At 44.4% G+C, this 72,089-nt stretch overlaps 1 protein-coding gene across 1 annotated transcript; it reads left to right on the top strand.

Moving 5' to 3' along the window:
* The first annotated feature begins 21,455 nt into the window (after positions 1-21,455).
* Positions 21,456-65,333, top strand: LOC101425306 (solute carrier family 23 member 2-like). Its single transcript, XM_058297414.2, is given in 13 exon segments — positions 21,456-21,553; positions 28,161-28,304; positions 29,585-29,742; positions 38,441-38,600; positions 49,977-50,158; positions 51,064-51,184; positions 52,294-52,450; positions 53,236-53,489; positions 63,111-63,275; positions 63,647-63,755; positions 63,874-63,969; positions 64,877-65,027; positions 65,029-65,333. Coding segments are annotated over 13 exon segments (1,842 nt in total). The 5' UTR covers positions 21,456-21,511; the 3' UTR covers positions 65,132-65,333.
* Positions 65,334-72,089: the final 6,756 nt, after the last annotated feature.

Raw genomic sequence — 72,089 nt, 5'->3', positions numbered from 1 at the left:
GCTGCAGATGAACACATGTTGGAGCTGCAGTTAGGTGCACCTGGGGCAAGCTTCCTTGGGGAGAGACTCTGGCTCCAATGGCTTGAAGTGACTTCTCTGGACTGCTGCCAAGAAAGAGGGAGGAAGGAAGGAAATGTGAGGGATCCTGGATGAGAATGGGTTAGGGCCATGGCTAAGTGAAGAAAGCTAGACCTTGGCTTTGCATCTATCTGCCCACTTACATGCCCTTCAGACATAAATGCTACTTCTTTTCCCTAGGAGAGTTCAGGCCCCTTCCCTTAGTCATCACTGGCCTGGGGGATGAATGCTCTGTCTTATTTCGTTTTTCTTTTTCAATATGTCTTTGGCTATTTGGGGCCTCTTTCCTTTCCAAATAAATTTCATAGTTAGTTTTTCTAGTTCCTTAAAGAAGGCTGTGTTGATTTTTATTGGGATTGCATTGAATGTGTAGATTAGTTTTGGTAGAATAGACATCTTAATAATATTCAGTCTTCCTATCCATGAACAAGGAATATTCTTCCATTTATTTAGGTCTTCTTTGATTTCCTTGAACAGTCTTGTATAGTTCTCGGTGTATAAGTTTTTTTACCTCTTTAGTTAAATTTATTCCTAAGTATTTGATTTTTTTATTTACTATTGTGAATGGTATTTGTTTCTTGATTTCCTCCTGATCTTGCTCATTATTGGTGTACAGAAATGCTACTGATTTTTGCGCATTGATCTTATAACCTGCAACTTTGCTGAACTCATTTATGAGTTCTAGCAGCTTTGTTGTAGATCTCTCAGGGTTTTCTATGTATAGAATCATGTCATCTGCAAATAATGAAATTTTGACTTCTTCCCTTCCAATTTGAATGCCTTTTATATCTGGTTCTTGCCTCAGTGCTTGAGCAAGTACTTCCAAGACAATGTTAAATAGGAGCGGAGACAATGGGCATCCTTGTCTTGTTCCTGAGTTTAGAGGGAAGGATTTCAGGATTTTGCCATTGTAAACAATGTTGGCTGTAGGTTTTTCATATATACTCTTTATCATGTTCAAAAAGTTTCCTTGTATTCCGTTCTTTTGGAGTGTTTTTATCAAGAAGGGTGCTGTATTTTGTCAAATGCCTTTTCTGCATCTATAGATATAATCATGTGATTTTTTTCCTTCAATCTGTTTATATGGTGTATCACATTGATTGATTTTCTTATGTTGAACCATCCTTGCATACCTGGAATAAATCCCACTTGGTCATGGTGTATAATTTGTTTAATGTGTTGTTGAATACGATTAGCAAGTATTTTGTTAAGTATTTTTGCGTCTAGGTTCATTAGAGAAATTGGTCTGTAATTTTCCTTTCTTGTGGTGTCTTTGTTTGGCTTTGGTACTAGGATAATGTTGGCATCATAAAAGGAGTTCGGCAATGTTCCTTCTGTTTCGATTTTTTGGAATAGTTTCAATAGGATTGGTGTTAGTTCTTTATGGAATGTTTTGTAGAATTCACCTGTGAAGCCGTCTGGCCCTGGCCTCTTCTTAGTTGGGAGATTTTTAATGACTGATTCTATCTCTTTGCTTGTGATTGGTTTGTTAAGATCATCAATTTCTTCTTTCATCAGTATGGGCTGCTTATGTGTTTCTAGGAATTTGTCCATTTCCTCTAAATTGTCATTTTTGTTGGAATATAGTTTTTCAAAGTATCCTCTTATGATAGTCTTTATTTCTGTGGGGTCAGTGGTGATATCACCTTTCTCATTTCTTATTTTGTGTATTTGCATCTTTCCTCTTTTTTTCTTTGTTAGTGTCGCTAAAGGTTTGTCAATTTTGTTGATCTTCTCAAAAAACCAGCTCTTGGTCTTGTTTATTTTTTCAAGTGCTTTCTTATTTTCTATTTCATTTAGTTCTGCTTTTATCTTTGTTATTTCCTTCCTTCTTCCTGTTGGGTTACTTTGTTGTTGTTTTTCTAATTCAGTCAGAAGTGCAATTAGTTCTCCAATTTTTGCTCTTTCTTCTTTTTTGATATGTGAATTTATGGCTATAAATTTCCCTCTCAGTACCGCTTTTGCTGCATCCCATAAATTTTGGTATGTTGTGTTATCATTATCATTTGTTTCAAGGTAGTCATTGATTTCTTTTGAGATTTCCTCTTTGACCCACTGTTTTTCTAAGAGTGTGCTGTTTAATTTCCAAATTGTCATGTGAAGTCTGGGTCTCTGTCCCTTGCAAATTTCCAGCTTCACTCCACTGTGGTCAGAGATATTGTTTTGTATGATTTCGATCTTTCTGAATTCATTAAGCCTTTCTTTGTGGCCTAGCATATGGTCTATCTTGGAGAATGTTCCATGTGCGCTTGAGAAAAATGTATATCCTTCTGTGTTTGGGTGTAATGATCTATATATGTCTATTAGATCCAGCTCTTCTAATATACTGTTCAAATGTTTTGTTTCTTTAGTGATTCTCTTTTGAGATGTTCTGTCCAGAGTTGATAGTGGTGTATTAAAATCACCCACTATAATTGTAGATGCATCTATTTTTTCACTTAGTTTATCCAGCATTTGTCTCACATATTTAGAGGCGCCCTTGTTAGGAGCATAAATATTTATGATTGTTCGATCTTCTTGACAGATTGTCCCTTTCACTAAAATATAGTATCCTTCTTTGTCTCTCACAATTGTTTCGCATTTAAAGTCTATTTTGTCTGATATTAATATAGCTACTCCTACCTTTTTTTGGTTGTTGTTTGCTTGTATGATTGTTTTCCAGCCATTCACTTTCAACCTCGATGAGTCTCTGGGTCTAAGATGTGTCTCTTGTAGGCAGCATATAGATGGGTCATATTTCCTTATCCAGTGTCCTAGTCTGAATCTTTTGATAGGTGAGTTTAATCCGTTGACATTCAGTGTTATTATGTTCAGAGAGTTATTTATGGTAGCCATATTTTGGTTGGATTTGTGTTTGTTATATTTTGTTTGTATTATTTTATTTTCCCCTTCTATTTTTGTCTTTCTTGTTGCTTTTACACTCTCCTCCATCTCTGACTGTCCTGTTTTTTCCTTTCTTCCTGCAGAACTCCCTTAAGAATTTCTTGAAGGGGAGGTTTCTTGTTGATATACTCTTTCAGTTTCTGTTTATCTGTGAATATTTTGAACTCTCCATCATTTTTGAATGCTAGTTTAGCTGGATAGAGTATTCTTGGTTGGAAATTTTTTTCCTTTAGTACCTTGATTATATCATACCACTGCCTTCTTGCCTCCATGGTTTCAGATGAGAAATCAGCACTTAATCTTATGGAGTTTCCCTTGTATGTGATGGTTTTCTTTTCTCTTGCTGCTTTTAGAATTTTTTCTTTGTCTTGAGCATTGGATAATTTGACAAGTATATGTCTTGGGGTGGACCTGTTGGGGTTTATGACCAGTGGAGTGCGCTGTGCTTCTTGGATATGTACATCTGTCTCTTTCAGTAGATTTGGGAAGTTTTCATTCATTATTTCCTGCAACACTCCTTCTGACCCCTTTCCCTCCTCTTCTCCTTCTGGAATGCCTATAATACGTATGTTTGAGCATTTTGCGTTATCATTCAGGTCCCTAAGTCCTATCTGGATTTTTTCGTTTTTATTGACCTCTTCTACTATCTGTTTGATTTCCAATGCACTGTCTTCCACATCACTAATTCTCTGCTCTGCCTCTTCTAGTCTGCTGATATTTGCTGCAAGTGTATTTTTGATTTCTTGAATTGTGGTGTTCATTTCCATCATATCTGTTATTTTTTTGCACATGTCTGCAATTTCCCCTCCAAGTGTTGTCTTCATGTTGTTAACCTCTTTCATTACTTCATCAAATTTGTCGGTGATAAATGTTCTGAGATCTTTCATTGCTTGTGCGAAGTCCTGCTCCCCTTCCTGATTTTTAGTTTGTTGATTGGATTCAGCCATGTTTTCCTGATTACTTCTTTGGTTTGTAGATTTTTGTTGCTGTCTTGTCAACATTTTTTCTTGATGGGTTTAATCAGTTCCTTAGCTTCTTTGTCTAGTCTTGGAGATTAATTAGCTGTTGTTTTTGCGTAAGTGTTATATCTTCTCTTTGTCACTTTGTTCTTCTTATTCCAATTTCTTATTGCTGGTTAAGCTCACTTTAAAGGAAAGTATTAGTGCTGGGGAAAGGCAATTGTGTAAGGAAGGAAAAAGTATGAAGTAGTATTGGTGATATATGTTAACAAAGCAACAATATGAGTTCTGGGAGGATGGAGGTTAGATCATGTAAATTGTGTAGAGTTATATTGTAGGAAAGTACCTATAATGAGGTAGACGACTGAATATGGGAGGAATATGGTACGTACTAAGAAGCTATTGTTTTCGTGAGAGAGGGAAAGAGAAAAGAAAGGTAATAGTTTCAGGGACGAATACCAGATGGAAAACTAAACAAAGGTATTAGAAATTAAGAGTTAGACACTTAGTGGATCAAAGAAAGGGAGGTGGAATATAGGAGAGAGAGCAGATGGTAGAGGATATCAAGTTGTAGGGGAAAAGGGATAGTGTAGATAGGCTAAATCTATTCACAGAGAAATGAGGCAGTGGAGGATGAGGAAACCCAGCAAATGTGAGGTGTTTCCTGTAGGACCTATTGTATTGTTAAGATAAAATAGAATAAAAGAATATTGGGGACAAGAAAGAGAGGATTAAAAACAAAACAAAACAAAAAAAACACAAAGAACAGAAACCCCGCCGTGGCTAGGCTGGGCTCCGCTCCCCCGCCCGCCACCCGCCGCGGCTCGGCTGGGCTCGGCTGGGCTCGGCTCCCCCGCCTGCCACCGGCCGCAGCTCAGCTGGGCTCGGCTGGGCTTGGCTGGGCTCGGCTCCCCCGCCCGCTGCCCACCGCCGCGCAGCTAGGCTACCCTGGCCGCCCGCCCGCCGGGGCTCGGCGCGGTGCTAGCTGCCTCGGCTCCGCCTACCCAAGGAGGGAATCCTTCACACGTAGCTGGGATCTCCGTGTATATTTCACAGATGGATCCTCTCTGTTACCTTCCCTCCAAATCGATGCCCAGACACCTCCGGACCAGGAAAAATCCTGAAAAGCCTGGTCCCAAAGAGTCTCCGACACTGCCCAGCCGATTCCCCCCAGGAGCTAGTAACCGGGAAGTTCACTCAGCCGCCATCTTGCCCCTACCGAATGCTCTGTCTTGAGCCATGTCTCTTCACTGCCTTTTTTCCTACTTTCACTAATAGATGACAAGTGCTAATAAGAGCAGCATTTTGCTACCTATTTCAGTCATTTTCTAGCCAAACAGTCCTTCGTCCCCTCAACCCACCATCACTATGAAGCCATTTACCAAGTAGTCAAAGGCCTTGATAAGGTATAGGAACGAGGTCAGTTCTCATTGTCTCACTGTTGTCATGGCAAATCAAATCCAGGTAACCAGTTCCTAGGCACAAAAAGGGAGTAAGAAAAAAGGAGTTTCCTTTCCTTCTGAGAAGTTGAGGATGAGCAATGAGGGGAAGATACTTGCTCAAAGCCCAGATGCCCCTGTGAACCTGGCTGGAGGGAAGGAACCAGGGGGAACTCTGAGGTAGGGAGTCGGGGGGGGTGGGGGGGCAAGGAGGCTGCTTCAGGGAGCAAAGCCCACGTCTGCCACGGTGGTTGAGTGTGTGTTAGGGATACTAAATGAAGGCCAAACCTGGAGGAAGAGCCTCTGAAAGGGAGAAGCTCCATGGAGGGCTGGCAAAAATGTGAATGGAAGAAAATGGTTCTTAATCCAGTGTCTGTACTCGACCCAGCATCCTCATCTCTCTGTTGCCTGGCCTTAAAATTTAAAAAGGCAATTTAGCCCCTGCATGACCCACACTGGCCCCTAGTATAGATCTCATGCCTTTGGATCCCTGGAGACTAGGGAGTGATCCATCTTAAGGCATAACCTCTGAAAGTCCCAGTTATCAGAGCTGGTGAGGGTGATGGGATAAAGGGCACAGAGTGGGCCAGGGAGGTGGCTACCTGACCCCTGGCATCCTTGGCCTTAAGCCCCAAGTGCCTCTTTAGCACCAGGCCAGAGAAGTGGGCTCTTCCTGCTGTGTGGGACAGCCTCCCTGGGTAGTACATGGAGGACAGAAAGATGCAAGACTGGTCTGGGAGAGGCAGTCTGGGATCCAGGCCTGGTTCCAAGGGGCTCCTGAGAAAGGCAACCCGTGGAGGGAATCCTCCAGCTCAGCACGTGCATCAGGGACTACAAGCCTCTGGCCTGCCTTCCAAGAGGGTGAATTTCAGCACATGAATGGACCCCCTCCTTCACCCCCAGCTTGACAAGCTGGGGAGGAGAATGTGGCAGTTGTGCAGCTCTTTCCCCTCCCATTTAGGCTTGATCAGGAGCTCATGAAGCTCCAGAGGTCTTGCCTGGAGAGAACCCCAGCAAGGGGCTGTTCCACCAAAGCAAGGTGGGGATGGAAGGAAGAGCCTGGCCTCAGAGGTCATGTCCTCACAGCAGTAGTGCCTTTCTGTCTGGTCCCTGCTTTCTCTCCTTACTCTCAAGGGTCTGGTTCAACAATTCTAGAATCAGGTGGGACTACAGTGACTGCAAGCCTAGGCAGCAGGAGACATGGTTCTCCCCTCCTCCCACCTGCTGTCCCTGTTGTGAAATATGTACCTTCAGGGAAGGCACCTTGAGGTTCCTCCTAAGATGTAACTGTCCACTCCTCCTTCTGTTACTCTTTCCAAGAGCCTTATCACCAATGCCTATGACCTCACTTAGCATTTATACAGAGTTGAGTCTCAAAATTGACATCCCCAGCCTTTTCGTGGGGAGTCTTCTGTATGTGTGTCTGCCTCTTTAACATCCCTACTTGGATGTCTTAAAGTCTCCTTGAACCCAGTGACTACACTAATGTTCTGCTCCTAACCTGGTCCTCTTCCAGTTTTCCCTAACTCAATAAAAAGCACCACTTTTCATCACATCAAGCACACTGGAAGCCTGTATCATCCCTAATACTTCCTTCTCCCCTACTCATGTCCAGTGGATCATCAAATTCAGCTGATTTTACCCTCTAAATGGCTCTTAATTCCATTCATTTTTATCCATCTTCATTGTCACTTTAGCCTAAGCCACTCTCTTATCACCCGGACTCCTAAAGAACCTCCTACATGGTCTCTCCACATCCATCCTTCCCCTTTCCAGTCCATTCTCCATGTAGCAGCAGGCAGAATAATCTTTCTGTAACATAAACCTGCTCACATCACCTCCTTATTTAAAATAGATCAGTGACTTTCCATTGCTGTTCAGATGAAAAACAAAACCCTTAATGTGGCTGAGAATGCCCTGCACAATATGGCCCCTGCCCACTTCTTCTGACTCAACTTGTACTACCTTCCTTCTTACTCCACTCTTCTTTCAGTTCTTTAAATATCCCAGACTTTCTGCTGCCCCTGGACCTTTGCATAAGTTGGTTCTTCTCCCTGAAAAATTCTCAATTCGCCAACATATATCACTGTCATTACTTTCTCAGGGAAAGTAATCTTCCTGACTTCCTTGATTAGATAAAATCCTCTTATAATAAAGTGTCATAGCACTACTCATCTCTCCTCCAAAGCTTTTATCAGAATTGAAATTATTTGATTGATGTCTGTCTTTCCCACTACAATATGAGTTTCATGAGCACAGGGATCACGTATACCTCTTCTTCTATATCACCATGTGTATCCGTGATATACCTATCAACGGGCACAATGCTGAAAACAGAGTAAGGAACATAATTGCTATATAATGTGCTTTAGGTAAATGGCTCCCTGGCTAGAAGGAAGGGCAGAAGAGTGCAAAGAATGAAGGAATACTGATTTAATAGGCATGATTAAACTTAGCCCCAAAGCAGAAGTTCTCTTTTAGGTTCCTGATGTAAATTGGCTTTGTAGATTGAGAACAATATCCTTTCTCTCCTTGCTCATTCCTTGGAAGAGGAAGCATGATAGATCCTTTGATAAGGCCAATATTTGGGTCTTGGTTAAGGGGAAAAAACCTTAGAGACTTGGGAAGTTATGTGTGATTAGCGGTAATGTGAGCTGTAGTTTTGAGACCCGTAGAACAGCAGATGTCAGTCCCTTCTTCCATTGCCTTCCAATCCAGCCTGCCCTTTCTCCCACCCTAGAATGCTCAGCACCATGGACAGAACTCAAGCCCAAGGACAGGAAGATGTGATCTGTTCAGAATTATGGCTGAAAGGAGGGCCAGGCCAATTCCTGTCTCTAAGTAGAAGGGAGCTAGTGTCTATTTCTCCACTAGGTGTATGGTGATAATTCAAAGAACACTCCTCCCCCTTCCTAACTTGGGAACAGGGAAGGAATTACCTGGATCAATTGAGAGAATGCTGGCTAGGAGCCCACTCATGGGTTTCAGTCTTCATGTGCTAGTTACCACACAGCAACCCCATTTGACCTCAGTGGTAAGATTAGAATAGGGGGAGGCTCTCTGATTGAACTCGCCTCTTGCAGCTGTTTCCTACAACCAGAAGTTCCCCAGCTCTAGCCTTTTCCTGTCATCCCACTCTATCCCCTATAAATAGGATGAGCTTGGAGGTCGTCATGAGTACTCCGAAGAAGGAGTGCTGTTAGCTTGGTTCCTCTGCCTTATCTGGGTCCCATCCAACCAAATGGTCAGCCCAAGCTGGTACATACTCAATGGTCTGGGACACTTACACAGAGTAAGCAACTTTAGAGTTTAGGCACCTTCTCCTAAAGGAAGCACACAGCAAAGAAGATGGAGGTGGCCAAGATGATGGCACTGCTGATGAGAGGCAGTTACTACTCCATGGAAGTCATCCTTAGAGAGTTCACGAGTTACTGGGACAAAGAATGCATAGGAAAGTTGAGGGACACAGTCTCTGGCATGGCTGTCCTGCTCAGAGAGAGGCTCACATGTATTTGCATGGGTGTTTGTTCACCTCAGCAGTGACTCCAAACTCAGAACTGTCCTTCTTCCATCCCCCACCACAGGGATATGTCAGCACCGCACTGCCTGTTAGCTGGCATCCACTCAGCATCAAAAGGCAACCTCAGAGCCCAGAGTGGCCTGAATCTGCCTTGATTTAGAAGCTGAAAGGAGAGTACAAACCAGGGCACTGGGATTCTTTAGAGAGACTCAGAGAACTCGGCCAGATTAATAGAACTAATGATGAAAGAGAAACCCTTCCAGTATTGCAAGGAAACATATTTCTTGGAAGAAAACCTGAGGAATGATTCTATTATGAAACACCCCAAGGGACCTCAATGATGTCATGGATGTCACCAAGTTAGAATATAGATATGTTTCACCTTCAGTTGGCCAGGCCTGAAATTGAGTGAAGCCACTGCCCTATCTCTTTTCCAGGTAGCAGTCATGGAAGAAAATGTGAAATCAACTCTAAAATCGACAAAAGAGCCATCCACTGGGACCATGAAATGGTTTTACCCCACAGAAGTATGCTTTAAATTTTACTATGAGTCACTTCAATGGGGACACTTGAGGGCAATCCAAAAGGGAGAGCAGGTGCTTAACTTATCTCTGAACCTTCATTACCACCACTCCTCCCATTCTCCTCTCAGCCACTTTCCTATTCCTCCCAGCCTACCTCCTTTTAAAGCATCCCTGACTACACCTGATCCAAACATAAATGCAACCCTCCCCACAGAGAATTTTTCTTTGTTCCTTCCAAAACCATTTAGGAGTTGAGTTGTCTGTATTATTCCTTATGTGTTAAGTGACCTATCTGTGTTCCCCTGAATGGTCATTGGTTTGGGAGCAAATTTTGAACTAATTACTGCAGGCTTAGTGTGTGACTTAGTGACAGTTCTGAGAGCTGGGCTATTCATCATTCAATGTTCAGGAACAGGATGTTCTCTGGCATTCAAACAACTGACTTTGGGCTTCACTAGGGTGGGGATACCTTGCAAGAAAAGAATAAATAAGGGACCTGAGCTAAGTCTCAATGAGGAGGCTCTTATTACAAGGTGTTGCCCTGGTCCGGGTCCTGGCTTATTCACATGCTTATGCTTTAAAAAAAAATTATTAGAGAAGTTGTGGGTTTACAGAAATATCATGCATAACATACAGGGTTCCCATATACAACCCTCCATTGGTGTGGTACATTTGTTACAAATGATAAAAGCACATTTAAATAATTGTATTATTAATTATGGTCTGTGGTTTAACATAAGGTTCACTGTTCATGGATTTTTAAAAGTTTATTCTAGTAACATAGGCAACCTAACGTTTCCCCTTTTTAACCACATTCAAATAATTCAGTGCTGTTAATTATATTCATAATGTTGAGCTACCATCACCATCCATTACAAAAACTTCCCCCATCTTTGTATGTTTTAAGCCATAACTCCTTATCCTCTACTCCCACCCTGCCCCCTGGTAACCTATATTCTAGATTCTGCCTCTATGGTTTAAAAAAATTTTTTAATTTCTCTCCCCACCCCCTCACCGTTTGCCCCATTTTCTGCTGTCTATGTCCATTTGCTGTGTGTTCTTCTGTGTCTGCTTCTATTCTCATTAGGCAGCTCTGGGAACCGATCCTGGGACCTTCTGGAGTGGGAGAGAGGTGATTACTCTCTTATGCCACCTCAGCTCCCCTACTCTGCTATGTCTTTCTTATTTTCTCTCCTCTGTGTCTTTTGTTGCGTGCATCATCTTGCTGCGCCAGCTCTCGGTGTTGGCCGGCACTCCTGCGCGGGGGGCGGGGGTGGGGGTTCCTGTGCGGGGGGATATTCCCACCCAGGGTGGCACTTCCGGGTGGGACCACATTCCCGAGTGGGCCAGCACTCCACATGGGCCAGCTCACCCTCACCAGGAGGCCCTGGGGATCAGTCCCTAGACCTCCTATATGGTAGATAGGAGCCCAATTTGTTGAGCCACATCCATTTCCCTCTATGGTTTTAATTATTCTAATTATTTCATATATAAGATCATACAATATTTGTCTTTTTGTGTCTGGCATATTTCATTCAACATGATGTCTTTCAGGTTCATCCATGTCATAACTTCTTGCAATAATGTCTACTTTCATATTTATTTGATTTTTTTTATTGTACCATATTGAGTCTCTTCTCACTTCTATCTAGATATATTTTTCATATATTTTCCTTGTTACTATGGGGTTAAAATTTAACATCCTAAATATAAAACAATTGTAATGTGATTTGATACTTAATTTCAGTATCATACATGTACACTATGTCTATACGTCTTCTAGCTCCTTATCTGTTTGTTACTTGTTACAAGTTATATCTTTGTAAACATCGTATGTCCAAACCCATATATTTATCATTACTTTTTATGATTTTGTCATTTACTGCTGTAGGGACTAAGAAATAGCATTATATACCAAAAAACACTTTATAATAATACTGACATTTATATTTAGCCAAATGGTTACCTTTACTGGAGGTCTTTATTTCTTTCAACAACTGTCTAGTGTCCTTTCCTTTCAGTCTAAAGAACTCCCTTTGGCACTGCTAGTAAGGCAGATCTAGTGGCGATGAAGTTCCTCAGATTTTGTTTACCTGGTGTGGTAGTATGAGACTATATGTACCCCAGGTGTGAACCTATTGTGGGTCGGACCTTTTCATTAGTTTGCTTCAGTAAGGTGTGGCCCAGAGTGGGTTTTAATCCTCTTACTAGAGCCCTTTATAGGAGAATGAAATTTAGACAAAGACAGAAGAGCCAGAAGCTCAAAGCAATGAAACCCGGAAGAGAAGGGACATCCCAGCAGGTGCTGCCATGTGCTTTGTCATGTGACAGACTAGTCAGGGATCACTAACAGCTGGACTTTGGGGAGAAAACATTACTTGGAAAAGCCTTGCTTTCGACAGTTTTCTCAGTCCCCAAAATGTAAGCTTATAAGCCAATAAATCCCCATTGTAAAAGCCAACCCATCCCTGATATATTGCTTTCAGCAACCTAGTAGACTAAAACAACTGAGAATGACTTAATCTCTCCCTCATTTTTAAAGAAAGTCCTGCTGAATATAAAATTCTTGGTTGGTAATTGTTTTCTTTCAGTACTTTTTAAGTATTTCAGTCCATAACTTTCTTGCCACCATAGTTTCTGATGAGAAATCAGTACTTAATCTAATTGGGACTCCCTTTAGACTGACTCTCTTAAATTGACTTCTATTTACTTCTCTTGCAGCTTTCAGAACTCTTTCCTTGTCCTTTGCATTAAACAGTTTGGTCAGTATGTGACAGGGAATATGTTTCTTCAAGTTTATCCTGTTTGGTGTTCTCTGGGCCTCTTGGTTATGCATATTGGCATCTTTTGCTAAGTTTAGGAAATTTTCTGTCATTATTTCCTTGAATATTCCTTTTGCTTCTTTCTCTTTTCCTTTTCCTTCTGGGACTCCCACAATGTGTATATTGATATGCTTGATGTGTCCCAGAGGTGTCTTAGGCTATTTTTGCTTTTTATAATTCTTCTTTCTTTCTGTTCCTCAGCCTGACTCATTTCAATTGTCTTTTCTTTGAGTTCACTGATTCTTTCTTCTGCCAGCTCCAATCTGCTGTTGAAACTCTCCTGGGTTTTTTCATTTCAGAACTACTGCAGTAGTTCTGTTTGGCTCCTTTTTAATATTTATATCTCTTTATTTTTATTCTCATGTGTTCATTCATTGTTTTCCTGATATCCTTAGTTCTTTCTCTGTATTTTTCTTCATCTCCTAAAGCATATTGTAGATCATTTTTTAAACTCATTGTCCAGTATGTCCATACTTTGGTCTTCTTTGTTGACATTTTCTGGATTTTTATCCTATTCCTTTGGATGGGAACCATCATTTCCTGTTTCTTCATTTGTCTTGTAATCTTTTGCTATGCACTGTACATTTTAATGTTTAAAATGTTAACTCTGGGATATATTCCGACAGATATCTGTTTCTTGAGTTTGTAACCAGCTGGTGATGTGTCAGAGATTTTCCTGACGGTCAGGAGCTAAAAATAAAATAAAATAATAAAATAAAATAAAAGTAAAGCTCAGCAAAAAACACCTTTCATCATCTTTGCAAACTGGCCTTGCATTTGTTGGTGCTCTCCAACAATAGAGTTTGGAGAATACTCCTATCAGAAAGGTCAGCCCAAGGTGAATGCCAAGTATAGAGTCCTCCTGTCTCTTCTGGGTCTGTATATCTTCCTGGGCTTGTGCTTACTAGTGGTCTTAGGAGTTCCCCTATTTGCAGGAGTTTTAATACTCCCTCCACTTTCCAGGAAACAGGCCTTCTCCCTCTCCCAGATGTTGCACTGTAGGACTTAAAGCAGGTAAGTCTTTGCCCTAGGCTATCTGCATCAATTGTTTCTTACACTGCCTTTGTTGTCTCAAGTTCATTTTGCCTGGAGGGCAAATTCAGGGGAGTGGGGCACATGGGAGAAGAGTTTCCTAGGTCAGCCTTTCCAAGCTAGAGCAAGGCTAGGGACCCACAAAAGAAGTGCCAGCCAGATCCAAACTACCCTCAGAGGGAATGAGAGAGGGGTCAGGAGAGTCTGCCATGGCTCCCCAAAGCAGCCCTTTCTTGACTCATCCCCTGCCTGTAAATGCAGCCCTTCAACTAACTGTCCTCCGCAGTTCTGAGGAGGCATAGTGTCTTTAAGTCTCCTCCACTACCACTGTCCAGGAGAGGTTAGAACAATGGCCTCCCTTAGAGGTGGGCCCCCAGTGTTACGAAGTAGCTAATCAAAAGCTGTGAAAAATGATTGACCTGTACACCTCTGGATCCTGGGGAACTGGATTTTTATGTCCTTATCTGGTATCAGCAAGCTACACAAAGGGCTCGGCCCCACTGCTGCCTGCTGCAGGAGTGGGAACTCTAACAGTAACTACCAAGTTACTGTTACCATAATTTACCAGCCTCTTTCTCCTGTTCTTTCCTGAATGCTGTTCAGTGTTCTTCTGGATTCCAGAGTTTTGAAATAGTTGATTCAGGCAGTTTCTGCCTGTTTAATGATTGTTCTGCTGGAAGGTCTTGATGTGGGCTATGGGTGGAAGGCTCTTTGTCTCTTCAGAGATAACTAAGTTGTTTGACTTGTGGGTGTGAAACGGTAAGAGGCTGCAGTCCTGCTCTTCGGGACCAGCAGGCTCCAGTCCCAGGAAATGTTTAACAAAGCAAGGGCTATAAACTTTAAGTATTTAGGGGAAATGCAAAAACCAAGGCTTATCTAAAATGTCTGGAGTCCTTGCTAAAAGCTTACCTAAGATGTGAAAGAGATATATGCTAATTGAAGCCTATTGAGAACTGAAACAAAGGGACCATTTGGCCTTTCCTCTCTGTATAAAAGACGTTTGAAAATCTTGTTCCAGGCTCGGGATTCAAACAGAAAGCTCCCGAGTCCGGCCGGCCGTCAATAAACCATTTTTCCTTCTCAAAATCATTCCTGAGTCCTGGCCTCTCTATACTCGAATAATTGAACTTCTCTTAAATTCCACAACAGTCTGGTTCCTGGAGTTTCCTCCTCCACCATTTTCTACATGCTTATACTTTTGACTTGATCATTCATTCAAAGCCAAGACAATGAACTCTAACTCCCAAGGCTTCCAAACCTCCACTTCTGTTTGTGGAGTGTATGATTTAATCCTACAAAGTGAAATATACAGCTAAATCTAATATTATAATGCATTTTGATTTCTGCCTGCCCTACCCCATCTTTTCAAGTTTCTCATTTCCCCCCACCTTTTCCCTTGAAACACACACATATAACTCCCCTGCTTTCACCATTTCCCCTCTGTCAATATTGTCCCCCCACCCCTATCCCAACTACTTGCCAGGTGAAATCTCTCCTTCTCTAAATGGAGATATTTTTACCTGTGGTACCTATCCCCTGAATGGGTTAAGACCTTCAGATACAAAGAAGCCCCCTCCCTCCCCAAATTTAGCAAATCACAGGTATTTTTGCTTTTTGCATGTCACATCTCTCCTTGGGGCAATGGACCTAATTTGCTTTCTTTTGAGGGAGGGAAGGGAGAGAAGAGGAAAATACTTGGAAAAAGTTGTTTTTTCCATTGCATTATTCTTCCACTTTTATCATTCCAAATCTTTGTGTCCCCACAAAGAAGGTGGAATTGGGTTTGCCCCATATGGAGTCTCTCTGGCTGGTGACTGCCCTGCACATACTGTGCCTTGCTTGCCCTGTGAGTGGTGTTTTCCCTGGGACCTCTGAGGGACAGGTAGATGAGACTGACTACTGGGCAAAGTTCTCTCCTCCCTCCTCCTGACACTGCCCATCTGTCCCTGTTTCCCCTCTTATCCTCTCCCCTTCCCACCCTCAGCCAGGGGCCCAGCAGAAACTGAAGCTCGATAAGCCTCTGAGTGTCTTGCCTAAGTCCTTTCCTTGTGTTTTTTGCTTTAAAGGTAGTAGAAAATGTGGGCTGCCTCCTGTCCCAAGCCTCTAGCCACACCTGCCTCCAGAGTTGTCAGAGTCCTAGGCTGCAGTTCTCTAGCACAAGAGGAATATAGGGTCAACTGGATCGAGAATCTTGTGGGACCCTTGTGGCTCCTGCCTCTGGTACCCCTGGTCTGAGACCTGTCCAAGCACACCTAGCTTTCACAATTTTAGCTGGGAGTTCATGTTTGTGGATTGAATCTCTCATGAAGAGTCAATAACTCCTGGAAGCACAGCAAAAAGGGACACTTGCAGGCTCTAAATTCTTCTGAGTTGACTTGGAACTACACTTTGCTCTCTCATCCTTTGTTATGGGTCCAGATTCCTCCCCCTGAACTCTCCTCTCTGCATCGAGGCCAGGCCCCCTGTCCATTTGGTGGGCCTTGGGGGCCTCTCAGCCTTAGCTGGTTCAGCTAAAGCTGCCCCTACCTGAGGGCCCATGACACCTGCCAGATAGTCAGGACTGTCAGTTCTAAGGAAAACCCTTCTGCCCTGGAGGGCAGATCCCTAGCAGGTACCTTTGGAACAGGCCTTCTTCTCTCTAGGAAGAGTGTTGGTTCTTAAGAAATTCCGAATCTGGCATAGGGAGCATAAAAAACATCTTCCTGCACAATCTTTGTAGGTATTTTCCTGGGAATCAGAGTTTAATCCTATCTGCAGCCCCCAACAGTCTGCATTGCTCCCCTTCATCTTCAGGCCAACAGCCCTGGATATGCTCCAGGCATTTAAAGCAGCCTGTCCCACCCTGACCCGTGCAGCCTGGGAGTGCACCCTGAACCCCCGCTTCTGAGAGCCTACATGTCTCTGCACATGATTCTCCTGGGTGTATCACTATCTCAAATGCTTGGCTCTCATTCTCAGGTTTGTAATCAGGCTGTGGTGTAGACATAACTCTGCCTGAGGAGTCTCAGCCAACTGAATGAGTTCCCACATTGAGGCTAGGAAAAATCAGGGGTCCAAAAACTCACGGGGGTGAGAAATTAACCCTTCTTGTTCTAAAACTCAGTCAGTTCAGGGTTCCTGGCTGCTTTCCTTGGAGGTGTTGGCTATGTTCTGGGGCCATCTAGAATGGGTGGGGAGGAAAGAGGAAAATAACTGCACAAAAATCATGCATAAATAGTTCAAAATAGGGCCCACCAGCTTTACAAAGCTCCCATTTCTTAGTGCAGTTAATGACCTTCCTGGGTTTGCGCTTAGGTGGAGGAGAGAAAGGTGGAAAGTGCTTTGTCAGCAGCCCAATGAAGCAATGAACCAGGTACACTTCCTTGTACTTTTTACTGACAACATGGCCAGGTTCACCTACCTCAATACCACCGAATTTAAATGGAAAGACTTCCTGGACTTCTTCACCAGAATACTCCCAATCATAGTGTATTAGCCAACCAAAAAGGGTGCTGACGCAAAGTACCAGAGCTCTGTTGGCTTTAATAAAGAGTGTTTATTTGGGGTAGAAGCTTACAGTTACCAGGCTCTAAAGAGTCCCACTCAAGGTATCATAAAAGTTACTTTCTCACCCAAAGTTTGTTGCCACATGTTGATGCAAGATGTCAGGCATGTCTGCAAGGGTTCAGCCTTCCTCCTTCCTCTTAAGGCTCTGTGGTCCCAGCATTTTCTGATCTCAGCTGTAGCCTAGCATAAGACTCATCTCTCTCCCTGGGGCTCATTTCTTTCTGGGCTCAGCTGCTCTGTTATCTTCACAAGGTCAGCTATAGACTATCAGGATCATCTCTTCCCTGGGTCTCTGCCATGTCTAATGAGCTGTCTTTCTTCCTCTGTGTTCTTCTCCTCTGTGTATTTACTTCCTGAGGCTCCAGCATCAAAAACTAAAACTCTCCCTTCTGCCTTGTCATTTTCTCCATGAGTCTTTGCCCACCAATGGGGCGGGGACTTAATGTCCTAATGATATGGTCAGATCAAAGCCCTAATCATAATTTAATCAGGTGACAGACTTGGTCCAGTGGTTAGAGTGTCCGTCTACCACGTGGGAGGTCCGCGGTTCAAACCCCGGGCCTCCTTCACCCATGTGGAGCTGGCCCATGTGCAGTGCTGATGTGCGCAAGGAGAGCCCTGCCACGCAGGGGTGTCTCCTGCGTAGGGGAGCCCCATGCGCAAGGAGTGCGCTCCATAAGGAGAGCCGCCCAGCGCGAAAGAAAGTGCAGCCTGCCCAGGAATGGTGCTGCACACATGGAGAGCTGACACAAGATGATGCAACAAAAAGAGACACAGATTCTCGTGCCGCCGACAACAACAGAAGCGGACAAAGAAGAAGCAGTAAATAGACACAGAGAACAGACAACCGGGGTGGGGGAGGAGAGGAGAGAAATAAATAAAATAAATAAATCTTAAAACAAAAAAATTTAATCAAGCAAAAGTGAAACCTCTGAAGTTAATGCAATCTAATATGCCCAGAGGAACAGACCAGTTTACAAACACAATCCAATATTTAATTTTGGAATTCATAGACATTTCAAACTGCCACACATAGTAACTGAGGAATGGTCACTTCCTTCCTTCATCTTCCTCCTGCCTTCCCTCCCTTTGCTTTGGGCAACTGCTCCTTCTTCATTCTATGTGCATTCTGGGGAGCTGCCAGTCACAGGACCCCACCTCCACCCCAGGTCCCATTGGCTGCATATAGGAATAGCACATATCCCAGGCTAGGTCAATCAGATCCTGTCTCTTCAGAGGAAGGGAAGATAGGTGGAGATGAGTCACCTGAAAGTAATACTTTAAAAGAGAATGTTGGGGAAATGGATGTGGCTCAAGCGATTGGGCTTCCATCTACCATGTAAGAGGACCTGGGTTTGACCCCTAGGGCCTCCTGGTAAAGGCGTGCCATTGTGGTAAGCCAGTGCCTGTGCGGTGAGCCAAGTGTCCATTCAGTGAACCAAGTGCCTGCATGGCGAGCCAGTGCCTGTGCATATGAGTCACGCAGCAAGATGATGATGCAACAAAAGAGAGACAAAGAGGAGCGTCAAGGAGAAGTGCAACAGAAATCAGGAACTGAGGTGGTGCACATGACAGGGAACCTCTCTCCACATCAGAGTTCCCCAGGATCGAATCCCAGTGAATCCTAGAGAAAAACAAGAAGAGAAGAAAAAAGAGAAATAGACACAGAAGATCACATAGCAAAAGGACACAGACAGCAAAAACAGCAGGGCGGGGGGTAGAGGGAGGAGAAAAAACAAAAAAGAGAATATCCCTGGCTTCTTACCACTATGCTTCCTAGAATTTCTCTGGCTCCTGTCCTTCCAAATGCCTGGTTGTTCAACTCTTTTTTATTTGATGAGCTACAGTGTTCTTCAAATAAATACCTATCTCTTGCTTAAGTTGGGCAGAGTCAGTTTCTGTTGCTTACAACTAAGGACCTTAACTCATATGCTGTGATTTACACCCTTAGGCACCCTCTGATTTTCTGGACAGCAGTAGGGTGTATTGTGGATGGCCAAGAGGGACTCTGGAACACTGTCCTGTGTTGTGTGGGGAATGAGCTGACAGGAAAAGGCTGGAGACTGGTGATCAGGCCCGGGTGAACAATTCAGAGGGATATACTATTGAATTCACTATCTTCAAGGTGATGGAGTTTGTCAGCCCAGGACCTCTTGCTCCAGGGGCACCACTGCAGTTGAGTCCATTCTGACTTTCATTTTTCTCTGCTCCATCCAGCCTACTGCAGCACCTCCTCTACTCTGAGTATGGGAAACCTGAGTGTACTATAAAGGAAGAGCTGGCATCATGAAGACACCTTACCTGGCAGCAGGACCTACTCCTACTGAGATGGGGCAACTGGGAGCAGCAATTAAATATTGGCAACATGTTTTCCAACTTTAGCATCTGCAAGGCCACCAGCTGGGGCAGTTGAGGCTGGGGAAGAGTTGTGGGTACAACTGTGGCTTTAGCATGGTGGTGAGAAGCCAGTCCAGGCCAATGATGAGTGAAGGAACCACAGCCTGTGGATGTGACTTCTGAAGGGCAGAAGGTGGAGCAAGGGAAAGGCTCCAGCTTGACGTCATGTGTGAGCTGTTGAGGGAAATGAGGCTTACATGGACAGCAGCGGTGATCACAAGTCAAAGAGTGAAAGCAGTGAAGTCTAGAGCAAAGAAATGTGTGAGATGCAGTTTCAGGCCAAGAAGAGGGGACTTGAAGGTGATTAGTGAAGAACAGCCTGAACACACTATAACAGGTAACAATGAAGTGGATAACAGAAGACCATCTTTGTGACTTGCCTCAAAGGTGTGTAGCTAATCCTGCACCCTTTTACTTTGTACTTAAGAGAATTTAATTGTACCCCTAAGCAATGGCATGGAGAGCAAGGGGCATAGCCAAGGAAGATCCAAGTGTGGGAAGAGCAGAGTGCATGAGAAATCTTCCACTTTACCCCTAAAGGTGGCAGGGAACAGTTATGTACAATGTGAACCCAAGTTTGCTCATTCCTGCAAGTCTGTGAAGGTGTGGGGTTGTGGTGGGCAGCGGAGGCAGCTTCCCGTTCTGACCCACAACCAGACCTTCTGGCAGCAATGAAGCAATGGATTTGGGCACCTGCTCCCTGTCCTCACCTTGTAATTCACACAGGCCAGGAAACTGCGCACTTAGTGTTTTCAGGAGACCTCAGCAGCAGCAGGAACCCATGCCCTCCTGAAGCTAAACCACACCACTTTCATTTCTGAGGAGAATTTGGGGCTCCTGTGCACCATTTGTGGAGGTTCCATATTTCCTTTCGGGGATTAAGGTAGGGAATACTTGTCTGTGGCGGTGCTAATGGAATCTAAACCTCTCTGGACTCTCTCCACTGGAGACTCTTTCTGCAGGTGCAGTGTCCTCCCCATTTTCAGACCCAGAGGGTTTGTGGTTCTCCATTTGGCATCTCATTGACCCCATAGGCTGTGGAATAATACTACCTGGGTTTGAATCTCAGTTACTGCATTTACTATGAATGTTGGGCAAATAGCTTAACACATTGACACCTGAATAATTTCTTAATCTGTAAAATAAAGATAAGAACACTAGGTTGGTTGTGAAGAGTAAATAAGATAATATGCATAAAGGTGGCACATGATGTACAAAGTAAGTACTCAGTAAACACTAGCTACTATTGGCTTTTGACTCTTCTGAACTTGGCTTTTCTGTCACAGCCCAAACCAGGTCCTTCTCCTCCCTTTCCAGCATATCATTGTCCTGTTTTTCAGGCATCCTCTTGGTGCACTTCATAGACCTCTATGTGGCTGCTGCCATGCCTTCCTCAACGTTTGGACCCATAGCCATCCTTCCAGAATGCTCCACCATTGTGAGTAGCTGGCACTTGTCTTTCTTTGGACTTCATGGAGTGGGGTTCATAAGGAGTTTTTGAGAAGATTCTGCCCTCTGTAGAATAGGATCAAGACTATGCTGGCCTGGACTTCTCTCTCTAAAAAGTGGGTTATTAGGTATTTCTTAGAGTTAGTAAGGAAAACACTGAAGTATTGAAAGCATTTTCCCCGAGGCTCTCAACTAGGCCTTGCGAGACCTTTACTCCACCCATGAGCCTTTGTTGCTCCCAGGTCAACATTCCTTCCCTCATTAACGACTTTATTAAGTTACCTCCAGGGGCCAGGCCTGGGGTGCTGTTTTACAGTGCTATGCATTCCTGTTCAGCCAGTGGTTGAATGCCTCACACAACTGAAAAGCCCTCCTATTCAGCCCAGAGCCTCAGCCTCACCGGCCCTCACCCCCTGCCCCCTGCAGCCTGTCTTCCTCAAAGTACTCTCCTGCCACACCCAACAGAAAGTGCCCTGATTTGTTTCCCTGGTGCCAACGGAATCATTAATGTCTCTGCAATGACCAAAACGTCTCAAGTTATGAAACATTCACAGAAGCTGAATGCACCTTGGTTCCTTGCAGCATGCCAAGCAGGGCTGGAAAGGTGGGGGGGTGGGGTTGTTATTGATTGGCAGGTGAGATTTTGTAGTGGAGGAGAGGAGAGACCTGGAGGCCCCTCCCTCTCCAGGACCAGTGCCAAGGTCCCTGTCCCCAGAGTCTGCTGGCATTATTGTATCAGCAATCCCACCGCCACCCTCTGTGCTGAGTTAGGCTTTGAGAAGATAATCTTCCTCTACTGGCAGCTTCACGTCTTTCTCAGGCCTGCTTCCTGGGAGAAGCCAGAAGAAGACCCTGGGTTGCCATGAATTCTGCCAACACCAGCTGTGAGCACCCCAGCCCCTCGGTGAGTGATGCTGGAAGAGAAAGGGAAAGAGGGAGGCCAGCACTGAGGAAGGGGTGCAGGGAGGGTTGCCAGGTGGAGACCTACTGCCTGAGCTCTGTTACTGCTAAGGATGGGCGATTTAGGTTTAGGTTAGGGTTAGATTAGACAGGGGAGACAGCTGCCTTCCCCACCTCAAAACCCAGCACCCCGCCCGCTGTCCTCCCGCACCAGGGGCTGTCATTGTGGCTCACCATTCCCAGAGTTATAGAATCTTTCCTAAGTGCTAAACTCTGTGAATAAATTACAAAAGAATGGGGAGGATTTCCCAGATTGGTTCCCTGATAATACAGGTGCTGATTCTGTTCACTTTAACTTTACTCACTGTTGGCCTTTGTTGAATCCAAATTTTGCTTTCCAGCTTTCTCAGTATTGTGGTTTGTCTTATCTGAAGCCTTTTCTGAAGTGAAGCAAAGGGAAAGAGAGAGGGAAAAAGGAAGAAGCCAATATGTGCCAGGCATTTTATGTACTTTGTTTTCTTCCTTATAATCCAATGAAGAACAAATGAGGAACCTGAGGCTCCGAGTGATAAAGAAACATCAATTAGAGGCCTCTCTAATTAATCCTGAGGCCTGGTCCTATCACTCTCTCCAGCCTATTTTGGACACCTAAACGTAACAAGGTGGACTGGGTGGAGACCCTATATGTCTTGCCACTTCCCACTGCAGGGGGAAGGGCCTGAAGTGCCATGAGGCCCAGTAAGGTGCCTGTGGGACAGGTTCCAGCCATGAACTTGGCAGCCAAACCCTACCTGCTGCTGGTCAGCCTTCTGTAAATAGGCCCTGCCCGTCTCTTCTGGGAAAGCATGGGAGGCTCCTGAGAGAATTCTCCACTCCTTTCCTCAGAATTCTCTTATCTTTCCACCACCATCTCATGGAAGCCAAAAGAAATATAGGGAAATAACTTAAGGACTCACTTTCCTGAAGGCTGTGGTGTTTTGCACGGTTTTGGCTTACCTGAGGTAAACTGGGAGGTGGAAGGGACTGGGGCACCTATCCATCCCCCCTTCAATGGACTTTCTTCTGTCCTCTGCCCCTCATTTTCCTCAAAGCCTCAGTTTCACCACGTGGATTGAGTCATTTTTCTGCGATGTTTCTGGTTTTCATGTGTGTGGTGCTCTGCTCGAAATGTCTAGTAACATAAACATGGGGAAGATGCTTCCCAACCCTGAAAGCTTATGGCCCAGCTCAATGAAAAGGGGGTATATAAATATTCCTGATACAAGGGAGAAAATGGCAAATTACATAATGGAGATATAAAGTGTAGTGGGACTGTGAGAGAAAAATCACTTTGAGTGAGTTCATGGAGAAGGGGGCATTTGAGCTCTTTGAAGATGGATGGAGGTAGAAGAAGCAGGGTGGTGGGGATAGAGGAGGAAGCACAGCAAGAGCAAAGGCACAGAAACAGGATAAGTAAAGTCATATTTGGAGAAAGCTGGACTGTCCCATTGGACTTTTTGGAAGGACATTTCCAGAAGTCCGCGTAGAGTATAAACGATGTCAGAGGAAGCAGGGATCCACCTTGCCTCCAGGGTTCCAAACTGCCTTTCCACTGCTGCTCTCCCTGCACCAGAGTCTCCTCTAGCTCTGCTGTTTGAGGGGAGATGGAGGACTGTCCCTGTCTGTGCAAGAGATACCTGCAAACAACTCGAGGTGCTGGTTAGAACATTGCCCTCAACTCTACAACAGGAGGGTTCCACTCTTCCGCTTACTGTGTGACATTAGACAAGCTGTGTAACCTCACTGTGCCACAATCTTCTCATCTGTAAAATGGTCCAGTAAGATCAGAATGAGAATCAAATGAGAGCATGTTTTATAAAATGCCAATCCTCATCGTAATGCCTCTTTTTTTCAAATTAGAGAAGCTTGTAGGTTTTCAGAAAAGTCAGGCAGTAAACAAAGAGTTCCCATATTCCTCCTTCTTCCCTTTAAGAACACACATTAGTTGTGACAATTGATGAAAGAATACTATTATAATTGTACTATTAACTATAGTCCATGATTTACATTGGGTTTATTGTTTGTGTTGTACCGGCCTATGTTTGTTTTTTAAAATTTTTTATTCTAGTATCATAAATACAACGTAAAAATTTCCCCTTTAACCACATTCAGATACATAATTCAATGCTGTTGATTATGTTCACCATGTTGTGCCACCATCACCACCATTCCTGCTGTCTCTTTTGATCCAGTCTTAAGTGGTACAATTCCAAGCCAGACATGGAGTTGACAGACCTACCTCCAACCAGAAGTGGTGGCCCATCTTCTAGTGCTCATGGGCAGGGAATGCTTCCTTACGAATTCAGGTTTCCTCCAAGAAGGGGTCCACAGGTCTCTCAGCACACTGAAGACTTGCTTATTTTTCTTAATTCTCACATCTTTGCAAAAACTGACTTAAGGTAGTTTATAACAGAAGACATATTTATCAACAATTGGATGGATAAAATAGGAATAGACAAGGAAATTCATAGAAAGGAGACGAAAATGTGTGTTCTCAACTGAAGGACTGGTAGCTTTGCTGTGAGACTGTTAGAGCAGGCTTTGTGCCTTCTACCAGCCATGGCCATCAGGCTCCAGAGAAGCCACACACTTTTACGAGAAGAAGGGAAAACCAGTTGTTCTCAGGGAAGATAGCTTTTTCCCAGCCCAAAGTTCTAAAATAACTTTATTTTTCACATGGGGCCTCATGCAGGGTCAATTTCCCAGATAACTATTTTATAGTAGATGCAGAAGTCGTTTCCATAACCTTCAGATGGTCCAAATTGTTATAAAGTCTTAAAATACACAGAAGCCATGAGGCTGGGAACAGTCTTTGAGTCAATGGTTCCTGCTCTAAAAGGAGAAAAGAAGAGAAGGACCAGAACAGACTATCCTTCCCAGTCATAGTGATTCCCTCCCCTTCACTTCCTCATCTCCACAGAGAATTCAAAAAGGTTCAGGGAGAGGGCATGAGATGAGTTTGCCGATAGGGCACATGCAGCTGCACAGGCCACAGCCCCATGTTGTTCATGCACGAGCACACAGTGGGGTCCACACGCCTGCACACCGTCACCCACTTATCCTCATGGCCATCCTGGAGATAGGTATGATTGCCCCAGATTTTAGATGAGGAGGCCAAGTCCTGGAGGAGGTGACATGATATGCTCACGGTCACTGAGCCGGGAGTGACAGAATCATGTCTGTCCTACTACAAGCTGCATGCTCTTCTCGGTTCTCTGTTGCCTACCCAGAATCTGTCAACCAATCAACCACTCTTTCACACACACACTCTGCTTCTTCCATCTCCTTTTGCTCAGCCTGTACTTTTTCCCCTGCTGCCTTCTAGGATTCCATACACTCCCTAAAACATCACCATATGTGTCCAGGAGCCCAGAGCTTCTTTGAGTTAGCCTTCAGTCTACTTTTCACCTGCCTTTGACCTTCGTTCACTGGCAACTCAAGTACAAGCAGCTTCGATAACTCCTTTTCAAAAGTCTGAATAGGATAAGCATGATCTTTCAAAAGAGTGCCAACCAGTTAAATTTAGGAACCTATAAAATACTCAATTCAAAAAATTCTCCATAGTCATTAATTTATACATTCATTCAAATTTTTCAACATTTGACAGATATTTATATGAGAACTAGCTATGTGCTAGATATGGGAATAGAGAAATGATGGAACTTTCTGGTGCATATGGCCTTTTGGGGGTTCCAGATGAGGAAAAGTATGCTCACAGCCTGCTGTGCTTTGGGCCATGGTAAATACGCTTAAGGTGTTGCAGGAGCCCCTGAGGAGGCAAGGCCTAGTGTGAGGGTAGGGTAGGGTGGGGTCAGGCAGGGTTTGCTGGAGCAGATGCTTGATGCATGCCTCCAAGTGGCTAAGTAAATGAGCATAGGCAGAAGTCTTGCATTTATGTTTTAGGATCTCAGTGTTAGAACATTAATGAGCAAAAGCTGTTCTGATTCCCAGGGACAAAATGACTACAGATCAGTGATTGGTGAGATCAATAGACCCACTCTGCAGACCTAGGCCATAGGCCCAGGCTCTCCTCCCACTCGTTAGAGGCTCCACATGCTGTACAACACTTTCTCATCATCAGCAATACAGGCTTCACAAGTTTATACTGGGAAGGAGTTACAAAAAGTGTTTTCCAGTTCCATCCCCGTCAAGGAGAAGGACTGGCCTCCCACCAGGGATGGTGCAATCCACCCACCCACCTCCCATGTCAGCCAGCACTGATCCTGACTTAGGGCTCAACAGTGGGAACTGGTCAATACTCTTACAACAGTGGTTCTCAACTGGGAAGGGAGTATGGAGGGGGAGGATTTTGCTCCCCTAGGAGACATTTGGCAATATCCAGAGACATATTTGGTTGACATAAGTGATGATGGGGAGAAGGGAGAGCGGGCATTACTGGTATCTAGTGGGTAGAGGCCAGTGATGCTGCTTAACATCCTTCAGAGCATAGGACAACCTTCCCCCCACCCCCCAACAAAGAATTTTTGGAACCAAATGTCAGCAGTGCTGGAGTTGAGAAACACTGTCTTAGAATGTAATGTCCTCTAGGGACCAGTGCTGCCCTAGAGGCGGGAGGGGACAACCACCTAGCTCTTCACCTGGTGGTTTCTTGCCTCTTGTCACTTCTAAGCAAGTATATCTGGTAGGTGATGCCTCCTGCACCCTGCCGTCACCTGCTCCCACTTGTCTAGAGCAGGGCTGGCTTACCTGTAGGTGCAGGAGGCACTAGGCATAGAGTCCACAATGTTTTTAGGGGCCCACTAAAATGTTTTAATTTGTTTTAAAATCAGAAGGAAAAATGCACTTTTAGGTCAATGAAATAATTTAATATGTAATATTAATATATTTGCCTTTTACCAATGTAGTTGCAAAATATAATTTTAAGTAATTTTAAAAAATGAAGTAGCTAGTGCCCCTGAAGCTTATGTGCATCTTTGCTCCAGAGGTTCTTCTTTGTGACTGGTCTGAAGTAAAGGGTGCTTAGACGTGGAGGTGGGCATTGGAGCAGGTGACTTTGGCATCTCTTCTAGAACTGCCTTTATGAGAGGCCCACATTACCCCTGTTCAGAGTCTCCCCTCTGTGTCCTGGCCAAGGTCCAGGAACTCTGTTTTAGTTACTTAGCTGCTGAAAGAAATACCATACAATGGAATTTATTGACTCATGGTTTCAAAGTCTAGAAGGCTTGCTTCCTCCTGGGGTTGTATCTTCCATCTGGCTGTCAATCTCTGGGGTGGCATCTTCTCCTTTCTCTTCTGGGTTCCATTGACTGCCAGCTTCTGGCTGTTCCCCGTGGCCTGTCTCTCCTTCTGGCTTTCACTATGCTTATACAGACTCCCATGATGCAGATTAAAGCCCAGCTTGATTCAGGTGGGTCATACCTTAACTAAAGTAACATCTTGAAGACATCTTATTTACAAAAGGCCCATGCTCACCAGAATGTGGGCCAATACCAAGAACATTTTCAAACTGGGATGCACAATTCAATTCACACAAGCCCACTAGGACACATCATCTAGAGTCACTTGATCTTCACACTGGTAGCCTTGCCACCTTCTGTCCCCATCAGAGACGTGGCTTTCGTGATCTCACCCCAACCAAACGCTCAAATCTCAACCTAAGCACATGTTCAAAGTCTTGAAAAATGGGCCTGGAAGTTTGTAATAATTACGCAAGCCAATATTTTTTTGGAAAATTACACTATGCCAAGCACTGGACCGTGTACTTCATACTCTAGTTTAATTCTCTCATCCATCTATGAAGTAAGTTCTGTTGATATTTCTGTTGTATACACTGAGAAAATTGAGGCTTAGAAATATAAGTGTGCCCAAGGTCACAGTAAATTGAAGAGTCAATAAAATGGAGGGAAAGTTTTTAGGTAGAAATTAATTTTGGTTAAGCTGGTAGGAATGCAAGTTGGCTATTGAGCCTAAAGTATTCTGTACATACTACACTTATTTACATTTCTATGTTTCATTCATTCATTCAGCCTACACTGCATACCTTTTATATATCAAGAATGCAGTAGAATCTGGGACCACAAAGACTAGTAAGGCACAATCAGTGCACTCTGGAAACTAACAACCTAGCGGAAGAGATGGATAAGGAAACAGTCCATTAAAATAAACATGCCATGATGAGTGTTTTGGCAAATGTATACACAGGGCCTTGTGGGAGTGCACACTAGGAAAGCTACATTATTACTGGGGCCAGAATCTTGGGAGTGCAGTGAGACATTTGTCTGGCTGTACAGAAGGAAAACCTACTCATTTTCTGACCATGCGTTGATCCCCAACCCCTCCCCCACAAAGCTGCTCCTCTGCCAAGGCTTCAAGTAAGGCACTTGCAGGGCCCCACCCACCCTAAACTTTGCAGGGAGGCCCTGCTGTAGATGCACAATCTAGAAAAATCACTGGTCTTTTGGGTCTGACCTAGAAATTCCCAGCTGGTCAACAGTCATCTCTGTTCCCTGCCTTCTGCCTCTGGAAGGCTGGCTATCCTGTTGAAATCAGGAAATCTACTCTATTCCTCTTCAATAAAATGCCCACCTGCACCCTTTTCTTGTTCTGAACAGAGGGATGATGACATACTCAGCTCCCACACTGATGACCAAGGCAGGAAGAAGGATGGGCTGCCCAGAAGTCCCAGCAGCAGCCAACTGGCCTACACCATCCTGGACATCCCACCATGGTATCTTTGCATCTTCCTGGGGATTCAGGTAATGCTACCCAGCAACCCAGGCCCAAAGAGATTCTGCCTGAAAAACTTCATCAGCACACATCCAGGTCAGATTAGACAACATAAAAAACCAGCGGCTTGGTTGTTGCCCTCCATGTCGGCCTCCAGGAGAACTCTTTCTCTCCAGGAGCTTGAGGGTGGAGGTGGAAGATTGGGAGATTCTCCCTGGAGGTGATTGGATTGGTCAGAGCAAGAATACTGAGTGGGCCACTGTTTTCTTGGGTGGGGTCACTGTGCCGATTAAAGGTACATCTCACTTGGGTGAGTCCCCTTTTCTAGTAATCCTGGGGGACCAGAGAGGTACCAGGCCAAATCCATTCCTTACAGTCATGCCTGTCAGCTGTAGCTTCTCCTTCTGATTCCTCTTCCAGCCTTATGTCTAGTCTTTTCTGGGATCAAGAGGGTTACTTGATAATGGGAGGGAGTTAGCTATCTGATAAATTTGGTTTGGCAGTGTAGCTGGGCCTGACTTAAGAGGGGAAATAAAACACTGTTGGATTCTTAGCCCAGAAAATATTGTGTCCTGATTGATCTAGAGGGCAGCAGATCAAAGAGGCACTGAACCTCCTATGCCATTTATTCTAAGATGACACAGGAGTGCAGGCAAGGATTGTCAAAGCACCCCTACAAAGATATGTAGGACCCTGTCGCTTGGCCTTCTGTCTATCTATCATCATTCTAACCTAACCTAACCTAACCTAACCTAACCTAACCTAACCTAATCTACGCTAATATTTCCCCTTTATAGCTGAGGGTGCCTGCTGTGGATTCAGCCCTGACATGAATTCTGGTTCTAATCAGGGTGTTAGGGGGAAACTCAAACAGCCTTTTGTCTATAGCTCAGAGCTGATGCTCAGGTCTTCCTTGTCAATGGTCTTGCCCACCTTATGCCTTGATTTCATAAAGAGCCTCTTGCCTTATTCTGGTTCTTAAGTCCCACACCCACACTTTAGTTCCTCTCATGTCCTCCTGTGCTTCTGTCCCTGCCTTGGTTTCTTGCCAGGACAGCAGTTCCCAGCTCCAGGGTCCTGCCTTGAGCCCCAGGCCCTCTGGCTGTGTCCCTGCTTTTTGCTGCCAGGCCTTTCTTGTTCCTACTGCTGATCCTGATTGCTGCTGGCTGCTCACAGTCAGGCTCCCCTGAACCCACAGGCAGAGCTCTTACTTCTGGTGGTGGGGACAGTTATCCTTGTGGAGGTCGGGCTGCCCGAGGTAGGCAGTCACAGCAGCGACATGGCCTTCTGCTCTCCACTCTGCCCGCAGCACTTCGTCACAGCCCTGGGGGGACTCGTGGCAGTGCCACTCATCCTGGCCAAAGACCTGTGCCTGCAGCATGACCCTCTGACCCAGAGCTACCTCATCAGCACCATTTTCTTTGTCTCTGGCATCTGTACTCTCCTGCAAGTGTTTTTAGGAATCAGGTAGGTAAACCTTTTCCCTTGGATTCAGACTTTGACCTGCCAGGGTAGCTGGAGAGGTGGTTAGGAAGCTGGGGTGGCATAATTGTGGGAGCCTGGGAGCAAGAACCTGGGCTCAAGTCCTAGCCCCAATACTTACTATCTATATTGACTGAGATTCTTGGCTGAAAGTGACAAAAATTCAGATTTAGACAAAAATGTGTACTTTGTTAACTTACAAGATCAAACCAAGAGAAGGGCAGCGGTGCATCCATGCATCAGGAACATGCTGACCTGGAGACTCAAATGTTGCCAGGATCACTGTGTTTCTTGTCTCCACTTAGGCTTCCCCTAACATTGGTTAAAGCTGGGCAAGAGTATAAATGGAGACCCACACATCTTACGTCTAAATATTGGAAAGTTATAAACCAAGCTTACCATCTCATAAATAAAAGATATCTAATTATCCTACCTGAAAGGCCAGGTTTGAATTTTGACTTCTCTGACTCTTTGAAGTTCTGCTTCAGAAGCTGGTGGTGTGTGGCAGGGAACCAGCTCCCGGCCTATTGCCTGCACCTTTCTTTTCTCACCTCCAGTTTTTCTCCAATTTTAAATGCTCTCACATGCATGTATGTGGACACCCCAACCTGGACATCCAAGTTCCATCCACACACTCCTGACAGACTACCCAAACAACTGCCCCAAACAGTGACCTTAGACCCATTTGGCCCCAGGGCATCATGGTCAGCCCTTAGCAGGGAAGACCTGGGAAGAGGCTCAAGCAAGCTCTGGAAGAGGCTCAGGACCATTGGGGGAGGGATTTGGGGAGACTCAAAGAGGAGGGGGCACAGAATTCAAGTGGACAAATCCCCCTGGCTCTGCAGACTTCTCCTCAGAGGAGGCAACAGTGGGACTCTCTGAAGCATGGGGCTAAGTATAGAGGTCCCTCTTTCCCTAGTCTAAGGGCAGGATGGTCTCTTCTTACTCTGTCAATGCTGGTGACACACTTCCAATACAGGTCCATAGACAGGGAGGCTGGCAGTCTTCATACTTAGCACCCAAAATCAATTGAATATTGCTCTCTCTAATCTCACATTTTAAAATTCCAGGGACGACTTCTGAACTGACCAGCTTAAGTTAAATGCCCACTCCGGACCAAAGAGGGCAACAAATGTGCCCCCAATGAGGAAGTTCTCTCATTGAAGGGGAGAAGAGGAGTACTGTTCTGGGTAGACAAGACAAGAGATATTCAGAGAACTAGCTAGGTGGCTTGGGTCCTGTAAAATAAGACTGATGATAAAAATGATATATGCCCCACCACCCTCATAGTATCATTGAGATGATCAAATGGTGTAATCAATCGAATTCCTTTTTATTTTTTTGTCTTTAAATACTGTTTTTTTAATCTCCTTTAATATCATTCCTCATGATTATCCCCACGTACCATTTGGATATTTTCAATGTACACATATACACATATGAGTGCATGTATGTGTGTGCATGTATGTGTACATGTACATACTCACACTTTGTACACAAATGTCATAATTTCTTCTTTTTTTAACATACATCATATATTATTTGATTTATATTTACATTTTATATATTAATAAAGGAAATCATACAATATGTTACACAATATATTTGGTTCCTAGTAACGCAATCATACAATATTTTCCTTTTTGTGTCTGTCTTGCTTCGCTCAACATAATGACCTTCAAATTCATCCATGTTGTCATATGCTTTACACTTTCATTTCTTCTTACAGCTGCATAATATTCCATCATCCATAGTTTGTTCATCCATTTATCAGTTGATGGACACCTGGGTCGTTTGCAACTTTTGGCGATTGTGCTTAATGGCGCAATGAACATTGGTGTGCAGATGTCTGTTTGTGTCACTGCTCTCAGTTCTGCTGGGTATATACCCAGTAGTGGTATCGTAGGGTCACGTGGCAAATCTATATTCAACTTCTTTAGGGACTGCCAAACAGTCCTCCACAGTGGCTGTACCATTCTGCATTCCCACCAACAGTGAATAAGTGTCCTTATCTCTCCACATCCTCTTGAAATTTTCTGTCTTTGTAATAGTGCTCATTCTGGTAGGTGTGAAATGATATCTCATTATAGTTTTGATTTGGATTTCCCTAATCATTAGTGATGTTGAGTATTTTTTCATGTGTTTTCTGCCATTTTTATTTCTTCTTTGGACAAATGTCTATTCAAGTCTTTTGCCCATTTTTAAAGTGGATTGTTTGTCTTTTAGTGTTGAATTGTAGCATCTCTTTATATGTCATGGATATTAAACCCTTTTAGACACGTGATTTCCAACTATTTTCTCCCATTGAGTCAGCTACCTTTTCACCCTTTCAACAATGTCCTGTGAGGTGCAGAGTGTTAAATTTTGAAGAGGTCCCATTTATCTATTTTTTCTTTTGTTGCTCTTACTTTGGGTGTAAGGTCCAGGAGACCACCACCTACTGCAAGTTCTTTTAAGATGTTTCCCTACATTTTCCTCTGGTAGTTTTATGGTTCTAGTTTTTATATTTAGGTCTTTGATCCATTTCAAGTTGTTTCTTGTATAGGGATTGATAGGGGTCCTCTTTCATTCTTTTGGTTATAGATGTCCAGTTCTCCCAGCACCATTTGTTGAAGAGGCTCTTTTGTCCTGTTAACATGGACTTGGTACATTTGTCAAAAACTAGTTAAACAAGAAGTAGATGTGGTTCAAGTGATTTCTGCCTACCATATGGGAGGACCTGGGTTTGATCCCTTGGGCTTCTGGTGAAAAAGAAGAAGAGAAAGTATGCCCATGTGGCAAGCCAGTCCCTGCACGTATGCCCACGTGGTAAGCCAGTGCCCATGCAAATGCCTTTGTGGTGAACCAGTGCCCCGCACAAGTGAGTCATGCAGCAAGATGATGACACATCAAAAAGAGAGACAAGGGGAGAGTCAAGGTGAAGTGCAGCAGAAACCAGGAACTGAGGTGGCACAATTGGCAGTATAATTCTCTCCATATCAGAGGTCTCCAGGATCAAATCCTGGGGAAACGTAGAGGAGAGAAAATGAGAAGACAACACAGACAACAAAAACAGCAGGGCAGGAGGAGGGGAAGGGGGGCGCAATAAACAGTTGAACATATACGTGAGGATTTGTTTCTAGACTCTCAGTTCTATTCCACTGATCGATGCATCTATCTTTATGCCAGTATCATGCTATTTTGACCACTGTAGCTTTGTAATATGTTTCAAGGTCAGGCAGTAAAATTCCTCCCATGTTGCTCTTCTTTTTTTGGAATGTTTTTGACTATCAGGTGCACTTTCCCTTCCAAATGAATTTGGAAATTGCCTCTTCTATTTCTGTAAAGAAGGCTGTTGGAATTTTGATTGGTATTGCATTGAGTCTGTAAATCATTTTGGGCAGGATTTACATCTTCATAATATTTAGTCTTCCAATCCATGAACATGGAGTGTCTTTTCAGATATTTAGGTCTTCATTGATATCTTTTAGCATTGTTTTGTAGTTTTCTGTATATAGGTCCTGTACTTCTTTGGTTAAATTAATTCCTAGGTATTTGAGTCTTTTTGTTGCTATTGTCAATGGAATTTCCCCCTGATTTTCTCCTCAGATTGTTCAGTACTAGTGTACAAGAACTTACTGATTTTTGCATGTTGATCTTGTATCCTGCCACTTTTTCCAATTGCTCTAGCTAGAACTTTTAGCACAATGTTGAAAAACAAGGTGACAGTGGGCATCCTTGTCTTTTTCCCAATCTTACAGGGAAAGCTTTCCACTTTTCCCCACTGAGTACAATGTTGGCTGTGGGTTTTTCATATATGCCTTTTTATCATATTGAGGAATTTCCTTCTATTCCTATCTTTGAAGTGTTTTTATTAAAAAAGAATGTTGGATTTTTTCAAATACCTTTTCTGCATTGATCAAGGAAAGCATGTGTTTTTTTCCCTTCAATTTGTTAATATGGTGTATTATGTTAATTGATTTTCTTATGTTAAACCAGCCTTGCATACCAGGAATAAATGCCACTTGGTCATGATGTATAAGTCTTGATAGGCTGTTGGATTTGATTTGCAAGTATTTTGCTGAGAATTTTTGCATCTATTTAATTAGAGAGATTGGTCTGTAATTTTCTTTTCTTGTAGTGTCTTTATTCAGCTCTACTGTTAGGGTAATGTTGGCTTCGTAAAATGTGTTGAGTAATTTTCCCTCCTCTTCAATTTGGAAGAGTTCGAACAGGATTGGTGTTAATTCTTTTTGAAATGCTTGGTAGAATTCACCTGTGAAACCTGGACTTTTCTTTGTTGGGTGATTTTTGATGACAGATTCAATCTCTTTAAATGTGATTTGTTTGTTAAGTTCACATATTTCTTTTTTTTTTTTTTAAGATTTATTTATTTTATTTCTCTCCCCTTCCCTACCCGGCCCCCCCAGTTGTCTGCTCTCTGTGTCCATTTGCTGTGTGTTCTTCTGTGTCCATTTGTATTCTTGTGAGCAGCACCAGGAATCTGTGTCTCTTTTTGTTGTATCACCTTGCTGCATCAGCTCTTCGTGTATGCAGTGCCACTCCTGGGCAGGCTGCACTTTTTCATGCTGGGCAGCTCTCCTTATGGGGCGCACTTATTGCACATGGGGCTCCTCTATATGGGCGACATCCCTGCGTGGCATGGAATTCCTTGCGCACATCGGCACTGCACATGGGCCAGCTTATCACACGGGTCAGGAGGCCCTGGGTTTGAACCCTGGAACTCCCATAGGCAGATGCTCTATCTGTTGAGCCAAATCCGCTCCCCAAAATTTTTTTACTTTCTCAGGTTTTAAAAAGGCAAATGACCAGGAGAACACATTCCTAGGACCCCTTCCTGGACCTTAGAAGGCCCTTTGTAGCAAATCCATTTTTAACCTAATCTATGTCAGGTCTGTGCTTGTCCCTGTGGTAGTAAAGTCAATAGAAAACATTCCCTTCAATGTGCCTCTGTCTTTCTTTCTTTTTTTTTTTTTTTAAGATTTATTTATTTACTTTATTTATTATTTTTTAAATTTATACCCTGCCTTCCCAGATGGTCCTCCCATCTACCTGCTCATTGTTTGCTCACCTTCTACAGGAGGGATCCAAACCCAGGGCCTCCCAAATGGGAGGTGAGTGCCCAATGGCCTGGGCCAATCTGCTCCCAACAGGTCACAGCACCTGCTGGCTTGTGACACCTGCTCATTTAGGCATCTGTTCATTGTTGTGGGTGTGAGATCTAGCTTGTTGTCGGGGGTGTAACATCTGCTTATCTTCTTTAGGAGGCCCTAGGACCCAAACCCAAGACCTCCCATGTGGTAGGCGGGCACCTGACTGGTTAAGCCACATCTGCTTCCCTCTCTTTCTTTTAAGATAAAGTGATTTAACAGGAAAAAATACTCAATTTATTCTTAATTATCTGAATCAAAAACATACAGGAGTAGACTGATGAAGTTTTTGCCAGTTGTTTCCAGGACAGACTGAGTGGAGACAGCATCCAAAGGATGCTAGAACAACTCAAGAGCACTTCCCAAAGTGCTTGCTTCCTTTGCAAGTCATTTCTAGGAGACTGCTTGAGTTTCTCCTATTCTCTATAGAGGAGCAGGAGACCAGTGCCTACTTCTTTGGCAGATTATTTTCTTTCTCCCCTCCCTTCTCCTGTCACCGTCTCTGTGAGCCCAGATTTCTTCCAAACCCCTGACCAAGGACTTGGAAGAGTACAGGGTTCACTCTTATCCATCTTTGGGGCCCTAAAATCTAGAGTCCCTTTTATCAGGATTGATCCCAGGAATGTAATTTGCCACAGCGGCTTTGACCAGTGGGGAGGAGTCATGGGAGAGGCCTTGCAGCTGCCTACCTGGACACCCAACAGGCCTCCCCTGCACCCATGGATAGTTACACACACAAGGCCCTTCCAGATGGGGGTGCAGCTGAGCTGGAGCTGAGGTTAATGTCTAGTCATGGGACTGTAATGAGTACCCTGACAAATGAGTGAGTGCAGGTAAAGCACCCAGAACAGTGCCTGGCTTGGAGTAAGCACCAGGCCTCAGCTGTTCTCCTGGTGGTGCACTCATCATCCAGCCACACTCGGTGTTTACAAAAGGTCTAGGATGCCCCAGTGTAATGAGGCCCCCCATTAAACCACAGGGGAGGAGGTGGGCCACTGCAAAAGAGACGGTTCCAGTTCAAATCCAATAAAGCCTGAGATAGTGTTATATTACAATACTGGAAAAAGCCTCGAGGCCAGAATTCTAGTCCTGGCTCTTGTGCTGTAGGAACTCGGTCAAGTCATTTTCCTTCCCTAGGCTCAGTTTTCTCATCTGGAAAATGAAGGACTTGAGTCAGATAACATCTAAAGTCCCTTTCAGCTCTAATATTGTGGAAAGCTATGATGTTGAAAGAGAAAATGAAGTGCCATCTTTCAGCTGTATAATCAGCATTGCTTGCTGATAAGCCTTGTGAGAAGTTCTGTGAGAAACACATATTAATCAGGAGTTGGAGTTCAAGAAACTTTACCATAGTGAAAAATGCTGAACACGCAAAGAAAGAGGGAAATAAAATTAGGAAAATCACACAAATGTCATTAGACTAAAGTGGAGAAAGAAATAAAACTGAGTGTGATTTCATCCATGGAAATGGACTTTCCTCTCAGGAGCTAATGAGCAACTGCTTGGGCTGGTACAGGTTGTAAAACCTAACTGATGGTTTATGAATCAAAGGCCAAGTGGATTTGATTGCTTGTTATCTCCTAACCAGTATTTAAGATGTGCTTTTCTAGACTAGAAATAAAACTGCCTGATGTTGCAAGAAAGACTTCAGAAGATCTTAGTAATTAAACCCACATTAAATAATAAAAGGGAAATGGTAAGAGGCAACAGCTATTGGGAAGCAGATATGGCTCAAGCAATTGGGCTGCTGTCTACCATATAGGAGGTCCAGGGTTCGATACCCAGGGCCTCCTGGTGAAGGCAAGCTGGCCCATGTGGGGAGCTGGTCCATGCACTGTGCTGGCCCATGTGGAGTGCTGCCCCCCCACAGGAATGCTGCCTCATGCAGAAGTGTTGCCCCGTGCAGGAGTGCTGGCCCATGCAGAAAGCTGATGCAGCAAGATGACACAGCAAAAAGAGACACAGAGGACAGACAGTAAGAGATGCAACAGACCAGGGAGCTGATGTGGTACAAGAGAAAGATCACTTCTCTCCTTCTCTGGAAGGTCCCAGGATCAGTTCCTGGAGCCCCCTAATGAGAACATAAGCAGACACAGAAGAACACACAAGGAATGGATACAGAGAGCAGACAATGCAGGGAGGGGGAGAAATAAATAAATAAATAAACAAATGGATGAATGAATGAATGAATGAATGCAAGAAATCTGTAAACAGACAGAATTGTGGTTAAAGACTACCTAAAGACTTTGGGAAAATTTAACAAGTCAAAAAACAAAAGACTTTGATCATAGAATACTCTAGGAAGAAGTTTTAAATACTTTGTGTGGCCCTAAAGGTAGGATACGAAAATACACAGAAGCAAATAAGTCAAAAAAATTTCACCTTGTTCTTGAACCTAAATTTTAAAATTACATACACAGACACAGACACATAATTCATCTGAGAAACACCACGCATGTGTTCCATCCCTATCCATGCCTGAGCCCACTCCCCGTCTGTGTTAACTTGTCGGGGATGATGCCCAGACATTGCTGATTCTGATGTTCAGCCAGGGTCTGAAGGCCAATTAAGCAACAAGACTCCTTCAAAAACTTTATGTATTCCTTACATAAAACGTGTTCAGTCATTCTCAAGCATACTTCTTTATGAAGTCCTAAGTTCAAAACAAAAACTCTTGTAGTGTTAGGAAAATGTACCTGACCCAGGTGGGCCAGAATGCAATCAAGATTCTGGTGTCCTGCTCTCCCATCACCCAAACTTCTGCCCAGAGTGGGCAGACTAGGTAAACTGTGATAGCTTCTGACCCTCTAGTAAGAGAGGATTCATGGAGGTTGACTTATCAGATGGTGTTTGCCTCTAAGGGAAGGCAGGCCAGGTAGGCACTGCCAGAAGTTTTCAGAGGCCAGAGTAAGAAGCTGACCAGGCATGAAAGGGCCTGGGCAGGGGACACACCCTGATAATTGTCCTCAAGCCTGTTCTCTCCCTCCATGAGATAAGAAAAAAAGACTCCTGAAGGTAGAAGTCTGGGGTTGCTGTTCATTTTTGAAGACACAAGGGAATCTGGCAACTCAGATTTTGGACTGTTTCTCTCTTCACAATGGGTACATTGTTTGTTGGGGAGTACAAGATGGGGAGCTGTCGATATGTGAGCTGTGCTTTGATCCTGGGGCCTGAATAGGATTCTCTGGGGCTAAGGTAGAAAGTGGCACCCACTAAGCATGTTTGCTGAACTCTGTGCTGTCTCCCAGTCATTTCCCAGCGCCTGACACTCTCCTCCTGGGTTTGGATCTGCAGGACTGTGATTGGATCTGGTTGTCTTTCTCCCTGCCCACCTCTCCTACCTGTTCAAACTTCAGCAGGGTTCGTGGATCTGACTCAGAACTTGGCAGGAGCTCTGTGCCTACCTTAGAGAGCAGGAGACATGTGTTGCCTCTAAATCAACTTAGGACTTGGTGTTGGCAGCCCCCTTGGGACCCATGCCAGTCCAGGGCCAGATGATCTCCTGGGTAATTGCATCCTTTCTTCTCCTCTAGGCTGCCCATTCTCCAGGGAGGGACATTTTCCTTTTTGGCACCCTCCCTAGCCATGCTCTCCCTTCCTGCCTGGAAGTGCCCTGAGTGGACACTCAATGCCACCCAGGTGAACACCAGCTCTCCTGAATTCACTGAGCAATGGCAGATGAGGATACGAGAGGTAATGGGGAGGGGAGGAGGGTGGGAGGAGCAGAGAGATACTCAATAGAGACTCCTGAGTTTATTCCTTTGTTCAAAAACACACATGCTGTACTCCATGCCAGGCAACGTTTTGGGTTTTAAGAGACTGCTGTAGATAAGCAGACAAGGATTCTGTCCTCATGGACCTAACATTCTACGGTAGGTATATGGTGGGGTGCGGTGGGGTGGAAGGGAGAGACAGAAACATTCCAATAAGTGAATAGAAAATGGAAATTTCAGACAGTGATATGCAATAAAGAAAATAAAACAGGGTGATGAGCCAGAGAGTGATTGGGGCTGCTGGGGTGGATGAGGAGTGAAAATAGGTTTTTTTGAAAACATTCTCACATATTTCAGGGAGGAAGAGGTCAAGCATTTCCCCAGCAAATCCAGGGAGACAGGGAGAGCAGGGGGGTAGTATTCATGTTTTATTTTAATTCATCAAGCATTGTTTGTTGAATACCTCCCCAGTGTCCAGCATTGTGAGAAGCACTGGAATACTATGAGGAATAAGTGAAGACTTGCCTTTAAAGAAACTAGTCTCTTAGGGAAGAGAGAGACATACGTCATGGTAGTGGTGGTGGTGATGATGGTGATGATGATGATAGAAGCAGCAGATCGTGGTTATTGAGAGTTTTCCAGGAACTCTTCTAGGAGTGTTTCATAGATGTACAAGCACTGTATTGACAGACATCCACAGCAGGCTCAGGTTAATGGGAAAACCAACATGTAGAGCCAGGCCTGTCTCAGCACCATTCTGTTAGTGGGTCCTGCCTGCCTAGTCTTTCCACTTTGGACAGTTGTAACCCTTGATGGATTCAATTTGTATCATCAGGAGAAAGGAACTGATAGCCTTGAGGCAGGTTCTGAAATCAGCAACATTCCAGAATTTGCTCACCAAATTGATACAGACGGAAATCAGTACACTCAGGATTCTTGGCAGAGAGGTGAGCTATACCCTCCAAGACAGTAAAGCTGATTGCTTCCAGATGCCAATATCCTCACCTGGAGGGAGTAGGGTGTGGGTGGTGCATGGGTGGTACACAAGAGTAGATGGAATGCAATGAATGTACCACACTAATGAAAGAAGTTGTTGATATGGGAGGAGTGGGGGTGTGGGGAGTGGGGTATACAGGAGCCTCTTATATTTTTTAATGTAACATTTTGTGTTATCTACTTGTCTTTTAAAAATAAATAAAACATATATTTTTTAAAAAAAGAATAGATGGAACTATAGGAGAGAGTCAAGGTCACTGAAGCCCAACTTTCCCCCTCCCAGCTCAACCTTAGACACCTAGGTGAAAAGCAGCACTGCACGTGGCTGCCCTGGACCACTTTGTCTGGAGGATGATGATGGGGTTCCAGGAGAATGTAGTCTGCTCAGCCATGATTACAGCCCTCCTTTATCACTGTCAGCACTGCTCCTCTCTAAGCTCACTGAAACTAGACCAAGGATTTTCTAGAACTCAGGGCTATGAAGTTCCCTAGATATCCTTGAGGAGCCATGCTAGCAAGCCTTAGCCATTGTACAACCTACCCCAATCCATGTCCATTATCCTTATAACTTCACTGCTGAAACAATTGTCACATCCCCTATATATTAAAAGCAAAGGAAGATTGAAGATAGAGGAAACACAATAACAAGATTATGATTCCTACCCATATTTGACCAGTGAGAAAGAATAGAATTGACAAAGAGGAGCAGGTGTAGCTCAGTGGGTGAGCACCTGCTATGCATGTACGAGGTTCAATCCTTGGTACCTCCTAATAAACAAACAAGTGAGAAATAGAATTGACAAAACATTTAAATAAATGTTACTGCTATGTGTTTGCTACTATTGCTCTAGTTTTGTTTTTTCTCCCTTGTATCTTTTCAAATAAACTTTTTAAGTTTAATAAACGTACAGAAAAGAACACAATAAATGCTCACAAGTTGAACTTGCCCACGTTACCAGCATCTGGATCAAGAAACAGAACATTCCCAACTCCCAGAATCTACCTGGTGCCTCCTTCCAGGCACCACTTTCCCCCCGCCGCCCCCCCCCCCCAGGACAACCACTATCCTGACTTCTAATAGCATAGATTCGTTTTACCTTGTTTTGAACTTTACATATGGAACCACTCAATATGTACTCATTTGTGTCCGATTTCCTTCATTCAACATGTATGTGCAAGATTTTTCATATTGTTATATGTAGTGATAGATCATTTATTCTCTTTGCTGAAAGGTGTTCCATTATATAAATACACCACAGTTTACTCATTTATTTTGCTGTTATCCAAACTACGTGTTTATGGGTGGTTCCTAGTTATTGGCTGTTACAAATAGTGCCACTATGAACAGTTGAGTACTCATCTTTAAGTGAACATATATACGTATTTCTGTTGAATCTGTGAGCAGGAGAGGAATTGCATTTGTTGAGCATTTGTTGTAGGGTGTGCATTTGTTGAGCATTGGTAGGCACCACCAAATAGTTTTCCAAAGTGTTTTTTCCAATTTATATTCCTACCAAAAGTGTATATGAGTTCCAGTTATTCCACATTCTCACCAATATTTTCTGTCTTTTTAATTTTAGTCATTCTGGTGAGTGTGAGGTGATAAGCTTACGTTATATTTCATGATGCTATTGAATGATTAAGAATTAACTGTAATTGTCACTCCTGAACTTGTAATTCTACTTGATCCCCTTGTGTCATTATTCTTTCTATGCTTACCACATTACCTGGTAATCAAAATTCAGTATCCGAATATAGGCTCATTTCCATGATTTTTGTTCCATTGAGTACCAAGTAAATGACCTATGAACTCATGATTAGTCCTTAATGGATCTTAATCTAACACAGAAGTTCAAGCGTCAGACCATGTTGTAATGTGCCCACATCACGTTAGGAATTGACTGCATCCACAACACTTATTCCTCTTTGTCCTTCTAGTATGGCCAAGTATACTCTGGATCCTATTTTGTTAGAGAACAGCATTAGATGTGTTTCCATTTGATAGCATTAACTCCAATATCAGCATCCCTCATCCCAAACTGAAGATGTATCTAGAAATATCGCTAAGAAATAATTTTTTGCTTCCAACTAGTTTTAAACGTAAAGGGCAAAAGTAGAGTCATTTCATGCATGATCCATCTGGTGGCTCCAGTTCTGGGAGGCTCCTTAGCCCATGCCTTTGCTCCAGTTAGAGGCTTTGAGTCCTTCCTTTTAAATAGTGGGCAGCAAAAGTAATACTGTAAAACCCTCCTCATATGTTCTGCCCCAAGGTACTTTCAAACTATTTAACAAGTATGCTCTCATTGGAAATCCTCTCCTCTGGGTAGGATGGATCCTGTAAATACAAGACTTGACAATCCAGTCCAGAAATTCATCAGAATTCTAAGAATCACATTCAGGTAACAATTCAAGTTAAATTGACATTCTATTATTCCAGTCTTTTAGAACAAAATCAAATCCCTGGTCCTGGGAAAAAAGAATTTTGATTGTAAAAGATATTGAAATTAGTTAGTTGTTGCTGTACCCCATAAACTCCCAAATATATAATGGTTTAGTCACCATAGAAGTGTATCTCTACCAGTATATTTGGAGCTCTGCTCCAAATGGTGAGATAGGGGCCCAGGCTTCTTTCATTCTATGGCTCTGCCATCTTCACCACTTGGCTTCCAAAGCATGTTGTGGGCTACGTTACGCTGGTAGAAGGGGAAAGAGTGAGTAGGAGAAGGCACACCTGCTTCTTAATCACTGAAAGTCAAACACATTATTTCCACTAATTTATCACTGATGAGCATTAATTATGTGGCCAACCTAGCTGCAAGGGAGTCTGGGAATGCAGTCTGACTGGGTAGCCTTTCTCAGGGGCAACTCTTTACTGTTGAAGGGGGATATATGGTTTTCCACAGACAGTCACTGGTATATTATAATATATTTCCTTGACTCTCTCCATCCCTCCCTTCCTTCATTTCAATAAATATTGAGTACCTGCTATGTGCCACCCACTATCCTTGGTGCTTGGGATATAAAACAGACAAATATCCCATCCCTCATGGAGCCTATGTTCTAACAGGCATCCTCTATTCCCTCATTTCTGAACTTATCCCTTAGAGACTGATCAGAGGCTGACTCACCCTAATACCCCTCTGGTTCAGCTTTATCTTACACTTGCCTACCCTGGAAGGCCAGCCCTTGTCACCCCACATTTTGTCACTTCAAACACCCATTCTCAATTTTCAATAATTTTACTGCTTTGGGGAGGTGATATGAAATATGAAAAGATGAGTTAATACTGTATATTTTGGCTCACTCCTGCCTGTTCATGTTGTAAAAAGTGATTGCTTTATATAAATATAATTGATATATAAGTTGATGTTCAATTGGCAGGCAATTTGGGTCGCCTGTCTTTTTACAGTAGTCTGAGCCAGGGCCTCAGTTGCAGAAGAGCCAAAGCTCAGATCAGAAACACTTTCAATACCAGTTAAAAAAAATCTTAAAATCTCCCATCATCTATGTGATGTCCAGTGGAGGCACCCTGCCTCTATGGCCCAGTTCTGTGATGAGCCATATTCCCTTAAGGCCTGTTGTCCTACCGAAAGTACACATGCTCGTTGTTGTTGGCCATCTGGACAATCTTGGGCAACACAAGCAAATTCAGATGGAGTTATTGGTTGTAAGCCCATGTGTGTACTTGTGGCTCATGGTGTCATCTCGTGAACTTTAGTGACTACATTCAAAGCCATGCTCCCGTCCTCTTTTTAAGACTAAAGACCATCCATATGAACAGCTAGTATTTGAGATTTGACTATAAAGTTTGTCCCCCAAAAGGTGTAATTTCAAGAGTGCCTTCTGTTTTCCACTTGCCACATCAAATAGTCCATTGGCTACAGCTCAAGGGTATATATAATTATATAGGAGATGATTTAGGTATGCACAGTCATCACATGACACGTAACTTGGTCCGCTGACCTGCCTTAGACTTGCCTTACTATTTGCAACTGAGTCCTGCTGTTGACTGGGCAGATTGTTACACCCTTCCAGTGCCAACCTTTCTCAGTTAATAGGGCAGCACCTTCAATAAGGCACCAACCAGGGTTCATACAGTAGAGCCCCAGTCTCTGTTGCTAGAGTTTATTCCCTAGGGGGTAGTGTCCATCCTAGGGCATGTGGAAGACTGTCACTTATGTGTAGAGTCTATGAAATCCTCCTGATAGTTACCTTTTCTTTTCATATTACCTGAATGTGAACACTTCCCTTCAACCAGCAAACTTTGTTGATTTGTCTCTTCCTTATTTGAATGTCTTTCTGAAATCACTCAAGAATTGATTGGTATCTCTGATCTTAGAGTTATTTGGTGTCAGTCAGCAGGTGTATAATACCAAGTGGTGCCCTGCAGCAGACTAGTTAGTAGTTATCTGTGATAGGAAGAGTCATGAGTAGCTGTCCCAGGCCATGTCCACACTGAAAGCCCTGTGGCAGTGCTGAAGCCTCCTTCTGCCTTCTGCCAAGTCAATCTCCATTCAGCACAGTCTCTATCACGGACTTTTTCAGCATCTCAGAGGCACTGTGCTTATAAGGAAAGCTGGTAGACCAGGCTGAGCTGTAACTTTTTGAACGAGCCAGAACCTTCTGCCGTTCTTCCCTTTCATAAACAGCCTTTTTGCATGTGCCTGTGCCCTGGTATATAGTTCAAAAGTGCACCCAGATGGGTGTACTCAAAAATCTCATCAAGTGCCTGTGCTTTCTTTTTTTTTTTTTATCTCGGGTGGACCCAGAATTAACAGGACTTTTTAATTTTAAAGGACTGTTCCATTAACTCCAGCCTAAGATATGCGCAAGAATTGTCACGCTGATGAGCCCTGGAGTTTTGCCAGGTTGATTGGCCATCTCAGAGAGTCATTGTTGCCCCACGTCTTCTAAATCAGAATGTACTTCCTCAGTGATGGCCCACTCATATTATATCATCAGTAGAATGAATCACAACACTTGTGTATGTTTTTTCTTTTCCTATCTTCCAGGGAGCTTTGTTAAATCCAAATTAAAATCAAACAAGAAACAAGAAGTGGGTTTTCCTTATCTGCTCTGCTAGATACCAGGGGCAAGATTTTTCTTTCATGGAGCCCTACTGGGAAACTATACTTCCTTATGCAAGAAACTTTTGCCTTCATAATGCCTGTATTAGTCAGCAAAAGGGGTACTGATGCAAAGTACCAGCAATCTGTTTGCTTTTATAAAGGGTATTTATTTGGGGTAAAAACTTACAGTTCCAAGGCCCTAAAGAGTCTTACTCAGAGTACTATAAAAGGTTATCTCCTCACCCAAAGTCAGTTGCTACTTGTTGAAAGCAAGATGGTGGGCAACGTCTGTGAGGGTTCAGCCTTCCTCTTTCCTCTTAAGGCTCCGTGGGTCCAGTTTCTTCTGATCTCAGCTGTAGGCTGGCATAGGGTTCATCTCTCTTCTGGGGGTCTCATTTCTTTCCAGGCTCAACTTCTCTGCTCTCTTCACAAGGTCAGCTGTAAATTATCGGGCGAATGGCTCATCTCTCTCCCTGGGGCCTCTGCCATCTATACGGAGCTGTCTCTCTTCCTCTGTGTCTCTTCTCTGTGTATCTACTTCTGTGTGTCTCCTTGATTGAGTGTCCGTTTATGTAGCCCACAAAGAGGGTGGGGACTAAAACTGAGTTGCCCTAATGATGTGGTTGAATCAAAGTCCTAATCTTAACATAATTTAATCAAAGGCATCTCAGCTGAATCTAATACAATCAAAGAGTATCACACCCAGAGGAAAAGACCAGTTTACAAACATAATCAAATATCTCTTTTTGAAATTCATAAATAATATCAAACTGCTCTACTACCTAAGGGGAAGAATCTGATGAATTAATTTGTCTTTTCACCTACCTAACTGCTCTGCTGTATAAATCCTTCCTGTGCTCTGATGCAGTGTCTGCTTCTAACATTGGTAATGGCATGACTCACAAGTCTTCACTGCATTCAGAAGCAGTTACCTTGTGTTTCCAGGGCATTGGGTAAGATTTATGGAAGAGAATTTCCCTGCAGCCTGAACAGTACTAAGAGTGAGAGTGGATATGTAGAGTTAATGGGTCATGCTGTGCCAGCACTAAGCACTGGATCCCAGTGACAGAAACACCTATATTTTACTTAATACATTTACTTTTTATTTTGGTGTTTGTGATATATGGAGCCTGGTAAAGCAGCAGAATCAGCAAACTATGGCTCATGGGCAAATCCAACCCATGGCCTATTGTTTTATTTCATGGGCCACAAACTAAGAATGGTTTTTCCATTTTCAAAAGGTTGTTTGAACAAAGATGAATTTGCCACAGGAACCACATTTGTTCTGCCAAGTCTGAAATATTTACTATCTGGCCTTTTACAGAAAAAGTTTGCTGAGCCTTGCTCTAAAGCCTGGGACCCAGAGCAGGGGCTCCTCTTGCCCAGGTCTAAGACAGTCGTCTCTGCAGTACTTTTCCCACGTGGCCCCCAAGTATCCAGCATAGTGAACCCCAAACCCAGAGAAGTCTTATCTGTGGTGTTTTAGCTCCCTCTGCTGGCCCAATGTTTTTCTCCTGAGCTGTAAAACAAAAGCCAAGTTCTTGCAAGTTTCAACCTCATTTTACTAATTAATTCATTGACTGTCTTTGACTTAATCCACTGGACTAGCCTATTGGGATGTAAGGCTAGATTCTATATGTTTCCCTGAGTTATATTTATCCACACACATCTCAAGACTTCAAACCACTGATGGTCAGCAGACCCACTGTATATGTACATGATGATATTAGCCACAAATTGAATGTGACCCATATTTAGGCCCAACATGAATTGTTATTACTTTCTGGGATATAAGAAGTAATGGAGAAGGAAAAGTAAATAAAGATTCTGATTTGAGAAAATGGTGATAACAGAAAAAGTGGAAATACTGTGGGAGAGGATAAGTCCTGTTTTAAATATATTAGACTAATTTACACTTCAACTTCCAGTATCATGGTGATTTGAGCTAACATACGAACACGTGAAAATTTTGGATAAAATAACTTTTAATGCATACTTGAGGTCAAAACCAATGGAAAACCCCAGCAAATTACAGCCAAAATGATGGTGTTTCTAATAGGGATGGTGAGGAATCATACCCAGGTATAGTACCAAAAGCTAAGAATATGGATTTTTTTTAAAAAAGTTATTTTATTTATTTATTTCTCCCCCCCTTGTTGTTTGTGCTTGCTGTCTGCTTTCTGTGTCTGTTCATTGTGTGCTCTCTGTGTCTGCTCATCTTCTTTTTATTTTTTATTTTTAAAAATTTTTTATTGTTTTTTTTTGAAAATACATAGATCACAAAAAATGTTACATTAAAATTTATAAGAGGTTCCCACATACCAGCCCCCTCACCCCACTCCTCCCACATCAACAACGTCTTTCATCATTGTTGCACATTCATTGTATTTGGTGAATATATTTTGGAGCACTGCAGCACCACATGGATTATAGTTTATGTTGTAGTTTACACTCTCCCCCAGTTCTTTCAGTGGGTTATAGCAGGATATATAATGTCCAGCATTTGTCCCTGCAATATCATTTAGGACAACTCCAAGTCCCAAAAATGCCCCCACATCACATTTCTTCTTCCCTCTCCCTGCCCTCAGCAACTACTGTGGCCACTTTCTCCACATCAATGCTACAGTTTCTTTCATTACTAGTCACAACAGTTCTATAGTAGAATACCAGTAAGTCCACTCTAATCCATATTTTATTCCTCCATCCTGTGGACCCTGGGATGGTGATGTCCACTCGACCTCTGTATCGAGAGGTGGCTTAGATCCCACATGGTTGATCGATGTGATTCTCCTGCTTAGAGTTGAAGGTACTCTCAGTTCCCTGGTATGGTGGTTGACCATCTTCACCTTCTTGTTAGCTGACCTGGGTATGTCCAACAAATTTTCTTCTTTTTAGGAGGCACCAGGAACCAATTCTAGGACCTCCAATGTGGGAGGGAGGTGCCCAGTCACTTGAGCCACCTTCCCTCCCTGCTGTTGTGCTCTCATTTTGTTCCTTCATTGTGTCTCCTTGTTGTGTTATCTTGTTGTGTCAGCTCGCCATTCCATTGCATCAGCTCACTGTCTTGCTCATCTTTAGAAAGTACCGGGAACAGAACCTGGGACTTCCCATCTGTTAGGCAGACATCCAACTGCTTGAGCCACATCCCCTTCCTGGAACACAGATTTTAATGACTACATGGCATTCTGCAAAGGACATCCCTATTCAGTGAAGAGGGTCCACAACAACTCTAGCCACCAGTCCGGGGAATCAACAGGGAAGTTTTTCATTCTCTCCAGGAGTCTGGGAAAGTGCTGGAACATAGATTTGTCTGAGAAAGAAGAATTTCAACACTGCAACACATATTGAAAAGTAGAACAATTCTCAACTTCAGAAATTAAAGTAAAAATTGGTCCTGCCAACGAAACACTTGTGGTTCTCAGAAGCTTCCCAAAGGAAAAAACAATATTCCTCAATTGAGCTCACAAACAGACACAACAAGAAATAAAACAAAATAATACAAAATAAAATAAAATGAAATAACAAGGAAATTTGAATATAGGACCAAATAGAACTTACAGAAATGGAAAATATATAGTCATTGAAATTTTAAAATGCACTTAAAGAGTTAAACAGCATTTAGAAAAGCTAGAGAGATCAATGAACTGAGAAATGTTAAATAGAAGATAAGAAATGTGAAGATAGAATGAGAAGTCCAATTTGTATCTAATAGGAATTCCTGAAGATGATAATAGAGAAAATGGGAAAGAGGAAACATTAAAAGGAATGATGGCTGATAGTTTTCTAGAGCAGATGAAAGATAAGAATGTTCAGTTGAGAAAAAGCACAAGTCTCAAGTAGAATAAAGAAAAATAAATTTACAACTAGACACATCATAATAAAACTGTAACACAAAATGCAAAGAGAAAATCTTAAAAGCAACAAGAAGGAAAACAAAAATTACCTACAAAGGAATAACAATTGGACATTCAGTAGCTGTCCCCCCAACAACAAGAGAGTTCAGGAGAAATGGAATAATATTTTCAAAGGGTGGAGAAAAAATACTGTCATTCTAGAATTCTATATCTAGTTATAAAATTCCATGTCATACAGAATTAATGACAAAATAAAGACATTTTCAGGTCAAAACTAGAAGCATTTATTACTCAAAGACCCTTACTGAAAAATAACTACTATAAGATATACTCAAAAGAAGAGGAAATTAAATTTCAAATGAGATATGGTAGAAAAGAAGCAACAATGAGCAAAGAAACATATAAATATAGGTAAATCTAAATAAATATTTAGAAATAAGAAATTACAATATCAATAATAATGATCAATGGGAGTGGAACTATTATAGCTAGCTAGATGATAGAAGATAGATATAGAATAGATATATAGAGATAGATAGAGAGATAATAGATAGATAGATAGATAGATAGATAGATAGATAGATAGATAGATAGATAGATAGAGCTTTGACAATAATAGCCTGGAAGAGAAGAATATTGGTAGAACTTAAAGTCTTCAAAGGTCTGTTTGAGAAGAGGCTAGAAATTTTAACTACAGGCTTTTTAAAGTGAAGTAATCACATTAAAAATTTAAGAATAACTTCTGACATCCAAATTAGTAGAGTAAAAAAGGAAATAAAAGTAAGCTGTTGGCAAACTACAGCCTAAGAGCCAAGAGCAAAGAATGGTTTTACATTTTAAATAGTCGAAATAAATCGATACAAGAATCATATTTCATGACATGTCAAAATGATATGAAATTCAAATTGACTGCCTCTAAATAAATTGTTATTGGAGTATAACCATGGTCATTCATTCACATATTGTCTGGAAAAGTTGTGACAAAGCCCACGAAGTCTAAAGTATTTACTATTATGTCCTTTACCAGAATGTTTGCTGATTGTCGATCCCTGCAATCAAAAGTAGGAAAATAGAAAAATAGGGCAGCAAAATGTTCAATACACTACCGAGTAATGTTGCAAGTCATCATCATCATCATCATCACTAAAAATCAATAAATAATTTCAAGGTCAACTTTCTGAAAGGTTCATATTAAGTGAAAATGTTCAAGACGTTGTTAGAAATAGAAAACTGGCGAGAGGAAGAGATCAGAACCCCCTTTCCTCAGTTCCTTTGGGATTCAGCTCCTCCCCTGCACGGCCTCTGAGTGCACACCTAGGGGAGAGCAGATCTGAAGTGGGCTGAGGCAGCTGGGCCGAGTGCGGTGGTCTGGCCCGGGCTGAGGCCCGCGGTGCTGCCGCAGGCTTCGAGGTGCCGGAGCTCCCTCTTCCTCCTCAGTTGCAGGGTGCCATCATGGTAGCCTCCTGCGTCCAGATGTTCGTGGGTTTCTCAGGCCTCATTGGCTTGCTCATGCGCTTTATTGGCCCCTTGACCATCGCGCCAACCATCTCCCTGGTGGCCCTGCCTCTCTTCGACTCTGCGGGGAATGACGCCGGAGTCCACTGGGGGATCGCGGTCATGTAAGTAGCCTCTGCAGGGCGAGCGGCGCCCGAGTGCTCGCTGGTGGAAGGTCGCCTGGCAAGAATAACAGGAGTCCCGGATATTGGCAAATTCTTGTCATTTGCAAATGTTTTCATGAACAATTATACCTTCAAAAGCAGAGCAGAACATTTATTCACTGTTAATTATTACTCACAGACAGTGAATTAATCATGGACAGTGTAGCAAAATAATTAGTACAGTATTCACAAAAAGTTCATCTTACCAGCCCTCTGCCAGCTGAGCTTTCACTGAGCAAATATTTACAAGCCCATGGTCCTTGGGAAGGGTGCAAAGACATGCCCTTGTTCTAAACCATCTTATAGTCTAGGAAAGAGATAAGACATCGGTACAAGTAACTGTGATAGCAGGAGACAGTGCTGAGGGTCATGAAGTGCTGTGCATGTTCAGAGGAGCCAGCTGGGAAGATCAGGAAGGCTTCCTGGAGAAAGGCATTAAGCATTTAAACTGAGCTTTGAAGGGACTTGGGGGTGACACTAGGCTCTCTCATTCACTCTGCATCTGTGGTCTGAGGTGAGAGGTGAGGAACAGCAGACCTGCAGAATGATCCGGGAGGAAATGAAACCCCTGATTCTGGCCTCACTGGCTCAAACAGGATCTCTCCAGCTACCAGTCACTTATTTCTCTTAGACTCCAAGAAATAATAGTCTCCTTTCTCCCTATTCCTCTTCAGCCACCAGCAGCCTCCAAAAGGAAACAGCTCACCTTCTCAGAGATGGCAGGGCTCTACCTCTGCTAGAGAGGGGCCCAGAACCTAAAGACACAAGGTGGCTCAGTTTCCCGGGCCACCACGAAAGCCACGTGTGACACTCACGCAGGACAATCCCCAGTTCGCCAGGTTGGGTGTGGTTTACTTTTGTTTCAGGACTGTCTTCCTCATCGTGCTGTTTTCTCAGTACCTGAAAAACATCGCGTTGCCTGTACCTGTTTATGGACAAGCGAAGAAGTGTCACACCTCCAAGCTCTACCTGTTTCAGATCTTCCCTGTAAGCAGCAGCCCCTGCCCTGCCCTCTTCCACTCTTAGCTGACTCACCTGGAGCATGGGGGGCAGTCTCTGTCACTCCCAGGTGGCCCCCACATCGAACACTCCCCTCTACCACGGCCTCTAGTCCTCCAGCTCTCCTTAATCCACCAGAGGGAGCCAGAGGTCTGGCGGGAGCACGCCTTGACCTTTGGCGTCCAGTCCCTCCGGGGTCTTTCTTCAGTACTTCTCTCTGAGGAACAAAGAACCCTGCCTTAGGTCACAGCTCTGGGAACCAGTATAGGACAACCTTCTCATGTTCCCAGGACCACCTGCACAACAAGGTACTGGGGTGAGAGCCAATTTCACCTCTAATTCGATAAAATTAAGAGCCTAAGAGAGAATGGGCTTGGTTAAATTTCTTAGATTAGGTTCTTAATCAATGGCTCATGGGAAGTCTAAATGTCCTAGCAATGACAGTGTATCTCCATTTCCAGAGTCTTCTCTGTTTAATTCATGCCATGGTAAGTATTTATAGCTGTCACCCATTAAAATGTTTGCAAGTTCAGTTTAACTGTGGAGCAAATGATATTTCTCATTGTAATAGCATTGCTTCCACATAATCTCCCTGATCGTTCAACAACTCTATAGGCCAGTGGTCCTACAAGTGAAGAATCACTTGGAGATGGAGACTTAGCTTACAGATTTTGGGGATTCCACTGCCAGAGATTACTTTCTGAAATATGACTGCAGGCTCTGCAGAGCAGTGGTTGTAATTCCATTGTACAGATAAGGAAACTGACCCTGTGAGCTTTGTCCAAGGTCATGTGGCCCAAAATCAGTGGAAAGGGAGCACCCCAGGCTGTGCCCATTCTACTGTACGTTTCCGCCCCTCCTTCACACAAGGTCTCCCCATAGTTTATTTTCAGTTTCTATGTCCAGCCTCTCCCTTTAGTGCGCTAGTTTATTCACTGACACACCAGATTCCTGTTGTCATCGCAAGGGTCGGTAACCCAGTGCTGCCTCATTCAGAGATTTTCTGAACTTCCTCCTTTGCCTAACATCTCTGGGAGGAGACCTTGCAGGGGCTGGGAGGGCGAGGCTGAAAGTGCTCAAGGACCTCCCTCTGGCAGGTGCTGCTGGCGCTCTGCCTCTCCTGGCTCCTCTGCTTCGTGCTCACCGTCACCAACGCCCTCCCCTCGGCCCCCACGGCCTATGGGTACCTGGCCCGTACCGACGTCAAAGGCAGCGTCCTGAGCCAGGCGCCGTGGTTTCGCCTCCCTTATCCAGGTACTGATGGGATGAGTGCCCCTTCTTGCCTGGGACACGTGTCCTTGGAGTTGTCCACGGTGCAGCGGAACAGGATGCTGGATGGATAGGGCTGGGGAGGGATTTTCTCCAAGGGCTCTGACATGGAGGGTCAAACTCAAGTGAGTTCATATATGACCCCTAAGAGAAGAAGGGGCTGCAAAGACTCCCACTCCCAGACTTACCTCAGAGCCGGCTGTACCCCTCACTCCACACCTCTACACCTGCTCAGGACCCATAAACTTTGGGGTGAGGGGGAGGCAGAGAAACCCCGACCTCCCAGCTAGGTCTTTAGATCTCCTCGAGGATTAGGTGGGTCCCATTCAGTGGAGGTGGGGGACTGAATTAGAATATTTCAGAGCAACAAGTTCAAGTGTATCACTCGGGGCCCCACTGGTCCCCCTTCCCCACAGTTCTTGGTTTAGGCTGTATAAATCAAGGCTCCGAGTTCCAGGGAGGGCTGGCTTGGCCTTAAGGACTGACGCTCGGGGCTCCAGGAGGAGGAGGCTCAGCTTCCAAATGCTCCAAGGCCTTCCTCGGAAGCAGGCCCACGGTTGGCTCTTTTCATGAACAGGGACCTCACTGTCCGGGAGGACTGGTTGGGCTGGAGCTCAGAGCTAAGGCCTCTGCTCGTTGTGAGGTTGGACAACATGACATGCTGGCCCAGTTTCCAAAGCCTTCCGGAGATGTCTCTGGCAAAGAAATGACTTGGGGTTCAGCAGCCTCTGATCTTTTGAATTAATGTTTCCTCTGTTTTGCATTTGCAGGGCAGTGGGGTCTCCCTACCATCAGCTTGGCTGGGGTCTTTGGGATCATCGCAGGGGTGATCTCCTCCATGGTGGAATCCGTGGGCGATTATTACGCCTGTGCCCGGCTGGTGGGGGCCCCGCCCCCCCCGAAGCACGCCATCAACCGCGGTATTGGCATTGAGGGTCTCGGCTGCCTGCTGGCTGGAGCCTGGGGGACAGGGAACGGCACCACCTCCTACAGCGAGAATGTCGGGGCACTGGGCATCACCCGGGTAAGGCTGCTGGCGGTGGCGGTGGCAGTGGGTCCCCTGAATCTGTCACTTGATGTCTTGGTTAACAGGTTATTACAAACTAAGTGGCTTTAAAAAACTTGAATCTACTGTCTGACAGTCCTGGAGCTCAGAATCCAACTTGGGTCTCACTGGGCTAACATCAAGGTGTGGGCAGAGCTATGAGAAAACTGGTTTCCTCACCTTTTCCAGTCTAGAGGCTGCCAGCATTCCTTGATTGTGGCCTCCTTCCTCTGTCTTCAAAGTTGGCAGCATTGCCTCTCTTGGACCACTCTTCCGCAGTCACATCTCCCTCTGGCCACAGCCGGGAAGGCTTCTCTGCTTTTAAGGCACGGGTTCTTAACCAGGGATCTTTGAGCTTGAATTGAAATTCAAAAAGTGTTATTCTTTTGGGAACATGTTGGTGCAGGGGTGATAATTTATTAAGTAACACATAGTATAGTGTGAACTTAGTAAGGGATCCGTGGTTTTCACCTGACTGGCAGAGGGATCCGTGGAACAAAAAATGTTAAGAACCCCTGTTTATAAGGAGTCATTTGATGACATTGGACCCACCTGGATAATCCTGGATAATCTTCCCATCTCAAAGTCCTTAACCCAATCACAGCTGCAAAGTCTGTTTTGCCCTGTAAAACAGCCTTTCACAGCTTTGGAGATTAGGAAGTGGCACACATTTTGGGGACTGTTATTCTGCCTACCACCCTTGACTTACGGTTGTGGCGATTCCACTGGCAGAAAGTCTTTCCTAGTACTGGCAGAAGATCAGGGGCTTTGCAAGCACTGAAGAAATTCCTTACTTTCTGAAGCTTACTGGCCCAGCCCTGTGTACAAGCTCCAAACCCGAATATTCAGCTACCTCTTGGTCCTCCCCACCAGAATGTCCCAAGGCCACCTTGCACTCAGCATGTGCCCTTCCCATCCTTTCTTCTCCTCTAATTTCTGTCTTGTGAGTTCACCTAGTCACCCAAGTCATCCTTAACCACCTCACCCATCCTAACTGTCCTCAAACACCTGAGGATTCTATTTTCTCAACACCCCTGGCACATTTTGTGCCCTTCACCATCCCCATTGCCACGGCTTCATCTCTTGCACGGACACTGCAGTAGCCCCTAATGTTCTTTTCCATCTCTAATTTACCTCCCATGTGGTTGCCCAAGGATCTTTCCAGAACCCAATTCTGATTAGATTGGCCCCTGCTTAAAACTTATCTGTGGCTCCCCATTTCCCTCAGTAAAGCCCCATAAAGTAAATTCACAAGATTTCTGCAGAAGGTGTTCTGCAAAGTGACTTTGAAAAAATCTTAGTATGTTGCTTCCCACTTGCTTCAGTATATCTTTGCACTGATTACCAACACAAGTCCTCTGATCTTTGGAAAAATACTAATTCCCCCCACTCCCCACCCTGCTTTTTCTTATTGCTCTCTCAGTGATTGTAATATATGGCCTGGGTGGCATCTCATCTTTCTAGCAGCAAATCTGGCCACCTCTCTACCCTGCATGGCCTCTGGCATACAGTGGGGCTAAAAATCTGTGAGCAAGTAAGTGAAGCCAGCAGCCAACCTTACAGTAAGTCCTGTGTGCTGTGTCACCATGGACTCTTTGATAATTGCCCAAGGTTTCAAAATCTTGAGGGCAAGGGAGGGGAACATTTTTCTGCATAAAGGCCACTGACCCACACAGAAATAGAGCAGAAGAGGGGTACACAGCAAATCATTTTCACACGAGAGAGAGAAAAAATTTAAAACAGAACAGAAAATTATATTCCATAAACAGAATGAACATTCTTTGAATGTCATTTCTAAACTAAGGCCCTTTAGAAGAGAGGGAAGGAGCAGGAAAGAAAGATATCTAGGCATACAACAGGGTACAAATCGAGTACAAAATAGATTAATTCTGAAATGGCACGCTAGGCAAAGGCTACTTGCTTTTGTGGACCCACAGCTCCGCCTGGTGGTCTTTTAAAGTATCACTTCTAATAATGTGAACCCTTTTGCATCTTTACTATGATGGCCTCAGACCATTTTTTGGTTCTCACCACTTACCAGTGGAATCAGGCTGAAGGCTGAAGATCTCCCATCACTTCTTTAATTTGTCTTGGCTCTTTGCCCAGATGTCAGTCCTGAAGCCAAAAAAGGTCAAGGGCTGCATAATATGTACATGTGAGGTAGAAGCATGGGGGAGAGGGGAGGGTAAAACTTCTATCTTTATTTGAGACCATCAGCATATCCAAAGGGCATTTGTTGAGCCTGACAAATTGATCTATTGTGCTTGTATTAATGCCTTTGTTCCCACCGTTAATTGTTAGTGTTGTAAACAAAACAAATGCTCTTTTGTTGAGTAAGAATCTCTAATGAAGACAGTTAAATAAATAAGCTCTTAGAATGGGAAGGCAAGAAAAAGGAAAGGCAGCATCTGTTACGTCAGAGTCCCATCAATGGATTTTAACTAGTTAACGTCGGAGGACCTTTTCTGAGCTGGGGGTAAACACAAATGATTAAGAAACAGATTCAGTCAAGAACTGCCCAAATATTTTCATTGACAATAGACTCGTGATGCTTTAAGACAAGGGAATTTGCTGTACAGCCCCTCCTCCCCCCCTTTTTTTTGCAAGTTGGAAAATAGTTTAATGATCACTCACCAAAATCCACAGGAGGTTCTTAAATGTTTACAAGGAAAAAGTGTTCCATTACTGCTGCCATCATTGTACCCTTTATGGTAGAGTATCATTCATAAGTCAAAAGTCCTTTAATCAGGGAAGCAGCTAGGACTCAATCAGTTGGGCTCCCGTCTACCATATGGGAGGCCCTGGGTTTGAGTCCCGGGGCCTCCCTGTGAAGGTACGCTCATCTGCACGTCATGGAGAGCCACTTGCCTGCAAGTGCCGTGGAGTCCCGCTGACCCACAAGCGCTGTGGAGAGCCGAATCAGCAAGGTAACGCAACAAAAAGGGAGACAAGTTAAAAAAAAAAACACAGAAGAGCACACAGCAAATGGACACAGAGAGCAGAGAGCAAGCAAGCCTCAAGGGGGGGGGGGAAGGGATTAAAAAAAAGTAATTTAATCTACTTAAAACTAGACATAAAAAGCATTGTATGTCCTCCCATGGCCCACTGGGTGGACTGTGGGAGAGTGTGGGCTATGATGTGGACCATTGACCATGAGGTGCAGCTGTACTCAGAGATGTATTCACCAAGTGCAATGAACGTCTCATGATGATGGAGGAAGTTGTTGTTATGGGGGGAGGAGTGGGGTGAGGGGGGTGGGGGGTATATGGGGACCTCATTTTTTTTTATGTAACATTAAAAAAATAAATAAAGACAAAAAAAAAGCAACCTAAGTTATAGCAACTTCAGGCTTCAGTGTGAAGCCATCAAAGCTCTCTTAGCAGGCTTTATTCTCTTTGAAAGCAGCTCCCTATCCAGAGGATGCTTAAGGCCCATGCACCTTTCTTCTTCCCACCGGCCATGAAACAGTTAAATGTCTCACTGTGGCCTAAGAGGCCCCTGATGTTTAGTCAAGGCAAGTATGAAACGGGCACAAACCTTCCTCTAGGTGTGAGGAATATCAGAGTTGTGAGGAAGATGTTAAAAGCTTTAAATCCTTGGTGGACTGAGAAACTAAAGCAACAGTGCAGAATGTCTCATGAGATAGGAAGTCTGGAACCAGTACTTCTTCCTTCAGTAATAGTCCTTTCGAGTCTTTGGCCAAGACGAAAATTATTTTTGTGTGCTTTTAGTTAGGGATCTGCCCCTTTGAGTTTAACCTCTGCACAGACTCCCTCATATATTTGGGTCGTAGTGGTGGCATTTCTCCCCACTTCTCAGGCACATCCAGTGTTTCTTCTATCACCTCCTGACAAAGACCTTGGAAATACCAGGCATAGCAATAATGGCATTCTGAGATAGAGGTGCCAGTGATGGAATGGACCAAACTTTTTCTTTTTTATTAGTGGTTTGATATTTAATACTTAGATTGAAGTTGGACATGCAAAAAATGAATTAATGAATGAATAAGTGAATAAAATAAAAGAGTGCACGTTATGAAAGTAAGGTGTAGGACACACATTTGACTTAATGAGTTTAATTGGGGTGTAGGGCAGCACACTTCAATGTTTCCTGTGGCAACAAAATCCCAACTTCTGACCTTGGCCAACAGAGCCCTAGGCAGTCAGGATCCAGCTCTTCTCCTGCCTTTCCCCTTCTCCTTTGCACTGCCACCAGCCTAACCATCTTCAAGTTACTTAAAACCAATATTCTTGGGAGCAGATGTAGCTCAGGTAGTTGAGCACCTCCTTCTCATGTATGAGGCCCCAGGTTTGATCCCTGGTACCTCCTAAAAAAACAAACAAACAACAACAACAACAAAAAACTCTCATTGGGGAGCAGATACAGCTCAGTGGTTGGCAACTGCTTCCCATGTACAAGGACCTGGGTTCAATCCCTGGTACCTCCTGAAAATAAACAAACAAACAAAAAAATCAATATTCTTTTCTTGCCTTAGGGATTCTGCAAATGCCTCTGTCCATTATACAACCCATATTCACAAAATCTACTTTCACCTCCCATCCCCATTTTACTTTGCTAGTCCTTTCTATCCAACAGCTTTCTCACTGAATACCAATTATCACAGAGCCTTCCCTGACCACCTAATCTAAAGCAGATCCATTTTATTATAGTCTTTTTTTAAATGCTTAATTTGTACAGAATTTCTATTTAGATTTATTGTATAGGTTTAGAAATGGAAAATAAAAAGTAAAAAATCAGGGGGAGTAGATGGGGTATACAGGAATTCTCTATACTATTTTTTTAAGGAGTATGGTTATTTACTTAATTTTTTAATTATCTTTTTTTTTAAAAATATACATAGATCACACAAAATGTTGTACTAAAAAATATAAGAAGTTCCCACATAACCCCACTCTCCACTCCCCACTCCTCCCACAGCAGCAACCTCTTTCATTAGTGTGGCACATTCATTGCATTTGATGAATACATTTTGGAACACTGCTACACAGCATAGATTATAGCTTACATTGTAGTTTACACTCTCTCTCAGTCCATTCAGTGGGTTATGGCAGGATATATAATGTCCAGCATCTGTCCCAGCAATATCATTCAGGACAACTCCAAGTCCCGAAAATGCCCCCATATTACACCTCTTCTTCCCTCTCCCTGCCCTCAGCAACTCCCATGGCTACTGTCTCCACATCCGTGATATACTTTCTTCCACTGCTAGAACATTAATCCTATAGGAGAATACCAGTAAGTCCACATTAATCCATATTTTATTCCTCCATCCTGTGGACCCTGGGATAGTGATATCCATTCTATCTCTAAATCAAGAGGGGGCTTAGATCGTACATGTCTGACGGATGGGATTCTCCTGCTTGCAGTTGTAGATTGTGTTGGTTCCCTGGTGTGGTGGTTGACCATTCTCACCTCCCTGTTAGCTGACCTGGGTAAGTCCAACGAACTGTGAAGTAGGTGTTGCAACTCTGCTGAGGCTCAGGGCCCAGCTGGCACATGGCCAGTCCAGAGATTCAAGTCTCCTGAGCATACACCAACCCCAGCGCTAAACACAGGTTCAGTAAAGGTGACAGAAGAGGCATGTGTAGGGAAGTCACATCGAGTCCAACTCCATCACACTCAGGAGCACAAATTCCAAAGTAGGGCCCACTGGCAAGGCACTGGACTCCAGAGCCATCTGCCATGACCGTAGGACCTGGGTGTCTCCGTAGCCCTCAGGAGCACCACTACCTGGGGTTGTATCCACTTTGGCTGTCTCTGGGATCCTGCTGAGACATGCATAACTGTGACCCCTCTGATGACCTTCCGACTCATTTTGAAGTCTCTTGGCCATATAAATTCTCTTGTCTTCACCATTTCCCCTCTTTTATTCAATGTCTTTTTCTAGTTGCGTCACCAGCAGGTGCTTGGTAATAATCCCTCTGTGCCAGGAGGTCTCATCCCTGGGAGTCATGTTCTACCCTGGGGGGAAGGTAATGCATTTACATGCTGAGTTTGGCTTAGAGAGTGACCACATTGGAGCAACAAGGGAGCTCTCAGGTGGTAACTCTTAGGCATCCTGCAGCCCTAGGCCAAGCTGAAATTTCAAGCACACAGGTTCATAAGCATAGTCATCAGTATCAAGGGCCCATCATTGGACCGTCCTTCTTCAGTGGTCTTTGCCCTTGCAAAGCTTTTGAGATCCAAAGCTTAAAAATTGAAGTCTAATACATTGCCAAACCCCAGTCTGGGGAGGCCTGATGTTCTCAGAGGGGAGGGTGTTTTTCAAGAGCATGGGTGGCTCCCAACGGGGGAGGACAGTCTAGTGTGTCGAGTTCAGCATTCTTGCAAGTATCTATGAATCTTGTCCTTCAAGTAGTGAAGGTTTGTTGTCACTGTGGGCCCTGAGGGGCAGAGGAGAGACGAATAGAATAGATGAAAAAGGGGGTAACTGGGGCAATGGAAGTGTTCTGCATGATCCTTCAATGATGGATACAGGCCATATGACATTTCACCATAAATTTATAGAAGTGTATAGCCTAAAATGTAAACCATAATATAACCAAAAATGTATAAAAGCATACAGTCTAAAATGTAAACTATAATGGAACCATGGTTAGTAGCTATGTTTCAATATCTATACATCAGTTGCAGCAAATGTAACATCCACATGTAAAAAGATCATTGCTGGAGAAGGGGGAAAAGGGTTTGATGTTGGGTATATGGGAGTCCCCTATATTCTATATGTGATTTTACTGTGACCTAAAACTTTTTTAAAGACATAACAATAATAATAAATAAAAGGATATAGACACTGAGGAAAAAATGGAAAATATTGCCTTGCCACTGTGAATACAGGACATCATCTATTACAGTGATGAAAGGCAAAACATCAAAAAAAATTTATGATATTTTTCATTTTTTAATAGCCCAATTTATTTTTTACTTTATTTTTGTTTTTCCAAATTATGATGTATTCTATTTTTAATCTTTAAGCCTATCATTACTTTTTCATTGTCCTAATTGAATTTGGATTGACCTTTTAATGGCTGCTTAGGGAAAGCTGATCAGCAATACAAGTCATAATGGTTCAGCTGCTCCTCAGAAAAAGAAGAAACCAAGGTTTGCATCTTCTGAATCACATCTTCATCAACTTTCTGCTTCTTCTCTTTCTTTTCTTTGGTATCTATTTTCAGATTTTTGGCTGCAGGAGTAAGTAATGACAAGTCTTCCCTTTCAACTGCTATTAAATCTGAGGTGTCCTAACTCTTGATCTCGCCCTGCCCTGTCCTGGCTTCTTTCAAGTCCCCATCTCCATCCCCACCAGTTTCCTCCTGGATTATGTCTGCTTCTGTGGACCTGGAGCCCCAGGGAACTGTAGGCATCTCATCTGACTTCCCTGTCTCTCCACCTTTGTGTGCAGACAACACACAGGTGTTTTCTATTACTCAGCCGCAACTTTTGAAAATGATACAGAGTGCATCAAGGGCAGAGATTCATTTTTGCTTCAGTGGATGTCGTTGTCACCCAGATGTCAGGGTTATCCCTTGTACCCTAGACCGAAACAACAATCAGTAATGTCCAGCATTGGGCGCCTGGCGCGGGGGTGGGTTCCATGATGTAATGGAATGCGGCCATAGTCCACCCTCCTCACAGCAGCATGGTTTTTTGTTTGTTTTAAAACCTTTGTAGAAACTTCATTTTATTTCAAGATCAAATAGCCACTAGAAGGAGGTGAAACTTACATTCTTAGCATACCAGTACTTCCAGCTACTTGTAGTGACTCAACCAGATGACATTTCTTAGTCAATTCTGGTACTTCAGAATACAGAGCAAAAACTAATCCTCTCCCCATAGAAATGCCCTAGGGAAATACTCACTTTTAAGATTCTGGGTGCTACATAAGAAGATTCAACTCAGTTTTGTATCCTAAAAGAACCTCTCTGTATATGAAGGAGAAATCATAGTATATATATATCTCCATAATGATTTCTTGTTGAGAAAATCCATCACTGTCCAAATTGAGATGTATTGACTAATAATAATGACATGTAATAATTTCCATAAGGGAACTTTTTGAAATGTAAATCTAAAACCTGTGACCACCCTGTTTAAAAGCCCTCTATGAAGATTTCTCTTGTCTTTGGATTTTATTCTAACTTCTTTGCATAGCTGCCAGGGTCCTGCATGTCCAGCCCTCGCCTTCCTCTTCAATCTCATCTCCTACCTCTCTCCTGCTTCACTGAGCTCCAGGCACGGGATTTTCCTTCTGTTCTCAAACCACCCAGGCACCTACCTCCACAGGGTCTGCATTTGCTCTTTCCTTTCTGGAATGCTCTCCCACCAAGTCTTCTGTGCAACTACTTTTTACCCCTAGGCAGACCTTTCTTGCCCACCCTCTCTAAAGCCTCCCATGCCAGCCACGCTCCACCCCATTACCTTGTGTTTTTGTCTTCACGGCCCATCTTGCTACTGGAAATCCTTTCTTTGTCCTTCCCTGTTTGGTATCTTGCTTTACCTACAAAGCAACAGACAATGTGGAAATGTAAGTGGTGGGGTCTGAATCAGACAGGTGCAGTGTGTGAACTCCCAATGCTGTCTACAACCCTCTGGGGACTGACTACCAGGCTGGAGACAGGAGAGCTGAGCGCCCAGGCCCAGCCACCATGGGGCTCTGGGCTCCTCATTCCCCCTCCTTGGGCTTCAGTTTTCTCTTCTATAAAATAGGAGGTTCGAATAAGAGATCCTCTAGGTTTCCTCTCTGCCCTGGCCTTCTGTGATTCCTTAAATGTGCACTTATTAGATACAACCTGCTTACACCAGCCCTGGGGGAAAGGGGTGGCTGTAGAAGGTAAAAGACATGAAAGTCCTGTCCCCGGGGAGCCTGTGATCTGATAGGAAATTATAGATTACCATGTGAGGGACATCACCACAAGCCATGTGCCGAGATGGAGCCTTATGCAGAAATTTATACATAACTCTGTGCTTCGGAGACCAGAGGACCCCAAGTACCAAGAATGAGACAGGCTGCAAAAATCATCACCATTTATTGAGTGTGTCCTATGTCCAGTGCTTACTGTCATTCTAGGCACTTCCCCTACATTACCTAATTTAATCTTTTGGAGTCGGTATTCTTAATCCCACTTGGTAAATGTGGAGGCCGACATTCAGGGAGGTCAGGTAATATGCCTAAAGTCACACAGCTATTTAGAGGCAGAGCTGGGATTCGGCACTGAAATTCCCATTCTTAAGCCTTGGGCCACACTGCTTCCCAAGGGAGACGTCTTGCTTCCCTATAAAGGCTTCTTAGAGGAGGAACATTTGAGTCACTGGAAGACAGCCCCGGGAACAGCAGCGTGGACAGGTTGGGGCAGGGGCTGCCCAAGGCCCTAAGATCACGCCCCCATCCTTTCCCAAAGCCCATTTGGGAGCAGAGGGGGCTGATTGGGGGTTGGAAATTGCTGCTCCTGTGGGTCCCCTGGAAGGTGTTAGGGGAACCCGGGGGCCGGGCAGAGGCGGGCCATGTCCAGCTCCTCCCCCCACAGCCTCTAGGGTGTCTGGCCTGCTGACTCCTCTTTCCCACCTCCCTGGGTCCTGCAGGTGGGGAGCAGGATGGTGATTGTAGCCGCGGGCTGCGTGCTGCTCCTAATGGGCGTCTTTGGGAAGATCGGGGCTGCGTTTGCCACCATCCCAGCCCCTGTGATCGGAGGCCTGTTCCTGGTGATGTTTGGGGTCATCACTGCCGTGGGGATTTCCAATCTACAGGTGAGGCGAGGCGCCCTGCCAAGCAAAGTGGCATCTCTTGAAAGAAGTCCATGAAGAATGAGATGAATGGGCCCAGGCTAGGGGAGGAGAGAGAAGGGAATCTTTGGTCCTAGAAACCACACTGGCCCTCAAATGGAATAACAGCCAGAAGAAGCATCCAAACCTCATCAGCCAGAGTGAATTATCTAAACAGCTCTGCTCCCAGGGTGGGGTGGGCACGGGGGCTCGGGCTTGTCCCTGAGAGCATGGGACCACTCCAAGGCCAGCCTTGCCCACCCTCTCTGGAGAGGCCACAGGTGTAGGGGAAGGGGCCCCTGAAGGGGTGCTGGTGTTGCCTGAGCTGGGCCTGCTCTGGGACGTTTCTCCTGCAGTACGTGGACATGAACTCATCCAGGAACCTCTTCGTCTTTGGCTTCTCCATCTACTGTGGGCTCGCCGTTCCCAACTGGGTGAACAAGAACCCTGAGAAGCTCCAGACAGGTGATTCTCTGTGCCCCCAACTGCTACCGCCCCAGGGTTAGAGCCAGTGAGGCTCTGCCCTTGAGGGAAGAAAGCCCTTGGTCCTTGTGAATTCCTGTCACTTTTGTCTCCATTCTAGGGATTCTCCAACTGGACCAGGTCATCCAGGTGCTGCTGACCACGGGCATGTTTGTGGGTGGATCTCTGGGCTTTCTACTGGACAACACCATCCCTGGTAGGGCTCACCTTCGCTCTGGGAACAAGCGGGTCAGCATTTGGGCCACCCAGGGACTGTCTCCTAGCCCTGACGACCATGTCAACCAGGTCACTGCGTGGGGTGTAAGGTCCCTATGGTGGGAAATACATGAGAGTAGAAAGAAAAAGGCACAGTGCCTGCTCTCTTAGAGTCTACAACTAGCTGGTGAAGGAGACCACACATGTATTTATATATTCATTCACATTTTCAAGAAAAATCCATCAAGGACCAGAAGTACTCCCTGTTTCCAGAAATCCTACAAACTAAAAGGGGAGAAAGAAGAAAACAGAAAATTCCAATCCAGTGTAATAAGTGCTGTGATGAATAAACTGAGTATACAAGTACTGAGGAAGTAGGTAGGCAAGGAGTCAAGAGGCTTCCAAAAGAGGCTGTCTAAGCCCATTATCCCTTCCTCTGCTGGCAGAGGTAAATGCTCCTTTCTTTGACCCTCCCACAGCCTCTTGTAAGGACCTCCATGAGCGCACCTGCTTCATTGTATCCCATCTCCCACATTTCTTCTCTCCGTCAAATGTAAAATGCATCCCCATTCCAGAAACCTTAAAATGTGAAGTGCCTGCCTCCTGCAGTTGAGGAAAGGACTGTGTTTCACACATGGCTGAACCCCGGTGAGCCCCACGATCAGCCACGCAGTAGTTGCTCAGGGAAAGCTTGGTGAACTGAGTGAGCTGAGCCGTGATTCTTGAGCTGGGATTGGAGGAGGAGGAGGAGGCCCTGTAGGCAGGTGGGGGCCCAGTGTGCAAAAGCACCCAGAGGCGATCTCGCGAGTGCCGGCAGGGGGCGCAGAGGCTCCCTCCGCCCCACTTCCTCACCCCCTCCCACTCCATCGCATCTCCGCCCAGCCTTGACCTCTTCTGTCTCCTATTAGGAAGCCAGGAGGAGAGAGGCCTCCTGGCCTGGAAACGAATCCAGGAGGAATCCGAGGAGAGTTTGAGGGCCTCGGAGGTCTACCACCTCCCCTTTGGGATTGGCACCAAGTTCTGCACTTCCTCCTGCCTCCGGTACCTCCCCTTCTGGCCTGGTCACACAGTGGAACAGGCGAGGTGGAGTAAGCCAGCTCACCCTCTGCTCCCGGGATGCCACGGGAGAGCGCCGGAAGGATGCCTCGGAAACCAGGATGTAGGGATTGTCCTCAGGCATGCCCGGAGCCCCTCCCCGGGAGCATCTGCTGCTCTCCCTGTCTGCAGACTGGGGTCCCCGCCGGCCTGAGCAGCTCCCAGCCTGGTGACTGTGGCAGCCAAATATGTATTAGATTAAGATCATGATACATTTTGTGTGATCTATGTATCTTTAAAAAAAAAAAAGACAATTAAAAAACAACAACATCATGATAAGAAAGCTTTTACCCAGTCACTTAGTCACTACAGACTGGCCTCAAGCCTCCTTTTCCTACTGTTCTCCAGCTCTCCTATCCGCACCTAAACAAGTGTAACCCGATGTCCTCAAGTCTGGTGAGTCCTTTTGCTATTGGCAGTATTTGCAGCATTGGGAAGAGACCTGACGTGGGACAGGGGACAAAGATGGGGCTCCCTGCTGAAAGGTGACCAGGAACAGTTTTTGCTTCTTCTCCAAAGGGGCAGGAGGCTCTGCTGGCCTCTCCCTGTCCTCCACCTCTGTCTCCTGCCCCTCCAGGTGGGCTGTTCAGGAGTTGGGAGGACCATGTCTTGTTTCTCCTGCTCCTTCTCCGAGGTCCTGGTGCACCAGCCCTGGTGCAGCTCAGGGAGTTAATCTCCCTGAGTCGATAGCGAGACTGAACACCATGTCTGGCAGTCCCATGTGCTTTCATCACACCCTACTGTCCGCTGCTTTGCCCACAAGCACCCCATGGGCTCCCACTGCTCCTTAGCCTCTCCTCCACTAGTGACTGCCCTGCCTGGAGAGGGATTCATGGGTTGGAGGAGGTCATACTCCTCCCAGGTGGGGGAAGGTGCTCAAGAGGCAAAGTCTGGGTGTGGCAGGACAGGACTTGAGCCTTGCTCAGACCCCAGCCTTTTTGTGCGCTACAGTGGACTGTAGGCTGCTGGGAAGCTCAGCTCAATTCTGCTGCTTTGGACTTCTCTGGGAATTTCCATTGTTTCCCTAGAGGACTCAGGTTTCTGCCTTCTATTTTTGATGGGCCCTAGTAAGAAAAATAAATTCCGTCTTTCCTTCAACACCTCCTCCACCAAGAATTGCACCCTTGCTTGGCCAAACCCAGTCCCTCTGCTCCCACGAAAAAGAAGGGGAGATGTTTTGCTGTGGGTGTCAGAGAAGAGGAACATCTAGTGACCATTCTAGAGACCATTTTTAGTAGGGATTCCATCACCCTTCACCTCCACCATGTGGGAGCATTTGCACCTCTAATGAACTTTCCAGAGTTTGGCGATTCCCAGTCTCTCATCAAAGTGGACATGACGTAGAGAGGGGAAGCAAGTGAGTGTATCATGGCCATCATACATGCGTGTAACAAAGTGGGGGTGATGAGAGGGTGGGTCTACCAAGTACCACCAAGTACCTGTAACTAATGTAATTACACATTCCTGGTCCATCCTTTGAGTGCAAACACCTTGGAACAGAGTTGTATCTGGGGAGACTGCTGGGAAGAGTGTGGGTGGATGGTCTGACTATGACCTTGGGCTTGTTTCCTTCCCTCCCAGAGCTCTTCCAATAAACCTCCCAAGTGCCTTCCATGTTCAGGGTAATTCTAGTAACTGAGTGACCTTGGGAATGGATGGGATAGTAGGGTTGGGAGGAGGGGCCAGAGACCTGGCTCTGAGATGCAAAAGAGAGGACACAAGTGGAAGAAATAAAAACGGAGAATTCTTAAGGGATGAGTCCCAAGGCCGTGAACCAAGGAGGCATACACAGTAAAACCCCCAAGACCTCAGATTTTCTTTAGTTCTTCTGTGTGGTATCTCAATCCAATGGGGAAAAATTGTCAGGGAAGAGGGTGGTGACCTTCAGTGTGGGCAATTAGAAGCTCATATATTTAGGGTTATATAATCCAAGCTATCTTTATTGGGTGACGGGCTCAGAGTGGTCAGTCTGGAAAACTCTTCCCTGCTGCCACCCAAACTACCAGTGAGGGTACCCTCAGGGAGAACATCAGACTCCACCCTGCCTAGGACCAGTCTGGTTACAGTCCCTTAAAACATCATGGAAAAAGGAGGAAGGAGGGAAGTAGACTTGGCCCAGTGGTTAGGGCATCCGCCTACCACATGGGAGGTCCGCGGTTCAAACCCTGGGCCTACTTGACCCATGTGCAGCTGGCCCATGCGCAGTGCTGATGCACGCAAGGAGTGCTGTGCCATGCAGGGGTGTCCCCCGCGTAGGAGAGCCCGATGTGCAAGGAGTGCGCCCCATTAGGAGAGCCGCCCAGCACGAAAGAAAGTTCAGCCTGCCAAAGAATGGCGCCACACACATGGAGGGCTGACACAACAAGATAATGCAACAAAAAGAAACACAGATTCCTGGTGCTGCTGATAAGGATAGAAGCAGCCACAGAAGAACACACAACGAATGGACAGAGAACAGACAACTGGGGAGGGAAAGGGGAGAGAAATAAAAAAATAAATCTTAACAAAAAAAAGGAGGAAGGAGGATTCCCATGGAAACAAAGGAGTTTTGGCCTAAAAGGGGGTGAGGATGGAAAACAGACTTGGCCCAGTGGCTAGGGCGTCCACCTACCACATGGGAGGTCCATAGTTCAAACCCCGGTCCTCCCTGACCTGTGTGGAGTTGGCCCATGCGCAGTGCTAATGCCTCCAAGGAGTGCCGCGACACGCAGGGGTGTCCCCGTGTAGAGGAGCTCCACGCACAAGGAGTGCGCCCTGTAAGGAGAGCGGCCCAGTGCAAAAGAAAGTTCAGCCTGCCCAAGAGTGGCGCTGCACACACGGAGAACTGACAGCAAGATGACCCAACAAAAAGAGACACAGATTTCCGTGCCACTGACAACAGAAGTGGACAAAGAAGAACACATAGCAAATAGACACAGAGAACAGACAACTGGGGTGGGGGGGAAGGGTAGAGAAATTAAATAAATAAATAAATTTTAAAAGGGGTGAGGAGGTGAAGGGGGTGGAGTGTAATACAACTGAAGTCTGTAATGTAATGGATGATGGTGATAAGACTCCTAAGGGCAACCCAGTGAGTGTGCAGTGAGGTGGTGCCTGCGATGCCGGGGAGGTGAATTTTAAGGAAAGAGGAAACCTAACACATCATCACCCAGAAGATGATCCAGGCTGAAAACACATTAAAACCTTTCCGACTCCCTGAAGAACCCTAAAGGGAAGGGAAGATTCTGCAGGTGGCCCCCCACCTTAAAGCCTGAGCATTGCTGTGGGCCGCAGACTCTTGGGTGCAGCCATCCGGAGCGGGACATGGCCTCAATTCCTGCCACAGACACACATAAGATCCCCATGTAATCAGTCAGCCCTTTGGGCCTCAAATGGAAAAGGCTTAAGTAGATTAAAAATGTGTGTGGCAGGGAGGCGATTTTGGGTTCATATGGCTGGAAAGCACACTAGGAGAGATGACAGAATCCGAGGGAGATTCGTAAGAACTAGGCCTTGAGGATGAGAACTGAGGCTCCATACTCCCTTCCTCCCTTCCCTCCCCTTCTTTATTGTCCCTAACTTAAAATCCTATAGTGGTTACTTTATAGTATGGCAGCTGTTCCTTGAGAGAATCTGAAGATCTTGCTACAGTGTGGGAAATTAAGGGGCACAGAGATAAAACCTTTAAAAATCCATTTTATTGACTCTAAATGTTCTCCCTGTGAAGCTGAGTCAGCTCCCACTGGCAACAGGGTCTTTTGGTTATACTGTCATTTCCGCACACCGAGAAACGCTGACAAGAGTCTGCAATATTCCTGCTTTTACAGAAGATGTCCTCCTTGCATGTACCCTTAGTCGGTGAAAATCATCTGTTTTTTCTCCCCCACCACTTGCCAATGAAGTTTCTGATCCAATCCTGCTCTTTCGAAAACGTTTTTTTCATTCCTAACCCAAGAATTTTGTATTGACTTTATAATGTATCCAGTCTGTTTTGTTCTTAGAGCACATTTTGCAAATCTTGGCCCTTGAAAAACTGATAGTTTATTTATATAATCTGCAATAAGACATTTCTCTAAATATGTTCCTTTTTGCTATATGGTTAGATAATACCTGTATAAAAATGTAACCTGTGTGAAAATCTACTTGGAAGCTGATGAACAAACAGAAATTCATACTTCATTTCAGGGTAATGAAGAATGGGGAAGAACTTTAATTCCATTTCTTATTGGGCATCTCCACTCTACTTCTGCTTTGAACTTCATGTCATCAGATTTTACACCTATATCCCTTTTCGTTGTTGGCATCTATAGATCCTGGGTTACTAGCCCTCATGGGTCACTGCCTCTCTCTAACAACCCTCCTGTCTTAAAGATTGGTGACCTCATATCCACTTTGCTCATCCTTGCCTCCCTGTTCCTTCAACTCCACCCCTCCAATAATCTGGACCTCCATGCGGTCTCAGCTGCTCTTTCCCATGGCTTTATTCCAGGCTGAACCTCAGGATCACCCATGGCTACGCCTTCTCCACAATCTCATTTTCAAGCAATTCTTTGACCACTACCTGCCAGAATCTTAATCTGCTCATCCTCTTGCCTCACTCATGTCTTCACTTCCCTCCTTACCCAGCTCCAATTCCATGGTCCATCATCATAAGTGCCATTGTGCACTCCTAATGTCTTTGGACCACTCTCTCATCACACTCACCTGGCAAAATCTGAACACTGATAAGAAATAGCTCTTCACCTACTCTGTGCCTGCACCCACATGTCCCTGGAGAAAAACACACAATGTACTGACTGGCCGTAACTTGGATTCATGCCCGTGAACTCTATGTGGGCTCTCATTGCTGCCTGGCAGTCATGCCCCATTTCCCAGGTCTTCTTACTCTTTCTCCTCTCTTCTGGAACCCCTTGTACCCCCATCCCATCCTGATTCTCAGCTTGCAATTTTACTGTGACATCTGTAGAGAAGCAATCAGAAGAGAACTTCTGCAAGCATCCATGACATCTCTGCACCCACCAACTCTGTCCTCAACTTCCCCTCTTGTTATTGTAAATGAACTGTCTGCATCCCTCAAAAGCTAGCCCCTTCCCTCTCCAGACCTCTCCCCTCATTCCTACTGAAGAATTTCACTCCAGCAACCCTCCCCTTTCTCTTGAATCAATTTTCCTGCCTTCTAATAGAATGTGTCAGCATATAAACCTGCTTTTATTTCTACCATATATATATATATATTTTAAAGGCTGGTTTTCATGAGTGTATTACCTGGTGGGCATAAAGAAAAAAGCTCATGCTGAAATCCCCTCATTAGTAATAAATGTGTTGCTAATCCAGGGTGTGGGGCTTGGCCTCTCCAGGGGAGCTGGGGAGGTGCCTCTCAAACCCGTGAGGAGCAGGCTCAGTCTTCCTCCTGCCTCTTCCCTCCCTGCCCCTGCAGATGTTCAAATCCTTTCCATCTCTGCTATTTCTTTCTTTTCCTTTGGTTGAAACCTCTAGGACTTCAGAAGCTCCCTAGGTTCTCACTGATGCAGATGCTAGCCAGACAATCTCACTTTTCTGAGTCTGTTTTCCAGTAGTTTAGTCTCCTAGTGTGCAGTCCTCAGGGAAGGAGAGCAGGAAAAACAGCAGGAGAGGAGGAGGGAGCTGAGCTCACCCCAGTGACCAGGAGGGCTGGGCAGGGCCTGCCTTGGGGTGAGGGCCCACAGGGGCATTCTGTCAGGGCCAGGCCGGATGCCTCTTTGGGAAAAGCGCTTTCCTCAGCTGCTCTTTTTCTGTCAGAATATAAGGTTTCAGAGCTCCAGGGATGAGACAGTTAGTTGACTGAGAAGCATGTGCCATGAGGACAATTTTATGACATTTCCATCAAAGCTCAAAGACTTGGTTTTGTTCAGTATTAGTGTTTGAGAGGTACCTTTTTTTTTGAGTAACAGTGCAATGAGAGTGAATTAATGGACCTGACTTGGGACAGTGAACTTGATTAAACCAGGACCATATAGGAAAGAGTTACCCATGCCAGATATCAGGTGTGTTGAGCTCAGTCTGACTCACAGACTCATCACTGCTCTACTCACACAACCTGCACTCAATAAATGTTTGATCTGTTGGAGCACAGGGTTTTAGTACACTCAGAGGTAGCTGTCAGTATCTGTGAACCCCCTCAGGTCTTGTGGTGCCTAGAGTTATAGACCTCTCCATCTCCCTATTTCATCTGAGTCTTCTTCCTGCCTCCCACCTTGACCTCTCTTACTGTCCCTTTGCTAACCACAGCCAAGAATTGATGTTGGTGGCTGATGCTTGAACTCCATAGAATGGCTTCACATCTGTACTTCCTATACTTTAGTGGTGGGTTGGAGTTCTTTACACTTCCTTTCTACTTAAAACAACAACAAAAATGTTCCCCTTCAGTAATTTACTGAAGGAAAAAATACTGAGCTGAAGGACAGGACATCTGAGGTTCTATTCTGTTAATTGTTTTTGCTTCAGAAAAATCTGTTGTTTCAGCTCTTTTCTTTTCAACCTTCAAACTTACAGAATGGTTGCAAAAACACTGCAAAACCCAACCAGAGAACTCCAATATACCCTCCACCCAGATACTCAGATCCACCAACTTTTAATATTTTGCCACATTTGCCATATCATTCTATCAATCTATCCATCTATCTGTCATTTATTTATTTTCTAAACATTTGAGAGTAGGTTATATAAATCATGCTCTTTGAACACTTAATACTTTCCTGTACATTTCCTAAGGGCAAAGATATTCATGTAACCACCTTCAGTCAGCTATCAAGTTCAAGAACTCTAACATTGGTATAAAGCTTACATCTTATGTTCCAATTTTTCATTATGTCCCAGTAATGTCCTTTTGGGCCTTTTCTCCTCCATTATTAGATCCAATCCAGGATCATGTACTGCATTTCATTGCCTTTGTCTCCAGTTGCTTTAAAAAAAAAAATTGTGGAAATACATATAGGACAAACTTTCCTTTCTCATTCACTCCCCAACACACCATTCAGTGGAATTAATCACATTCACAATGTTGCACTA

Source organism: Dasypus novemcinctus, chromosome 5 (genome assembly GCF_030445035.2).
Source record: "Dasypus novemcinctus isolate mDasNov1 chromosome 5, mDasNov1.1.hap2, whole genome shotgun sequence".
Lineage (NCBI taxonomy): Eukaryota > Metazoa > Chordata > Mammalia > Cingulata > Dasypodidae > Dasypus > Dasypus novemcinctus.
The sequence above is the reverse complement of the archived record's forward strand: the minus strand, read 5'-3'. Positions and strand labels throughout refer to the sequence as shown.